Raw genomic sequence first — 72,089 nt, 5'->3', positions numbered from 1 at the left:
CTCCTAATATCTAATCCTGGCATGGCATCTGCTTCAAGGAAGACCTAGGACGAATGCAAGTCGTAGGAGGAGTGGGGTGCTACCCTTCAGGGTTCAGTCTATGCATTAAGTCAGGGACTCCACGTGATGCTGTGATCCCGGCAGATAGAAGCACAGGCCTGGGAACCAAGGGACGAAGATAAGAGTGACCCAGTTATCATCGCTTCCAATAATTCACTTGGGGATTTTGTTCTTCTCATTCCCATACCTCTAGGCTCTGCAGGGTCGGAGGCCTTGGGTCCCCAAAGGAGGCACCCTTCCAGAGTATTTCTGGGCTGCTGGGTCTATGCACCAGCAGGAGAGGAGTCCCCAGATTGGCAGGGTTAATTGACCCTGGTCAGCTGGAGGAAAAAGGGCTGATTATGTAATAGGGGAAAGGAGGAAGACGTATGAAACCCATGTCATCCAATTACAACATAAGGGCTAAAATGTGCGGAGATTGTGAAAAAAGAAGATTGGGATGGGAGGAGCAATCCATGGTTCTCCAATGCGGTGTCAGAACCACTGGCCAGACGGGATGACTCTGTATTGGGGTCAGGTGTTCTTTTTTTTTTTAAAGATTTTATTTATTTATTTGACAGAGAGAGACATGGCGAGAGAGGGAATACAAGCAGGGGGAGTGGGAGAGGGAGAAGCAGGCCTCCCGCCGAGCAGGGAGCCCGATGCGGGGCTCGATCCCAGGACCCTGGGACCGTGACCTGAGCCGAAGGCAGAGGCTTAAGGACTGAGCCACCCAGGCGCCCCGGGTCAGGTCTTCTTTAAGTTCACAGTATATCTACTCTTGGAGGATAGCTAAGGCATCTTATACAAAATGCCTGGTATTCACGTGATCAATAAATACTGATTGAGTGAATGAGTGAACACTTCAAGAACTGTATGTTTTCCTCTTTTTAATGGCTACCCAAGATGTTTAAAAACCAGCTGAGTTATTTATCAACATCCAATCATCTGAAATTTGTTGTTTCGTGACAGGTTTGGGCTTTCATTAATGATGGCTAGGGACTGCAGTCTCCCTTACACAGGGGAAGAGTGTGGCCTTGGATTGGGCAGAGGAAGCCAATCCCTGCATGTTCTTGAATGTTTCACTGACTCTTTAGCTCATAATGCAGATAATAGGAAGTGTTTTTTAAGTTGCTCTTAATGCCAAACACAGAGCCCCATCAAGTCAAGTGAATTTCTCATATGCTTATAAATATATTAGAGCATGTTTGTTAAAAGCCTGGGCTTTGCACCTAATAGCCTAATTTGAGAGGTTCACAGGGACTCAGGGAACCCCCCTTGGCTTTCCACTTTCTGGTTCCAGTTGCTCTCTGAGACCCAGAAGCTCTCTTGCTCCTGGATCCTTCTAATTAGTACAGTAAGGCTTTGGCGGGTGGGGTGGTCCAATAGAGACTGAGTTAACAAAGATCTGGGGTATAAGGGGGAAAATCATGTTCAGAAAACTGCATCAATCCTACAGTTTAAACACAAAGGAAATGAAGGAGTTTAACGAAAAATGAGAAGGTAAAAGCCAAACTATAGAGTCTTGGATGTTAGGCTAAGGAATTTAAATTTTCCCTCTGTAGGTATGAGGAGGCCATACATATTTCTGAGCAGAGGAGAACTGAATCAGATAGGCACTCAAGGAAGCTCTCTCTGGAGCTGAATGGGTGATGGAGCAGAGACAGGCAAAGCAGCTTGATTTTTGTAAAAATCCAGAGGAGAGAGAATATCTAAACTCAGGGAAATGGAAATGGAAAGTAGGAAACAGTTCAAGAGATCTTGATCAATACAATTCAGCAGACTACGGCCTAGAGGTGGTGACGTCACTGACTAAGGTAGAGAACAAATGAGACAACCTATGTTAAAACATGTGATTAAATCTCAACATGTTATGCATGTAACAGGCTATTGTCACTCTTATCTGGATGCTCATTTTCTTCCCAGAACCTTTCTCTAAAGAGACAAGTGGTTTCTACTCCTCATGGCTTTTTTTTTTCTATTTCACTTTCTTTGAGCAGAAAAGTTTGAGAGAACTGTACCCTGCCTTCCACCCATCTAAGTATCCATGATTGCCAGTCATCCGAGCAAAAAAAAAAAGTTAATATGCTTTTATCAGACACTTCAAATAATTTACTTTATGCACACTCCTGTGCATTTTCTACTCCTATTAAAGTTATTTTTGCACTAAATGAGCTATGATATTTTGTATGATATTCACCAAACTGTAAGAACTTCATGGAAGGTGCTGTTTCTTATCTTCCCTATATGCCCAGCTGTGCCTAACAAACTGCTGGCTCATAGGAAAAGCTAAACAAATATCAAATTAATTGATAATTTGACTCTGCCAAAAATCCCTGGCAGAGGTGTATTTACTCTTGTCCCCCCTTGATCTTTGCAAAAATTCATCTCAACAGTAGTGCTCTAAAAATGTCCATTTGTATTGGGCAAATAATCTCTAGAGATAGGTAAGGGGGGGCCAGAAAACAAGAGGCGGTAAACAAGTTGACCCTATTTAGATATGGAAATGGCATGTGAACAACAGAACCTCAGAGAAAAAGAAAGAAAAAGAGAAGAAGTGATGAATTGGAAGCAGAAAGAATTCATTCTCTGGAGGAGTGGGAGCTGGAATAAACTCATGGAATTGTAGGATGAAAGAATATTCCAGATGGAAGGAGCTGTAGACACCATCTCATCTAACACCTCATTTACAGGTAGGAAACTTGTAGAACTAGACCCAAGAAATTCTGGGTCTAGGTGCCAGGAAGGATAAAGGAAACAGCTCAGATATCAGGAGACTAAAGAAAGATCAGTTTTCAGCTGATTTGGGTTTTTTTTATACCTGTGAATGTCATTCCATGTCTTCATACCTTGGCCTGAAATCCTTTCCTGATATTTCTCTTCCTGGCAAACTCTTCATCTTTCCAGCCCCATGTCAAGTGCCAGATCTTCTGGGCAGCTTTCTCCATCTCCCCAGGGTTGGCCACTCTTCTGGGCTCCCCGAGCATTTGTCCACACATCCATTCTACTTCTTATCATACATTATTGTAATTATAGTTTACACGAGAGCACCCCTGGGAAAGCCTCAGAGGCAGAACTTGTGTGTCGTATGACATCTTTTTTATCTACCCTCGGTGTCTGGCACCAGGCCTGCTGGCTTCTCCATAAGTGTTGAACTAATGAATAAATGCATGAATGAATGAATGAGCCATTCAAAATTTGCTCTCTCATGAATCATAAGATATGGGAAGCGTATAAACTCATCCCATAGGGTAGAGCAGAAGTGCAGAGCCCAATTCAGATTACACAGAAAAGGCTGGGTTCTCTAATAATATGGGACTCTGTAATATGCCCACCTGTAGACCACATATGCTAGAAATTCCCTTTAGGGAAAAAAATACTATCAGTCTTAACAATAATTATCCTATTTAAAATTGCTGTCTCATACAAAACTCCCTATTCCCCTTTTTTCTCTTCTCTTTTTTTCCCCCATAGCATTATCACCTTCAAACCTACTATCTACTCATTTATTGGGCCTATAGTTTATCCCCTCTTACCAGAATGTAAGCAGTACGAGGCCAAATATTTTTGTCTGTTTTGTTCATTACTGCATCCAGGACACCTAGAAGAATGGCCCGCACAGCGTTAGCACTAAATACTTGTTGAATCAATGAATGATCAGATGACTACATAAAGACTGAAACTTTAGCATGGTCCACAAGTTCCCTTGTGTTATCTCTGCCACCTCCCTCCCCATCTCCTCTTGTGTTTCTCCAGTGGTTCTCAACTGGGGCCAATTTTCTCCTCCAGACAATTGTGTTGAGCCATTTCTGGTTGTCACAGCTCAGGGGTAGGGGGAGGATGCTACCGGCATCCAGTGGATGGAGATCAGGGGTACTGCTAAATGTCTTGCAATCCACAGAGCATCCCCCACCCCAACAAAAAAGTATCCAGCTCAAGGTGTCAACAGTGCCCAAACTGAGAAAGCCCCACTTGTAGTTGTTGTTTCTTCTAAATCTATCTTTCTGCCCTAAACTGTGAGCCACTGGAAAGCAGAGGCTGTGATGACTTTCTGAATCCCATTAATTAGCACAGATCCTGGAAAATAGAAGGTGTTTAATAGAACCTTGTTAAATGAATGAAGGAAGACTTTGGGTGGTAGAAGCACCACAAAACCTCCCTCCAGATGCCTCTCTCCCAGATTATTCTCTCCCATCTCTAAGCTACAATACACTCCCACGATCTACATCACAAAATCTACGCATGATGACTCCATACCCACATGTATTTTCTAATTGTTCCCCTGATAATTTACCTACTAAGCTCTTGGAACACTTGGGTCTTGGTTTCTTCTTGATTCTCTCCCTCACAAGATGATGTCACTGGCACAGGTAGAAACCCAATTAGCGGCTTGATTTGCATTGACTAACTCCAACCAGAAAACACCAAGAGAACTAGTGGAAGTCATTCTAGTTTAACCTAATCAGGCAGCCCGGCTCTGGACCTCCAATTGGGGCCTGTCAGTCGCGTCAAGTGTGTATGGCTATACTCATCAAGGCCGTGAAAGGGTGGACTCCCAGCCACAGGGGATCCCTTGGTCACTTCACTAGACCAGGTATGAAATACATCTTTCTCACATCTGCAGCATCGGTTTGAATTATTTCATTAAAATTCAATAAGAGAGGCTCAAATTGAGCTTCTGAATGTCACAGAGCCCCCAATTTTGCATGAAATAAAGGAAGCACTGTGCCCTGTATTGGTGCTTACAAAATATTCATTATTATAATTAACAGAAATGTTCATTATTTGCCTCTGAACTGAGCAAGTGAATTTTGCCAGCAACCAGATGCAAGCAGTTAATAAACACTGACTGAAGCACATACTCAATGGAAAACGCGATGATAGGGGCTGGGGAGAATGCCACTCAATTGAATCAGGTTGTATTTTAAAATCTAGCTGCTTTTCAAGATACTACATTTCCAGCAGCAACCTGTTTATTCCCTAAGCAGCCCACATGCCTCTGTGACAAGATAAATAGCTGGCTCTGTTATTACTCATAATGCAATCACCCCACTTGGCCATTGCCTCCTCCTTTCTCATAATAGTCTAGCATCACCTCCGGGGATTAGATTCATAAGTTACGTGGCCTGCTCTGTGGAAGCGTGGTTAAATGTTCTAACTCTTGGTAAATGGTCCAGCTTGCTAAAATCTCTGGTTAGGATTGCCTGATAATAATAATGATTGTTAACATTTTGCCAAACACTTACTCCATGCCAAGCACCGTGTAAGGACTTTGAAGATGTGACCTCATTTAATCCGATTCTACTGCTCAATTGCTATGCCACCTTGGGCAATTTATTAAACTTCTCCGATCCTCAATGTCCTCAACTGTAAAATGGGCATAAAAATACTACTTCATCAGGTCGATGTGAGTATTAAAAGAAATAATGAGTGAGTGTTTTCGGCACAGGCTCTGGACACGTTGTCAGTTTCCTCATTCATTACATAGGATGGAATGTAGGGGATGTAGGTTGTGTTCCCTGGGAAAGAGACCATGAGGCAGAGATCTGTAATAACACCATCTGACCACAGGAGCTTCCACAACACCCCTGAGGGCAGGAATAGGTAGAGGGGGAGGCTAAATTGTAATCTGAACAGCACACCGCAGCAGCCCCCATAGTGGAGTTTGGCAGAAACCTGACGTGGAAGGAACATTAAATTCTATGCTTTAAAAATCATCACCTGGTTGGCTCATTCGGTTAAGCGTCTGACTCAGGATCTCAGCTCAGGTCTTGATCTCAGGGTTGTGAGTTTAAGCCCCACGTTGGGCTCCACACTGGACACGGAGCCTCCTGCAAAAAAAAAAAAAAAAACATGATAAATGCTTATTAATTATATTTGTCAAGTCCTTATGGCGAGGGTTGGACTCTCTTCCCTTAATATGGTAAAGTCACTGATTTTATTTACTGCTTGTTTTACATGCTTTTATAAATAACTTTTCTGCACAAGGTACCTTCAGGCTAGAGGGAACTGAACTCTGTTTGATTGGACCGTTCTATGTGTCCTATTTTCTCCGGTTCTGTCACTTGGTGTCCTAGAAATTCCTCCCTGGGAAGCATTCATCCCTTCCTTTACAAACTGCCAAGCTGTTCTGCTAGGTGTTCTCTCTAATTTTGGAAGTAGACATGTTCAAAAATTTCAGGAGGCTGGCTTTTGAGTATGAAATGTGCCCTGGCCTCAATCTGAGGTGTCACTCCATGGCCCCAGGGGGATCACATTCTTCCGTGGAATAGCGACATTTAGGGGATTTTCCATTTGGCTCATCGAGGTGGCTGATGAATTATCAATTTATTAGGAGAGCAAGTTTTACCATGAGTGCTTCTTTTCTAAATAGAATTTGGGATGAGCATGGAGGCCGAGGGGGTCTTTGGCTACTCTAAAAACAGTGACTGCTTTCTACGGGCTCTACAACTTGAATACATTGTGTCAAATTCCACAAGGGAAATACAATTAGGTTGTTGATAGAAAGTGAGAAGTTAGTGATCACATGGGCTGGGGACTGAGGAAAACATTTTTTTTTTTTTTTTAGAAATGGTGATATTTAAAACGGGTCTTTAAAAAGAGAGCATTTTATCAGGTGGAGATGAGCGATGAGAGCAACTTATCTCTTCACGTACACGTTCGCACACACACGCATGTGCACGCACACACGCACAAATACTCTTGTATCCTTATGCATTGAACATGGATAATTATTGAAATCCTAATTCTGTGCCATACAACCAAAGAGAACTACTTTTCAAAAAAGGAAAGAGGAAGAAGGGAAAGAATAAGGAGAGGGAGGAGGAGCAGGAGAAGTTGGGGAAGTGTGTAAGGAGGAGAGGAGAAACCCCGCTTCTGTTCCGCTCTGTCCGAGCTTTGCCTGCAGTGCATACGGCGTCTCAGACAGAGCAAGCGCTCTGGGGGCAAGAGCTAGAAGAGGAAGAATACTGACCATTCTCTGCGTGCCTCTCCTGTGCCAGGTACTCCAAGTGCTTTCCCTGCATTGACTTAGTCCTCATAACAACGCTGTGTGGTAAACACTGGTGGTTTTCTCCTTGTATAAATAAGGAAACTGCCACAGAAAGCCAGAGCTAAGTTTACACAGCTAGGAAGAGGCAGGACCTGGACTCTCCTCTGGGCTGTGACTCTCTAGAATCCAAACACTTGCTATACCGCATTGAAAAAAAGGGGGCGGGGGTGGGGGTGGGGGAAGAGCCAAAGGTGGGTCGCAGCAAACCTTTTTTTTTTTTTTTTAAGATTTTATTTATTTATTTGACAGAGAGAGAACAAGCAGGGGGAGTGGAAGAGGGAGAACACAGGCTCCCCGCTGAGCAGGGAGCCCAATGCCGGGCTCGATCCCAGGACCCTGGGATTACGAACAGAGCCGAAGGCAGATGCTTAACCGACTGAGCCACCCAGGAGTCCCACAGCAAACTTTTTTTAAAGGAAGAAAGGAAGAAGTTGACTCTTTTGTCCCTGTTTCAGCCCCTTGTCAGCACCAGGATTCGCCCGTTCAGAGGGAAGCCTTTTGACCCACAGATCTGATGTCATGAAATAAAAACATTCTTAGAACACTGAGAATCATGGCCTGTGGGCCCCTAAGTTTTGTTGGGGAAATTCAAGCTGTCCAATCTCTGGAGAGCTTAGCCCAAGATAAAGTGGACAATGAGGCAGAGATTTACATAACTCACCTGAGATTTCCAAAATTTATATAATTTGCCATGATTTCGGTGGCTCCTAGTTTCCTTTGATGAAAAGAAAACAACAGCACTTCTTCCCAACCAGATCTGTCCATAAGTCCTTTCCCTTAACAAATCAAGTCACTGGAGTGGTCGGTGGCTTCTAAGATGGTCCCCAGTGGTCCCTACCTTCTGGTATTCAGGGCCTTGTATGACCCCCTCCCCTGGGATTTATTGACTCGCTTCTAGTGACTAGAATAAGACGGGAGTAATGAAATGTCACCTCCAAAATTAGTTTATACAAATACTGTGGCTTTTGTCTTGGGTGCTTCCCGCTCACCCTCTAACTTCCTCTTTGATTGCTCACTCCGGGGGACGCCAGCTGCTATATTGTGAGGCAGCCCTTTGGAGACGCCCATGTGAGTGAGCCTGGAAGCAGATCTTCTGAGGCATTCCAACAACCAGATGAATAAGCTTGAAAGCAGATGCTCCCCCAGTTGAGCTCATGGTCCCAGACAACAGCTTAACTACACCCTCATGAGAGACCTTGAGCCAGAGGTACCCAGCAAAACCACAACTGGATTCCTGACCCACAGAAATTGTAAGATAATATGTTTGTTGTTTCAAGCTGCTAATTTGGGAGATAATTTGTTATGCAGCAATTGACAACTAGTATATTACTCAAATTGGGAGGAATCTGGGTTAAGAATAAAAACTGATCGTTACATTGGGTTAAACATTTCAACAAAACTCCCCTTGGCAACCCCTTCTAAGATTCTTGATAATAAGTTATAAGTAAGGCATATTCCAGAAGATGCCTGGTCCCAATAAATATTCCTAATCCTATAACCAGATATTACTTCATTTGATACTCAAATTAATAATAATCCCTTAAGTAGACACAGATTCCTCTCCCTTTGTATGCATTTAAGTAACTAAGACCTAGCCAAATGAAGTATATTACTTAAGATCACAACTAATCAGCACTCCCCCACATACCCTGTCGCTTTCCCCATTATAGCCACACTGGCCTTCTCGTCCCTCCAAATGGCCATGCCACCTCCTATGCCAGGTCAGTCAAGAAAAGCAGATCTGGGTCTGAAGACTGAAAAAATTTAATCAGTTTTGGTTTTTTCTGGCTGGTTTAATCTCGGTTTACTACTAGTTGAACAAATGGCAGTCTGAAGGACATATACGAGATAAAGGTAGAGGAGAATCGACATTACTACCCATTGTCTTCTAAGTCCTCGTAGGAGGCAGAGAAGTCAGCTTATCAGTTTAGCCACTCACAGTGAAGAACCTGCTAGGTCGGTGTTGCTCAGAATTGAGGCTCATGCATATGATATTTACCATTTGGCACACGCTGTCCTCTTATCATACAACACATTTTTTGCTGTACATCAGTTACATGCCTTCTTATTCTAGTTTTTTCTGTGTTGTCAGGCATTCCACACCTTTCACCAGAACGTCTTTGTATACCTTATTTCTTTCCAGAATATTCTTTCCTCTTCTCTTTAGTCAGATTCTACTACTCATTTCTTTTTTTTTTTTTTTTACGATTTTCTTTATTTATTTGAGAGAGAGAGTGAGCACGAGCAGGGGGAGGGGCAGAAGCAGAAGGAGAAGCAGACTCCCTGCTGAGCACGAAGCTCGAGGATATGGGGCTCGATCCCAGGACCCCATGATCTCAGGATCATGACCTGAGCCAAAGGCAGACATTTAACCAACTGAGCCACCCAGGCGCCCCTCTACTACTCATTTCTGACCTCTCCATTCCCAAGAAATGTTCTTATAGCATCAGTTACCGGCCCCCCGCCCAGTCATAGCATTGTCAACATTTGTAATTTTACAATTGCTTGTGTGGTATTTGATTATTGATAGTCTTCCCCACTAAACTGCAAACTTCTTAAAGGCCGGAATCAATCATGGCTTTGTTCGTGTTGCATGCCTAGTTCCCGTATAGTGCAGCTCTCAAGTAAGATTTCTTGAATAAATACATCTGGAAGATAGAGCTTTCCCCGAATCTTCTCCTTCTGTGAACTCATTAGACATAAAAATCTATTTACAAGTCAAATCTCATCATGTCCCTTCTTTGCTCAAAAGCCCTCAGCGATCCCGCCTCACTCAATGAGGAAGTTTAAGCTGTGAGACACGGCCTGTAAATAGGACATCCAACTTCACCTGTATGTGTCTGTGGTCCTAGTGTAATTATTAAAAGTGTCCTCCTTCCAATCTCAGAATTGTGCCAGTTGGGATGATAACGTTTATGTTCACCCCATATGATTGACTCTCAATATCCGGCCCCTTTATTGACTTCTCGAATCTCCTCGCGCCTCACAATTTATGCATCAGCAACACCAAACTGCTTCTAAGTCTCTGTCAAGCCACTGTGAGGTTTCTCACTTCCGTGCTGTTTGCTGGCACAGCTCCCTCTGGCCAGAATTCACTCCCTTCCTCTCTGACTCATCCCGTAAGATTCAGCTCATTTCCTAACTGCCACAGAAAGCCTTCTCTGACCCAAAGACTTCATTCCACCCCTAAGACCAAGGTAGGATCTGTCTCCCTGGGTCCTGCTGGCCCTCTACTCCTCTCTGCATTATTCCATCATTGTGTTTCCACACTGAATTACAAATGCTAGTGCATGTGTTATTGACCCCCACCCCCAGACACACACACACACACACACACGCACACACACACGCACACCCTTGAGGACAGGAACAACACGCTACTCATCTCTGTTATCCCCTGCCTGCCACATAGTCAACTCACAATGACTGGTGGAACAAATAAATGTGTTTGAAGATTTATTCATTTAATGCATGAAATTTAGTAAGTCGTCCATTTCCCTCACTTTACTAATCCAAATCATTTATGATTTCTCATCTGAGTTTCTACTCAGCATGAGCAAACCAGTGATACCCTCTTTGAGTTCATATAATTATAGCCCAAACAAAGAAGCTTGAGGTTTAAATTATCCTATATTTCTTTCCTTATGTTAGACTTTTTTAAATAATGAAAGTAGCTCTCATACTCCCAGGATTATTGTACACGTGATCTAGGGCAACTACTTCTTTTGTTTTTCCCCTGATGAGAAAACTCGGGCTCCAACCCTAAACTTCCTCCTTCTCCTTCTCTCCCCCCACCCCTGCTTCTCCTCTCCCCCCCACACCTGGCCTTCTGCTCCCTCTTCCCCATCCTGAGGTCTGTGTTTTGTCAGAAAAGCACATGGGGCAAAACAGGATTCAAACAATGTTTTTCTTAGTGTTTGAAACCTTTATTGCAAATCTAATTTGGATGCTGACTGCTTTGCCAGGCTTGCTGAAATAGTTTCTCAGAGGCATTATTTGTTAAATTCTTAAGGCTGAATATCATTGTCCTAAGATGAGACATCTAACATCTAACAAATAACACTTCTGCTGAATGTGTGAAATAAAGTCCTATTGCTAAGGAGAAGTTTCCAGGAAACAGCCCTAGACTTTGATTCAAACCCTGGTTTGCATCTGGCCCTGTCACTTCCTAGATGCGCTCACATGGGCTGTACATGTATCTGGCCAAGCCCCTGTTGCTTGGTCTATAAACTAGGGCGAGAATACATGTCTCACAGGGCTGTGGGGAGCATACAATGGGAAGCTGTGTACCAGTATTTCTCTAAGTAATGCCTTATAAAGGGGAGCACTTTCATGGAGCCTGCAGTACTGAAGTAAACTGTTTTTATTATGGTATTGCTTAAATATAAACAAAAATAATGCTGGGTATAAATTCCTGAAGCTTAGAAAATTAGAAACCAAAGTAAATTTATAAATGAAATCCAAGCCAAAGAAATGAAATACAGACAAATTTACACAGTAAGTGTGAGTCAAACTATAAACCCAAACCAATAAAATGATTGAACATAATTTCATGGGATCGCTGATGTTGCATACCAATTCTGTACCTCCAGTCTTAATGTAAATATTATAATCCCGCTCCCTTCCTTGTGTAAGCTCCCTGAGCTTGCACGTATTCAACTGTCAACTAGAGACAATTAGACCATGTAATAAAGAGCCCGGGAATAGTACCATGTAATGAAGAGTCAGAAGTCTGATAAAAAGGGGAAATGAAAGACAACACACTTTACCACAAGGGATTGTTCAAGGCCTCAGGTCAGGACTCCAGGGGAAATGCATAGACTAGACACTCAGACTCACTAAGGTTTGTGGTAGGATTTTCCCCCCTAGAAGATATGTCGTGACATTTAAGTCTCAGACTATGGAGTAAGACCTGGGTTCGAATTCTGTCATTGTCACTACTAGCTGCTCAATCCACTTACCCTTTCTCAGCCTCAGTTTCTCTATCAAAAAAAAATGAAGGACAATAATTTCTATCTTATAGGATTATTATGAGGACTAATTCAGATAATGCATGTGAGATCCTCAGTAAGTTGTGTTATTTTTTTAAAAAAGACTTTATTTATTTATTTGACAGAAAGAGAGCACATGCAGGGGGAGCCGCAGAGGGAGAGGGAGAAGCAGGCTCCCCACTGAGCAGGGAGCCCGATGTGGGGCTTGATCCCAGGACCCCGGGATCATGACCTGAGACAAAGGCAGACGCTTAACCGACTGAGCCCCCCAGGAGCCCCAGTAAGTTGTATTATTATCATGTAAAACTGGGAAAGGCTCAGTGGACAGACATGGAAAAGAAGTAGACTGCCCTCTGCCAAGAAGTTGTCACCATAGGCTGCGTGCTTGGGAGAAACTTCCTCCTGGCAGGAGCTGCTGGGGGAGGGGAAGCAAGCAGTACCATGAATGTGAGCTCCCAGGGAAAATGTGGCTCCATGAATCTCAAGCTTGCTGAAGAACATAGAAGTCGAAAAAAACTACTTTTAAATATTCTATCTGTTTTCACTGTTGTAATATGTGGAGATTAAACCTCTCTGGGGACAGTTCTTTCTCTGATCTGGGGAAACCGATCCAGAGAGCCTGTTAGTTTTTTATGAAGAAGCAAAATGACGTTCTGCTGAAATGGAGCTGTTTAGAGATGCTGAGGATCCCAAGGGTTAACAACACAGATATGAGACAGGAAAAAATACAGCTTGGAGAAACTCTGCTACTTGAATTTCAGGAAGAACGGGGTTTTCACTGAGAGAAGACAGAGCTCTTCTGGCTCTGTGTCCCATCCAGCCGGGAAGGCTCGGGTAGGCTATGGAGGAGGGCTGAGGATCAGAGGCTGATGGACGGTCAGCTGTGACTATGCAAGGCTCTGGAATCAAGCAGAACCATCTGGGACCAAGTGACAAGACATGGCATGGAATTAGGGAAAAGGCCATTTGTCCTTTTTCTCGTGGAGCCAAGCACCACATGGGTCCCCAGAAAATGGAGAGCTTTGGAGGCCCATGGAGAGCTTTCTCTGGTAAAGGCAACATCGTACTTATGATGGTACCTATGCCTCGGCAACAGGGAGGCTTCCCATCTGGTGGAGAAGAGCAAAGGAGAGACGGAGCTTTGAGGCAGAAAAGCAGATGCCTTCTGGCAATTGAAAGGACAGACCAGGCAGAGAGCCCACATGAGTGTCTGTGAGGAACCCAGAAGGTCTGGAGTTCTGGTGTCGTGTGGGTGAGAGGTCAGCCATTATAATTTAGGCATTTGAAGTCAACTCGACAACCAACTCATTCACAATAGCAATAAAAACTAAATAATCCACAAATCAGCTTAACAATAAAGATACAGGACCAATACTAGAGAACACTGTGAAATCTTATTGGAGTATATTAAACAAATGAAAAGTTATCCCATGCTCTTAATACAAATACATATTTATCTTTACCATATCGATCATTCCAAAAGTAATGCAAATCCAATCAGAATCTAATTTTTGGCAACTGCATAAAACAAGCTTAAATTTCTAATGGAGGAATAAATGTCTGACACTAGCAAAATATATACATAGATTTCATATATATCTGAAAAAAATCAGGAGGGTAAACTCACCTTACCAGCTATCAGATATTTTATAAAGCTATTATATTAAAAATATTATGGTATTGGCTCAGACTCATGAAAGAGCAAAAAGAGTTCAGAAAATAAATCTAAGTATAAATGGAAACAATATGTAACAAAGGAAACATGTTAACTCAATGGGAAAAGGAGTGTTTATTTAATTAATGCTGCTGACATAGTTGGCTATCTATGTAGAAGAAAATAAAGATAGCTTCTTAGTTCTTCCCATACACAAAATAGTCCAAATGGATTTACAATTTAGTTGAAAAATCATATATTCGAAGACAAGTTAGGAGATTACTTACTCCTACGTTCAAGTGGAAAGTGGAAAGACTTTCCCAAGTAACACACAAGACCCAAGAGCCGTAAGAGAAAACACCAACATATTTGACCGCATTTTTTTAATTGTTAAGAGATTAAATAAACAAAATCAAAATACCAATGATGGCCTGGGGGAAGTTTTTACAATATATGTGGTAGACATAGGGGTAATCTCCCTAATGTGCAAGAGCTCTTTTAATTTGTAAGAAAAGAAAAACCAACACAGTATAAAAATAGGCAAAGGATAAGAGAATTCACAGCAGAACAAATCAGAAAGTCCATAAGAAGATGATCGACCTCACTTGTAATCAAGAAAATATAGGGGCACCTGGGTGGCTCAGTCAGTTAAGCATCTGCCTTCGGCTCCGGTCATGACGCAAGAGTCCTGGGATCAAGTCCCACATCGGGCTCCTGGCTCAGCCGCAAGCCTGCTTCTCCCTCTGCCTGCCGCTTCTCCTGCTTGTGTTCTCTCTCTCTCTGGCAAATAAATAAATAAAAGAAAAGAAAAAGAAAATATACAATAAATTGAAAGAAGAGATATAATTTCCGCCTATCAAATTGGCTTAAGTGAAAAAAGAGAAAATCCAGAATTGGCAAAAACTGAGGCAAGTTTTCACTGTCATATATTCTGGGATGGCTTGAATTGCTACAATCTTTTAGGAAAATAAACTAGAAAGGTCTATTAAATTAAAAAACACACAAGCCCGGGGTCCCTGGGTGGCTCAGTCGTTAAGCGTCTGCCTTCAGCTCGGGTCATGATCCCAGGGTCCTGGGATCAAGCCCCGCATCCGGCTCCCTTCTCCACAGGAAGCCTGCTTCTCCCTCTCCCACTCCCCCTGCTTGTGTTTCCTCTCTCTCTGTGTCTCTCTCTGTCAAATAAATACATAAAATCTTTTTAAAAAATACACAAGCCCAATAATTGACTTCTGAAATCCAACCCATAAGAATAAAATTGCCAGCACATAAATATTTATGTCAAAGAGGTTTATTGCCAGTGTGGTTTATTGTTAAAAGTTCATTGATAGGTAAATGTTTCATTAAATTATGGAATGCTCTTAATATGAAATATTATGCAGCTACTGAGAAATGAAATGGTCAATATCTATTAACCTGGAGAGACGTCTATTATGTCTTAAGAAAAGTAAACCACAGAGTACTAAGTATAGTATGGTTCCACTTTTATAAAAACAACACCAAACATCCCTCTTGTCATATATGTGTATGCATGTTTGTATCAACAGAAAGGTGTGGAAGGTGAAGATAGTAAAAAAAAGTAGTGGTTTAGAGGGTTGCGGGTGGGGGGGATGAACAGGAGGAGCACAGAGAATTTTTAGAGCAGTGAAACTATTCTGGATGATACTCTAATGGTGGAAACACGTCATCATACGTTTGTCCAAACCCACAAAATGTACAACACCCGGAGTGAACCCTAATGTAATCTACGGACTTTGGGTGACAATATGTCAATGCAGATGCATCAGTTGTAACAAAGGTACCACGCTGGGGGGAAACCTTGGTTGTGGGGGAAGCTATGCCTGTGTGGGGGCAGGGCATCTGGGAAATCTCTGTACTTTCCTCTTAATTTTACTGTGAACCTAGAACTGCTCTAAAAAAGAGAGAGAGAAGCTTAAAAAAAAAGTGCTGAAGGTGTAACATTTTCAGGTGGGAAATGAAGGAAACATTGGGGGGGCAGAAACTGTTAACTTCCATTACGTGTTTTTGTTTTATTGGGGAGAATGTTCATGTACTTCTTTATTTAAATATATTAATAAAGGGGGCGCCTGAGTGGCTCATTCGGTTAAGCATCTGCCTTAAGCTCAGGTTATGACCCCGGGGCCCTGGGATGGAGCCCCATGAATCATCGGGCTCCCTGCTCAGGGAGGAGCCTGCTTCTCCCTCTACCCCTCCCCACTGCTGTGCTCTCTCTCTCAAATAAATAAATAAAATCTTTAGAAAATATAAACATATTAATGAAGAAGCATTTTCAAAGAGAACGTGACCTCTTAGGCTGCTGGGGTCTGGGCTGTGAGTCAGGTACTGCAGGTCCCATAGAGCAGCTGGGAGGACTGGACTGGAGGGGAGAGAAGAGGAAGGGATCAGGGGTGCCCTTCTCCCCCAGGATGCACTTCTGGGGATGCTGTGCTCTCTGCCGCTGGGCTGCTTCATGAGCTGCTGCCTCTCATTCTCCAGCTCTTTTCTTGCCATTTCTAGGTTTTGCGCACCGCCTATTTAGGTGGTCTAATTTAGGCCATATGCACACATTCGGGGACGTGTCTGCAGCTAGTACATAACGTTTTCACTTTTAGGCCCCGTCACAGTCTTTGTCCGAATAGAAGTCTGGAAAGGTGACTGTGGAAAGTGGAAAGGTGACTGTGTTTGTGTCCATGTCTCTCGTCCAAACTCTCCTGCCCAGGAGCCAGCCAGTGTCTGGGGAACTTTGCCAAGCTGGACTCTGGCAAGAACATGGCCATTTCTCCTCTGCCCCAGCCAAACCTTTCCAGGCCTGAGGTAAATTACATAGAATAAAGTTTAAATGAGGAAAATGCTTTTGGGGTGATGCTTCACATTATTTACTTTGTTTGTCTCCACCAGTAAAACAAAGCCTGAGGGGTATAGACCTGGAGACAGCATCTTCCTATTGAAATACAGAAGAAGCATCTTGATTTTATTACTGTTCCCAAATGTTCTAGAAACGTAGCTGGGGCCTTAGAGGCAATGCAGAAATAGTTTTGCTGTTAAAGATCTAGTTAAGTTGATTTGGCTGCTGTCAGGGTTTAAACTCTGGAGTTTTCAGAAAGGTAGGTGTGAGAGTCAGGGAGCTGGACAAGGAAGGTATCTGGCTTGTCCCCTCTTAAGATCTAAGAAAGGAAGCACATTCTTCTTAATATCTCATTTCTTAGTGTCATTGCCCATCTGGTCAGAAGGCTGAGCGTGACTCCAAGCGTTCCTGTGGTGATTTGAATGTCTTCTCCATTCTGACAGTGGAAGGTGGGGATGGTTAACTGGCCACCTTGTTGTATCCAGACTTGAGCTGAGTAAGGAATACTTTCTTGTCAATGGATCTACAGAACTCGTTATACATTTGAGCATCAAGGAAGAGGGAATTGTTTTTAAAATGCAGGGACCAAATCATTGAGACTTAGCTAGAGATCACCAATCATCAGTGGCTTAATGAGACCCAGAATCTTGAATGTGTCCTGAATTAGCTGCTTCTTGCTGCTTTGAATCCTCTTACCTGACTCTGCAGGGGAATGGGGAAGAGCATTCTTGGCAGAGAGAACATTGTACACATACAAACAAGGCCCAAAGCAGCATAAATGTATGGGGAGCTTTGAAAGTTTACAGAAGTGTGCCAAGGGAACAAAGGGTATCAGGGAGCAGTTGGGGAGGTGGTGGGAAATCAGCCTTGTAAACTGGTGACAGCATTTGGACTCAGTATTATTCCTTGGGACTCTTCTAGTGACAAGTTACAGAAACCTGAGGCAAATTAAGTCAAATCATAATAACAACAACACTAAGAGTTTACACGTAACGTGCACTTAACTGTGTCCCAGGCAACGGTCTACATTCTCTGTGTACATTCACTTCATCATAACACCATGAACTAAGTGTTATTATTATGTCCAGTTTAGAGATGAGGAAACTGAAATACAGAAGGGTTCAATAATTTGCCCAAAGTCACAGAACGGTAAGTGGCAACACTGAGACTCTGACACAGGAAATATATTGATTCCTGTGATTGCTGAAGTCCATGGGTAAAGCTGGCTTCATGTGCTACTAAATCCAGGAACTCAAACAATGTCCTGACGGCCCGTCTTGGCTTTGTGCTTAACTCTGCTTCCTTCCATGCATTGCCTTTGTACTTGGAGAGACTTTCTCCATGAGGAGCAAAAGAGACAGCTCAGGTCCCAGAGCAAGAGTGAAACCAATGCCTTCCCAACACCCACATAGGATATTTCTGCTTGGCCCTGGCTTGCCTGTTCTGGAACGAATCACTGTGGCTGGGAGCATGGAGTGCATAAGAAGAGGGTGCGGCAGGGCCAGCCACCAGGAGCAGATTCCCACAAAAAGGAGAAGATCCATCCCTATGGAAGACAGGCCTAATAGATGGCCCACCAGAGGCTGCAAAGAGGGGAGAGGCACAATCAAGTTTGCACTTTGGAGGATTCGGGGTCAAAAGTGAAAGAGAGGAATGGAGAACTGGGAGACAAGCCAACTAAGCTTTCCAGGTGAGAACTGACCCCGAGGCCGGATGAAGACCAGGAGGGCATAGAGTCAAGAGGTCCACAGGAGATAGACTGGGACATGGGTCCTGAGGGGGACCAGGAAATTAAAGGCAACCCTGTGATTGTATTAGCAACTGAAATGGAGAACAGAGGAGGCTGAGCAAGTTTGCAAGGAAAGATGAGATAGTGTGTGCGCTCAGGCAGACACACGTGTTTGCAGTGGGTCACGAAACTCCGTGGGCCAGCGATCCCTCAGCCTCGCGCGCTACACTCTCCACGGCAACCACACACTGGCACATGCACACATGGACTTGCTGAATGAGCAAAAGAAGAGCGTCCACCAGATACCAAGTGCGCACAACCGTTAGGTCGTTAGAAGGTCAGAAAAGAGGTCTGGCCCAGGGGTGTGAATTTGGGAGTCACCAGGGATACGGGCAATAGAGAAAAATGGGAGAATTAAAATTTCCTGGGGAAAGTGTGGAATGAGAGAGTGAGGGTAGAATGCCAATACCTAAAGGGCTGTCAGAGGAAGATGAGCATGGGGAGCCACTGGAAAATGAATGATCAGAGCAGATGGAGCAGGTTGGAAACAGGAAAACCTAGGCTGGGAAGGCAGAAAGTGCATGGGGAAGAGAATCCACTCTTCCACTTACTAGCTGTGTGATCTTGAGCCGAGTACTTGTCTCCTTTGTGCCTGAGTGTCCCATGTAATAATGCCTGTCTTCGGGTTGTTGTGAGAAATGGAACACCAAACATACAAAGGACTTCACACAGTAGCTACCTACGGACTGCGGAACGCCTAGTACTGAATACCACAGACTGGCCAAGCGAGACCAGAACTGAAATGTTTCCGCCAGACTTGGCAAATTAGAGAAAGTGGGGCCCACGAATGGACGACTGGCAAAGCTGGGAACGAAAGCCGGATTGGATACATCAACAGGGAGGAAGTAAGGAAATAAAAACATCATCCACTCGTTTTTTCCTACTTGGCAAAGTACAGCAGAGGCTCGTGTCTGTTGCGTCCTCATCCTATCTGTCATTTGTCTCCAGCCCAGAATGGGAGCCTTAGGAGGGCAGTGATTGTGTCTGTCCTGTGTCTCCAGTGCTCAGAGGACACGGACACATAGTAGATGCTCAGTAAGGATCTGGGCATGACAGGACATCCGGTGTGAGTGCAGGGGCCGATGGGAACCCGGAGGACGCCTCGTGGCCCCACCCCCTCCCGGGCCCGGACGTTCTCAGCTAGGGCTGCACATCCCCGTTGCCAGAAGAATGACTCTGTTCCTGGTAGCACAGATTCCCGGGCCTCTCTCCCTATACACACGTCTGAATGGACATCCCTGGTTGGAGGGGGAAGAAGACTGAGGCCCAGGGAGGTTTGTTTTGTTTTTTTTGTTTTTTAAAGCTCCCCTGGTCATCATGATACCCACCACGCCTCAAAACTAATAGCCTCTACATAATTTAACGTGTAACTTAATATGGAAAGAAAAAGAAAAAGATTACTCAAGCCTTCAGTCATTGTTTCTCCGCTCAGGATCTGAATCAAATTAATAGATTTTTTTTTTCAAATGTGTTCCTATTTGACAGTTGGAAAATATCATAAAAAAATGCCGAGGGAAGCAGCTTAAAGGAGTTCTCTAACAAGGAAGTCCTGGTACAGGAATGGTTGGGCTTCTGGCAGGAAAAAAATGCACAGCCAGCAGGTTTTTTTCCCTGTCACCATGTAAACCAGCCATCAATCACGGCTCACACCTGCCTTTCTACTCAGCACAAAGGAACCGATTGAGAGGTGCCCACGGCCCCCATGGAAGGCACGGGAACCTGAACAGTGCAGGCTGGAAAGGCAGGAAAATGGACGGCCGCAACAGAGAATTATCCCAAATTGCCAGAGCAGCTCCCAGGGAATTCTCAGAAACATTGGGCTACTGTTTGATTCTAAGAACATAAGAACTATGTGTTCAAAGAACGGGTAATGTGAGATTGTTCAGGGAAACAAAAGAAAACATTTTGCTAGAGGTAATCATGGAATCTGGTCACTAAAAATAGAACATTCTGGAATGAAATGAAGGGGACCCATTTTATCAGGAATTTGTCTTAAGTCTCTGTGGACAGCCTGTAGAGGGCCTGATCTAGCTCTCCAGCCTCATCTCCCACTGTGTGCCCCTCCCATCACAGACATCTTACAGTCTGAATGCACTGACCTTCTCACCTTCCCCGGAACAAGAGGCACTAGCTGTTTTATGTTTCTGTGCTTGAATAACTTTCCCCCTTTTCCGCCCAGCAAAAGCTTACTCATCCTTCCAGACCCACCTCCAAAGACCACAGCCTCCTTTGGAGGGCCTTCTCTCATTCCTCAGGCAGAAGGAGTTTGTTCCTTGCTCTTCTCTGTGTCTCTGCTCCTTTGCACAATATAATTTTTGTACAATATCAAAATCAATGCCAAGTTGTGTTGTAACTATTTGTTTATAAAGGTCCATCTTCCATTAGGATGTGACTTTTCAAGGATAGCAATTATGTGTGAAGACAAACAATTTAATGGGTACTGCCTATGTGCTAGACCATGATACCTATATTATTTCTATTCTGTACAACAGTCCTGCAGACTAGGCACAGGATCCTCAGTGTACAGATGAGAAAACTGATGCTCTGGGTGTTCAGATAAACTCCCAGAGGCACATGGATGATCAGCAGTAATAGATACAACTCCAAAGGTAAGACTCTTCTATCCACGACACCACACTGCCTCTTTTGTTTCTTTGTATTTTCTGACACATATTCGGTGCTCAATAAATGTCATACAGATGGATGAAAGACCTACTGATTATAAGTACCTCGAGAGCAGTTTCATACTTTTTTACTTTGAACTCATCCTTGGGGCTAGCTCAAGATATGTACCTTCTCCCTTCTCCATAAATATTTGGATGAGATGGTTCAAACTGTGAATAAACAGAGTCCCTGTTACAAAGCTTATGTAATTATCATGTGCTTGCTAGAAACAAGTGGACCTGTTAATTGATTGCTACTACAGAAGGAGCAACTCTTCATGGAATACATCAAAAGGAAATCATTGCCCCCACCACCAGCAGTATTAAACTGCATAATCATAAACAACCTTATCCAACAGGCAAGCCATTCAGCATCTTCTGAGTACACTTTTCAGGTATCAAATCCTGGCATGCTTGTTAGGATATGGCTCCCCTTCAGATCAGATATCCCTTGGGCCTTATAGGACGCCGGTGGAGAACAAACCGTGTTGGGTAGCACCTGCCTTAATACTTTTTCATACTAAAGTTATCTCTCTCAGTTGTCTTGTGTAGAACTTGGGGGTCTTTCCCAAGTGCGTGTGGGAGAGCTTGATAAGAGTCCCTGTTCTCTTTTGAGTAAAATATTGGTTCTCACCCTACCTGTGAATCTCTCCAATGGCTCTATGTGTGAGTTTCTCTGCACAGTTTGTGGTCAGTTTCGCAGACATTTATCTAGTTTCCCTTTCTTTCTCTCTGGAAAAAAATGTAAGTCCAATACTTACAATTTCAAAACAAAATGACAGCTTAGCTCCCATATATATGTATAGACTTTAGATATGGGATTTAATTTTTTTTTTTATTTTTTTATTGTTTGTTTTGGATTTTTTTTTTTTTAGAGAGAGAGTGTGTGAGCCGGTCGGCAGAGGGAGAGGGAGAGAGAATCTGAAGCAGGCTCCATGCTCAGCGTGGAGCCCAGCACGGAGCTTGACCTCACAACCCTAAGATCATGACCTGAGCTGAATTCAAGAGTCGGATGCTTTACCAACTGAGCCACCACCCAGAAGCCCCTAGATATGGGATTTTGATGCCGGGCAACTGGCCCATCAGCCCCACAGTCCAGTGGTCATTTTTCAGATCATTCGATCATTTTAATTGCCTGTGGTTCTGCCCTGACCTAATGCCCCACCAAGTCATCCATCTGAGAGCTCAGAGAAAGTGTTTTAATAGTCAACTATGGGGTTCATTCTGATTCTTCAGGTCCTATTTCTTTATTAAGTGAAATGATCAGAAAACAAAATTCTTGGGTTGTATTATCATCAATAATTCATTCATTCATTCAACAGATATTTGGGGCTGAACAAGCATTAGGAACTCAGACTGTCCACCTTCTAAGCTTCTTAGCCCAATAGCTTGGTGACTTTGGGCATTTACGGAACCTCAGAATTCCACCTCTGTTCCTCATCTATTGAAGGAGGGCTATAGCAGCCCCTACTCCAAAGGGCTATTCAGAGGCTCAAATGAATTGTTAGCAATAAACACAGAGAAGAGTTCCTAGCATTTAATAACTTGTAGATATTATTATTATCATTATCTTGGTATTATGATTATCACAATAAGTCAGGCACTGTGTGAGATGCAGGATACAGGAATGAGCAAAGTGCATACAGTTCCTGCGCTCAAGGAGCTTATGTTTAGTGGGGAAAATAGACACTCAATAATGACACCTGCCAGTCAATAAACATAAACTATGGTAGGTGGTCTGAAGAAAAAGTACAGAGTACTCTGAAAACCTCTCCTGGCCTGGATGGGAGATGAAGCCTTCCCTGATGGAAACTGGCAGGATGAGTAAGGTTAACTGCATGGTGCAGGGACCTCTGGGAGGACCATTCAAGGCAAAGGGAACAGCATATGCTAAGGCATATGCTAGGTGAAAGGCCAGCAGGGCTCCGGGGCCGAGAGGTTACTGGCCGTGCATGTTCTGTGTACAGACTTCTCTTGAGACTGTTCACAGAATAACTGTATTTGAATAGCATCTCTTTAATGTATAGCTTTAGGAAATAATTAAGTTCTACAAATAGTTTTGTATATTACTTTCCTAGCCACCCCCCCCCCCATTTCATACAGGTAATGAGAGCTAGGTGAGCAACATGTGCTCCCTTCTGATCTAATCACAGAGTCGGGGTTTAGTTTACTGACTTAACTACAAGAATTAGGTCATCTCAGGTGCCTTGTAACATCAACTGTCTTACTCATTTTATAAGGTCTCGGTTATATTTTTACCCATCATTTCCTTATTTTATTTTGAAATGTTAAAGGGCCCTTAAATCCTTTTGGAAGTGGGAAGGATATGGATCTCAGCTACGTAAAATGAAATAGACTGATTATGAACAGCTTAATGGGTTAGAGCCCGGTTCAGGAGAGGGCAGGTAGGTGAAAGTATGCTGGGCCCCCATAGGGAAGAAGAGCCTTTACAGAGATTGTGCACAACTTCCCATGTGAAATCGCTAAGGCCACAACTCTGAGGGATGGCACGGTAGAGAGGAGGTGCCCAGTGTAACCCACTCACGTTGACGTTCTTTGTTTGAATGTTGCCACATTTAGATGTAAACAGTGTATTAGCACTTTGGAGGGTCTAGAAGAAAAGAATGTGTGTGCTGAGCTTCTGGATCTGTTTGGTTTGTCAGTGTTTTTCGGGGGTTGCTTTTTTCAAATAGCTGATGCTTTTGTGTGCAAGACAAAGAAATGAAAACAACGGGGAGTTTTGTTTGTGGGCTGGGGAGCCCTGGTCTCAGGGTTACACCTTCCAGAGCAGTCTACCATTAACCTGTCTGAAAGCAGCCAGGAGAAGAGCAGAATTCCTTGGCCACACTTCTTACCTTTCCATCAGCTCTCCCTATCTGGCCCTTCTCCCTGCCGCCAGTTCCTGCAGACATTAACTGAATATTTACAAAGCACCTCTTAGGACGCCAAGGGCATCACTAAGGGCTCAGGACCCGATGAAATAGAACCTATGTGGTCTTACTCCATCTTTCCCCCATCTTCTTCCCAGAGCCCCCAAAGTGAACTCTTGGGGACAGTCTGCTCCTCCGGGACTTTCTGCTCAAGCAAAAGGGAGACTATAGCAGACTTGCCCAGCTTGAAGAGGATGATCGTGCTGAAAGCCCCACAGTGAAGAAGCCCCCAAATACACCAGGGCAGGAAGGAGGGAGGGAGGAGCCAGGTGGAAGCATGCAAACGTCTCTAACGTTTCTCATCTTCTGGTCCTAGGAGGGGAGCAAATAGAGGCCTGGTGCTGAATTGGAAAAGTCTAAGCTGACAGGCTGGATTTGGAAATAATGAGATTGATTCTAATAAGGCAAACTAACATCCATACGGTGACTAAAATTCACATAGAGGGCTTTTATGTGCATAAACTTGGTGAATCCTCAAAGCACCCCAAGAGGGACGTTAGGACGGCCTTTCCCAAGGCAAGGAAGGGGGGCTCAGGGAGACTTGGCCCCACTGCTAAAAATTAACCAACTCAAGGCCACCCACAACACCATCCCTGCCACATTTGAAGTGAAGTAGCCACGTGTAGACTTGCAAATAATATCTTAACTCAGTCCGCTTTTTCCACACACGAGGACATCATCATCTATCTATCATGATCTAAGGGAGAGGACAATCCTGTAAAGGGGAATTATGATTCTTATCAACAGAGAAGGGGTATGGGGGTTGGGAAAAGCTCAGCAAGTCACCTCAGGTCACCTCACATTCTAGAAGGAGTGGACCTAGAATTCCATCCCTGGGGGGGTCTGACACCAAAGTGCAGAAGCAGGAACCGCCCCACCCGGCAGTGAAGTAGCATCAAAATGGGGCCACTATGGAACAAGGGGACGGAAATATGTTACTTAAGTCAAAAGCCCTGGAAAGGAGTATCGGCAGATGCCATCTTCTAGCTCTGTGACCTTGGTCAACTCAGATAATCTCTCTGGTTCATTACCTGTAAAATGAGGGAAATAGGGTGGTAAGGTGGCTTAAATAAAATGTGTGTACACATTGTATGCATACTCTAAAACTCTACACAGGGCACAGAGGTTCCCAGAGGACAGTGAGCTACTGCCCACAGACAGAGAAAGAACACAGGGGAGAAGGACAGAAACCTGCAGACTGTTGTCCTTTGGAAAAGGGGAACATTGACTGAAACTGGAATGAATTTGATGCGTCAATCCCAGGTCTCTTCAAACCACCTCGGGCCTTAAGGGCCAATGGGCACTTTCAGTGACCAAAAATAGCTGCTGAGCCCCAGGCCAAGGGGATTCCTGGAACAAGTGATGAATGCTGGGCTGAGGGAGAAGCTTTCCTTCTTCCCCTGAGAAGGCAAGATGACGGCCCAGGCTGCACTCCCCAACGGCTGCTTAGACTTTCCACGGGCTGACCCTTCACCCAGTTCCTTAGAACTCACTTGTAGAACTCTGAGTCCCATATCCACTTATTCTCCCTGTAAATCAACCGAAGCTTCCTGATCCTTTTCAAATTATCCAATGCATTGGGGTGCCTACATGGCTCCGTCAGTTAAGTATCTGACTTTTGATTTCGGCTGGGGTCATGATCTCGGTGTCATGGGATTGAGCCCCAAGTCAGTCTCTGCCCTGGGCATGGAGCCTTCTGGGGATTCTCTCTCTCCCTCTCCCTCTGCTCCTCTCCTCCCATGCCACCCCTAACTCCTAAGCGCAATAGATAGATAGATAGATAGATAGATAGATAGATAGATAGATAGATAGATAGATAGATAGATAAAATTATTCAATGCATCAGGAATCAACTCAGCCCTTCAACCAAATATCTACTGAGCACCACTTTGTTTATTTAGAAATAAACAGAGCAATTTAAAAAAAGAAGGAATGGCACATGACACCCTTTAAAAACCACCAAAGACTTCATATTTTATAAAGTGATAGAGCACAAAGTACAACTTGGTCCCAGTTCTTCTGAGTCAACTCTTTGCAAAAACATCAACAGTTCTTCCCGTGGGTTTGCACATTTTATATCTGGACTGACTTGATTATTTTGCCTGGCCTTTCGTCAGTCACCAACATTCTTGATTTTCTTAAAGTCTAAGTTAAACCCTTTTCAAAGACAGCATCATTTTCCTATTTCATTTAAGGAAGAGAACAAGAGAGAGCTCTCAGATTACTGGGTTTTTTCTTCCAGAATATAGTGAGAGGTAGTACCTTCTCAGTATTAATATAAATACATACAATTAATCACACTCGTCAAAACAATTTTTAACAAAGTATATCCCATCAGGCAGGTAACTTTGTTCTTATATTCTTCCACTTCTTTGAATAAATTCAATAAAGCAAACTCAAAATTCAATTGGGGCTTCATCATGAAAAGGCCTTCTAAGTACTCACGAAATTTAAACTCTACGGGATGCAGCTTTCAGGAGTGGTGTGTTGTAGTTTTAAGAGCAGTGAGATTTGTTCCCTTGAGAACAAATCTTGTGCCATATTCACTGACCTTTCTAAATAAACCAAGAAGGAGAAGAAAAAAAGAATTAACAAAATCATCCATTACAGAACTAGGTAATCTCGAACATTCCAAAGCAGCCAATTATCCCCCAGTGTTCTCCTGGGCTGCTACCTGCGCTGGAGCTCCAGCACTCTCTGAGTGTGAACAGATGTCTCCTCACTTCTCCAGCTCAGATTATTCTCTATGGGCACTCTTCCAGGCATCTGAATGAACGAACACACTAAGTCTTAGAGTCCTCATTCTGAGGGTCATTGAAGATGTCTGATCATCTTTCTCAAGAGCTGTTCTAATCAAAGACCTTCAAAGTCCAACTCCTCCAATATGATCCAACCAGCCCTCTCATCTCCCACTGTCTTCCCATAGTAATCTGATATTTGGGCCAGCTAAATTATTCAGTATTTCATGACCATGGCCCTAAGTTTACTGCTTCTGATTCCTGTTCTTGCTCCTCACCCTGGAACACCTTTCCCTCACATTTCTGGGCACTGAGCCTGCAATATCCTATCCATCCTCCAAAGGCCACCTTAGGGCTAGTCTTCACAAAATCATTTGGAATGCCCCCAAACTGTTTTGATTTCTACTTCTTTGTCCCACCACACCCCCCATCACATTTTGCCTTGTTACATGACATTTCTCCTTCTGCCTATTTTATTGTAATCTGTGTAGAGCAGAATCCATGTCTTATCCTAACGTTTAGCCCCTTTACTCTATGGCCCAGGATAGAGGCTCAGTTCTGTGAAACTGGAGACCACGCTACAGCACACCTTTCCTACTAGAACACAGACAAATTCTTTCTTTCTTTCCCAGTTCTCTGGTCCTATGGGGAGAATGAAGACTTGAGTAGGAGCTAATTAGGCAGCTTCAGATAACAGAGAATTGAGGGTGTCTGGATTCTGTTGAAGCCTTAGGGTAAACTGTTGGCCATGCAGATGGGCTTCAGTTTTATAGAGGGAGGAGTAGCTGAGACCTTGGCTCTGCTTCCACGTGGTCGATACGCTATTTTCAAGATGGTCCCATCAGTTCTCTTGGCCACACCACGACTTGGTGGTCAGTGCCATTTCTAGGCATTCTGACCAGGAACAGAATTGTCAGGAAGGATTTCCTGGCATGCTTTGCTGAAAAATGCCATCAACAATAGTGTCCAGGAAGACACACAAGGTAAGACATTGAAACCATCATAATCTTGAAACCCAAGCCTGGGAAACTGCCTAGACTAACAAGAGAGAAGGAAAAGATGGTTCTGCCTCATTCTGCCTGGATACAGCATTCTTCTTGTCAATATCTCCAAATTCTCAAATATCCACGGGTGCAGAGGAGAGTGATCTGAACTGGGATACAGAAGACTTGGCTTCGAGCATGGGGCCCTGCATTAAATAACTAGGTAACCTTGGGCAAATCACTTAACCTCTCTGGGCTCTATTTTCTTGGCCCTAAATTCTAATAACCATAAGAAAAAAATTTGGCAATGCTACAATGTATCTCCATTTTATTATAAATTCACAGGAGGCTTGGCATAGTCTCCTCTCGGCCATTCATTCCTAAAACATTTCCCACTTTGGCCTTTTCCTTTTATTTAATAATATTTTGTTTATTTTATATAATGCTCTCTTTCCCCAGCACACTGGGGCCTCTGAGGTTGTGATTGCCTACTCCCAACTAAACTCTGTGCCCAGTTACAATTCCACCAAGAACCTTAGTCTCTCTGGGACTCTTCAGATCAACATTCAAGCCAATGAAGTTGTTTCTGTGGTTCAAATGAGGAAGAGAAGAAGGGATTCCATATGGTGAGGAATCTCCTACATGCGGGAAGAAACAGCACAGGTCACACGAGCCCTTTCTCTTTTTTTTTTTTTAATTTTATTTTATTATGTTATGTTAGTCACCATACAATACATCATTAGTTTTTAATGTAGTGATCCACGATTCATTGTTTTCGTATAACACCCAGTGCTTCATGCAATATGGGCCTTCCTTAATACCCATCACCGGGCTAACCCATCCCCCCACCCCCTCCCCTCTAAAACCCTCAGTCTGTTTCTCAGAGTCCATAGTCTCTCTCATGGTTCATCTCTCCCTCCGATATCCCCCCCTTCCTTTTTCCCTTCCTTCTCCTAATGTCCTCCATGCTATTCCTTATGTTCCACAAATAAGTGAAACTATTGTTTCACACTATGATAATTGACTTTCTCTGCTTGACTTATTTCGCTTAGCATAATCTCCTCCAGTCCCATCCATGTTGATGTAAAAGTTGGGTATTCATCCTTTCTGATGGCTGAGTAATATTCCATTGTATATATGGACCACATCTTCTTTATCCACTCGTCTGTTGAAGGGCATCTCAGCTCTTTCCACAGTCTGGCTATTGTGGACACTGTTGCTATGAACATTGGGGTGCATATGGCCCTTCTTTTCACTACATCTGTGTCTTTGGGGTAAATACCCAGTGGTGCAATTGCTGGGTCATAGGGTAGCTCTATTTTTAACTTTTTGAGGAACCACCACACTGTTTTCCAAAGTGGCTGTACCAACTTGCATTCCCACCAACAGTGTAAGAGGGTTCCCCTTTCTCCACAACCTTTCCAACATTTGTTGTTTCTTGCCTTGTCAATTTTTGCCATTCTAACTGGTGTAAGGTGGTATCTCAATGTGGTTTTGATTTGAATTTCCCTGATGGCTAATGATGATGAACATTTTTTCATGTGTCTGTTAGCCATTTATATGTCTTCTTTGGAGAAGTGTCTGTTCATGTCTTCTGCCCATTTTTTGACTTGATTATTTGTCTTAATAACAAAAGGAAACCCAAATGTTGAATCTTCACAGGCTTTTGACATAAGAGCAAAGATCCACATGACTAAATGACTGGTCTCACTCATACCAAAAATGTTTTTACAAAGTGAAATGGGTTTTTACAACCTAAGGTCATGGGCATGAAACTGTATTTTCAAAAGGTCCATTTTAATATATTGCATGAAGGTTGTGTGTAAATTTTAAATAAAACAAATATTTATTAGGTGTCAACAAATAACTAAAAGAAGGAAGAAAAAAAAGCCCATGAGTTTGGGTTTCATAAAAGTGAGAGTCTTTTTTAAAAAGCAAATACTTTATTATGGCTTTCAGACATTGTTTTTAAAAAAGGGTAAGAGCTAGCATTTTTTGAATGTCTAGTTACATGCTCAATCTTGTGATAATTGCTTTCACTGTTATGCTACTTAATAGCCACAAGAACCATATTTTCAACCCCATTGTAAATTTGGGGAAACTAAAACTAAAACAAGCACTCAAATCCATGCCTATCTGACCTCAGAATCTCTGCTCTTTTCCCCACCCTATATTATAAATCCGGAATGTAGCCTCAAGCGGTCTTAGATTTCAACCAGCCCTCCTTCTTCCTTCATGCCCCCCACCCTGCTCCAGACGTAACTGTTGTTCAGTGAGAGCTTTGCTCTCGCTCGGTCCTGTTCTTGGCATCCCACATGGAAGACGTCCATTGCTTTTGTCGATAGACCACTCCAAGGAGTAAAAGCCTTTATGATGAACAGGCATTTCTGTAAGAACCTCAGTCTCTTTTGGTGCTATTTCAACTCAGTATTGTTTTACTACCAGGTGTGATTCCTTTATCCATTCATTCACATCGGACCCAAACATACTTTTTCCAACCTTAAATCTACTGCTCCCTTTCACGAATGCTTTAATTAAGGTTCTTTGCTTTAAAATAACACAAGGAACTCAAACTGACTTAAGTAAAAAAGGAAAATTTCTCTAAGCACCCAAGGGTGGGAATCAGTCAAGTTGACAGAGGGTTCTGGATCCAGGACTCAGAGCTATCTAGACTCTCTCCATTCCTCTTCTTTTTCCTGTGCATATGCTTCATTTTCCCCTATTTCTGCCTATCCCCCGATTACACACAAAACTCAGTGAAAGTAATTAATGATAGATGGATAAATAAATAATTTCTCAGAGGGAAAGATGTTTTCTCCTCTGTTAAACACTTAAAGATAGTTCCTATTTTACTTGTCAGCTTATTCACTTCCTCTTTTCCAAGATAAACCTCTTCTTACTTTTTCAACTGTCCCTCTTGAGCTCAATTTAAACATATTGTGGTTATTTTCCATGAAATTGAAGACACCCTATATCAGCCAGAGTAGTGACTAGAGGAAAAAAATTTCAAAAGGCACATTCAAACTGGGTAATTTGAGGAGACTTTAATAAAGGACTATTCATAAAACTGTAGACAGAGTTTAAGGAAACCACAAAGGAATAGTGCAGTATCCCAAGGCTTGCCTTAGTGGGGAACCTCTATTACCCCACACACAGAAGGCATAGAGGAGGGAGCTGCTCCCAGAACCCAGGGAAGGGACCTGGAGAGTGAGGACCCAGGGAAGGTAGCTGGGGATTGAAAGCTACCTAAAAGGAGTTCGCATAGGGTAAGGCCAGCCCTCAGTGGTGATCCAACAGGGAGGAAGCCAGAAGAATACATACCCCAACCTTATTCTCCTCCTTCTGTCCGATCACCTGACAAAGCATACCAGTGACCACCCCAAACTGGAAGACAGAGGACAGAGCATGCTGATGAAGACCACACAGGTCAGTTTCCCAAGGCCAAATGGAGTGGGGTGGGGATTGGATCTGGAGGCACAAATTGGTCCTCTCCACACTTCTTAAATCATAGACTTTCCAAGTAGGCACAGTCATATAGCTGATCCAGCCCTACTAACCTAGGCCACAGAGGAAAAATCAGTACATTTCATTTGGGGATTGGATTCATGTAAACTCTTAGGAAATCAAATGTCCTTATGCCACCAGCCTGGTTATTACTTGAGCAAATGACCATTTTGTGTTAAGACTATGAGATCTAGGACAGCTGAAATGCCATCCTTCCATAGCCATGCGTGTAACCTCCATGTCAAATATGAGCCTTGGCATAAGTTGAGGGTCAGGAAACTTGTTTTCAAGCCCTGCAACTGCCAGGTGGGAGATTCTGGACAGGTTCCTCCACCTGGGGTTCAATTTTCTTCCATCTGTAAGACTGCCCTGCCTCTTCCAACTCCATTGTTCTGGGTTTTTTCATGCCCTTTGCTTCAGAAGAAAAGAAGACTTCCCTGTGTAGGGGGTGATGGTGTCAGCAGCAGAGCATGCTTCCAGGTTCTTCGTTGGTGTCCCAGAACACTGGCACGTGAGGTTTTTTTAAGGTCAGGCACGATGTTTTCTCCCATGACTTCTCTACTCACTCCAATGCAGTGGTCTGCGTATTGCCAAGATTCGGTTTCTTTATGTGATGTTTTATTCTTTTTTTTTTTTTAAGATTTTATTTATTCATTTGACAGAGAGAGAGATAACGAGGGCAGGAACACAAGAGGGAGAGTGGGAGAGAGAGAAGTAGGCTTCCCGCAGAGCAGGGAGCCCAATGCGGGGCTCCATCCCAGGACCCTGGGATCATGACCTAAGCCAAAGACAGATGCTTAACAACTGAGCCACCCAGGCACCCCTGTGATGTTTTATTCTTTATTTTGATTATTTCAAAAAAGTTTTTCAGAGTAAACCACAAAGAGAACAAGGGTAGAGGCCAAGAGAACAAAAAGTAAGTGATTTGCAGCTACATATCAATTGTTCTAGATGTGACAGCACTTTGGGATGGATTTTGCCTTCTCCCAGTTTCACCAACAAGGAAACTGAGACTCAGAGAAGGTAACCTGCCCAAAGCTAGTGTTTGAACCAGAACTTAAACCTGCTTCTGCTGAATCGAAAATCCACATTCTTTCTCCTTTGGAACTCTGCACATGGTGCTTGATTTAGATGTTTGTGGGATAGATGCTTGATTTTTAACCTTTGTCTTACCAGTCCGAACATCACAGTAACCTTCATGAAACCTGCATCCTTTCTAACCTTGCTGCTTGCTCCCATCCACAGTGGAGCCTTCTCCCACCTCTGGAGGCTCCAGCTCTGCCCACCCAATGGGAGGGTGTGATTTGCAACACCCCACATCTCAAAATGGTTTTACTGGCTTTTTAATGGCATTTCCTCATGAATCCTCTGTGCAGTAATTCAGTATTCAGATCCTTGGGGTACAGATTAGAACACAAAGGAAGCCTAGAAAGGTTATGACTTGCCTTCCTTGTCAGAATGTGAGCTGGTGGCAAAGCCTCCTGACAGTTCCTTCTCCCTCCCCTCCTTCCTGTCTCAACAGGTTGAAATATGCCCAACCCTGGGATGGAAATGTGGCTTGGGTGGGAAGGCTGAACGAAGGAAAAGGGAGGAAAAAGGAAGGAAAAGTGAAGCCACCAGAGCACAGAAGACATCCTACAAAGGGCCGGGTGATTCTTGAAAAGGAAATGTCTAAGAGGGGCGACCAAGGTGAGTCTTTTGATGAAGACTGCTGGGAGAAGTAATCTGGAAGCATCATGGTGGAAGTAGCTCAGGTGTCTTGGCTAACTACTCAGACATCAGAGTGTGAAATGAGGTCAACAGCAACTCTGGCCCCTGATGGTACAAGGGTTGGTATGGTTCAAAGCACAAGATTCTTAACTCAAACATCTCTGGATTGAAACTCTAGCCATTAAATGTCACTCACCATGACGTATTCATATAACCAAAGTATCTGCTGCTTTGATAATATCCACCTACGTGACAATGACAACCCACCCCACTTGGCCTCCTGATTTCTGAGTCTCTCCGCTAAGATGCCTCACACGCCCACAATCAGCCTGCCAGCCTCCATGTCCACAGTGCTCCTCCTCTCTTGCTGATGTTTTCCCCTTGCCCATGCAGCTGTGCACAAAGTCCCAGAGAAGCTGATCCCAACTCCTGCCCGTCTTGAGCATGACGGGGTCCAGGCTAAGGCGTTGTGTCTGGAGGCTCCCACAGCCTCCAGTGTGCCAGGCTACACACTGAGTTCCACCCCCAGCATTAGGCCCTACTTGGTCACCCAAGCCCCAGAGGAAGGCTCCTGGGATTGGAGTCTCCTCAAGTCTGTCTTCAATAACATCTATTGGCTTTTATGTCTACCTGCCAACCAACATATCAAAACTCAGTCCACAGGAACTTACTGGAGAATGCAATGAAATGCAGGAGACTTGCCAAGAAGAAAACATCTATGGATCTCCACGTATTTATTTAACAAATATTTATTTATTTATGTTTTATTTTTTTTTTAGATTTTATTTATTTGAGAGAGAGAGCACGAATGGGGTGAGGGGCAGAGGGAGAAGAAGACTCCGCACTGAGCAGGGAACCCAATGTGGGGTTTGATCCAGGACCCTGGGATCATGACCCGAGCTGAAGGCAGATGCTTAACCGACTGAGCCACCCAGGTGCCCCTTAACAAATATTTATTTAATAACAACTGCATTGCAGCCCTGAATGCCATGTTACCCCAAGGAATCAAAACTTAGACGGGTATATTTCAATTTTTTTAATCTAAATTCAATTAGCCAACATATAGTACACCATTAGTTTTAGATATAGAGTTCAATAATTCATCAGTTGCGTATAACACCCAGGGCTCATCACATCACATGCCCTCTTTAATGCCCATCACTCAGTTACCCCATCCCCCCACCCACCTCCCCTCCAGCAACTCTCAATTGGTTTCCTAGAGTTAAGAGTCTCTCATGGTTTGTCTCCCCCTCTGTTGACTTCCCATTCAGTTTTCCCTCCCTTCCCCTAGATTTCAATTTTTTCTCCACCTCAGCACGTCTAGTGGCTGTCCCAAACATTCCTACATGCAGTATTGGTTCGTTGTGGACGCAGTGATTCTCTGCTGGATAAATGCTCTGTCTAAGAGAAAGGGGAAGGTACACACTGATTTGAAGATACCTCCTAGACAATTCTAACAAGAAGGGATGCCCCTTCTCTGGCTGAACAGTCCCCTTTCACCCTCAGAAGATTAAGAATCACATTTCCCAAAGTCAAAAGACCATTTTCAATGAGAGGCATGAAGCTCTCCATTCATAAATGAAAAATAATGCAAAACCAATGAGAATTGGGGCCTGGTCAACATCACAGAGTTCTTTCTTGCTATCGTTCTCTTTAGGAAAAACACATACAAACACCCGCCTCTTTCCAGTGAAGCATATGGAGCACCTAAGCTCAGCCCTAAGCAGTGCGTGTAGCATACCAAGGTCCTCGCAGAGAGAAATGGCTGAAAGAGTGAAAGAGGCACACGCGATGCCACAAATCGCTGCCCCTGCCCACACATTGCTTTAGATGACTCTCCGTGTTCACCGGAGGTAGACTGTGGTCATTAGTTCCCTGTACTCTGAGATCATCCAACAGAGAGCGTCAGTATTTGGTGTGGTTCACCGGGATTAGCATTTCACCTTGGGGCACCTGGGTGGCTCAGTCGGTTAAGCGTCTGCCTTTGGCTCAGGTCATGATCTCAGGGTCTCGAGATCGAGCCCTGCATCTGGCTCCACGCTCAGTGGGGAGTCTGCTTGAGATTCCCTCTCTCCCTCTGCCCCTCCCGCTGCTCGCATGTGCACTCTAAGTAAAATAAATAATCTAAAAAAAAAAAAAATTCACCTTCCCATCCCACAACATAAAGCTCATGGAGAGTGATCAGAAAGGAGGGTGATGACATGGCCCCAGTATTAAATGAATAGTGGGCATAACCTGAGTGATGACACAGAAAGCCAGACCTTGAGAAAGGAGAAAACACAGTCTCCTTCTCTGACCTTTTTTGGTGTCTGACCTCATGTACCATGACATGATAAAACAGCTCTCCCCTGTGCCAGGGTCTCACCACTCAAAGCTAGACCATGGTAGGTCTTCTTATTTTTTAGGAAGAATAAAATTCAAATTTCCCTTAAATTCTTAAATACATTTCAGGTTGCCTTTGCTACTGTGCTGATGGTGTGCTGGCTGGAAGTCAGTTGTAGAGAAGGATGGGGTGGACATGATTCTATCAGCCCACCCCAAATTTAAAGTCTGCTGGGGAAGGAGAGCAGACTTTAGAATTAGGCAGATGTGCACTTAACCCTAACTCGGCCACTCTCTAGCTGATGACCTTCACCAGTTTGTTTCACTTCTGCATAACTCTCTTGTCGACATCTACTTTACAAGGTTGTCAAAGGGAAGTAGAAATAATATATGTAACATTATCTGGCATAGGTAAGAAGTCCTCGTATCTTAGTAGTTAAAGGAGAAGGAGTGGTGACAATTGTCATCACTGTGAGCCTTGTCGGGGAGACTGGGTCTAGGCAGAGGGAAGGGCCAAGTTCACCCTTAGATTTCCCACGCTACCTCCTGGACCGGGACGGAAATTATTCACCCAGGATTATACAGTCAGAGTTCCACAGTGGAGATTTGAATTCAGGGCTATCTGAGTCCAGAGCAAGTAGTGGAGGTTTCCAAGCAAAGAAAACATCAAGGTAAAGGCATAGCATAGAAGGACAGTAGGGATGATGATTAGATGAGCTCTGGAGTCAGACAGGCCTGTGTTTAAGTCCCCACTCTGCCATTTACCAGTTGTATAGCTTAATGCCTCTAAAACCTCAGTATCTTCACCCCAAAAATCAGCGTATTGACTGTCAGGGACTGAATGTATGTTCCCCTCCAAACCCTCCTGTTGCAGTCCAGACCACCAGTGGTTCTGTGTTTGGAGGGAGGAAGTTAACGAAGGTTAGGTGAGGTCATAAGGGTGGGGCCCTGATCTGCTAGGATTAGTGTCCTTGTAAGAAGAGATATCAGAGAGCTCTTGGTCTCTGTCTCTCTCTCACACACACACACACACACATTCTCTCTGTCTCTGTCTCTGTCCCTATCTTCTCCCACCACGTGAAAACAGTGAGACAGCAGCTGCCTACAAGCCAAGAGGAGAAGACTCAAAACGAAACCTACCTGGGGAGCACCTTGATCTTGGACTTTCTAGCCTCCAGCGCTGTGAGAAATCAGTTTCTGTTGTCAAAGCCACCCCGTGGGTGGTATTTTGTTACAGCAGCCCACGCAAACGAATACACTGGGTCCTGACTGGAAGGCCTAGGCCGTTGAACCTGAGCCAGGGCATCACACCACGGCCAGAGGCAGGAGAGTCATAACTGTGGTCCAGGAGAGAAGTGACAGGTCAAAGCCGAAGGGCTCTGTAGGACCTGCAGTGGGAAACCAGGACAAGGAGACAGATGGTGGGACGAGGAGGCCTGAGCCAGGGAGCAGCATTGGAAGCAGATGGGCAGGGGGTGGTTTGCTGCGAACCATTTAACCCAGAGGCTGCGGCCCCCTCGGGTATGGAGGGCTCCATCTCCACGTGTGCCCGCGGTGCGGGGCGGCCAAGGCTGACCGCTTAAGGGCAGCCAGCAGGACTGGGCAGGGGAGAATCAGCTCGCCGCGGTGCTGGTGGGAGCAGCGGCGTCCACATGTCAGGGGCACACAGTTCACAGCCCACATCATCAGGAATGAGCCGTGGGCGCCAGAAAGCTCTGGCCTCGGAGATGCATGTCAGCTGCTCAGACGGGGAAACGGGACATTCGAGGATGGATGAAGGCGGGAGGCACGCTGGGGCCCAGCCAGAGAAGCCGATGAAGGGAGAGGAGGGATTGGGGAGAAGCCGGGCTGCTCGTTTCTGACCCGCTTCCCATTGATTGCTCCCTGCAGCCATGCAAAGGAGGATTCATTTACTTAGCCACTTACGGAGTAACTACCCTGTGCTGGACACCCATCGAAGCGCTGCGGACACCACAATAAAAAGACAGACATGAGATAGCGTATTTTTAAAGAGGAAATACAGACAATAAATGGGCAGACCGAAAGAGAAAAACATTTCAGATGAGGGAAAGCACTATAAACTGAGCAGGGTAAGGTGAGGGGAAAAGGAGGGAATGGGGCAAGGAAGACTTCTTTCGACAAGGTAGACAAGAAGGCTGTCTCAGAAGGGCACAGTTGAATTTAACCTGAATGACCAGAAGGACGCACCTCTAGGCAGCCCTGGAGGGACATCCCAACATATGACAGAAGCTCCCTTCCCCCAAATTCCCCAAAGTCAGTGTCAGAAGGCGAAGCAGAAAGCAGCATCTCTGTGGCATTTCTTCCCTTAGATTCTCTCCCAGCCTGAATATCAATGTGGACCGTTTGCCTCTTCCCCCGGCCGCTCAGTGTGGATCGAGTACCCACCACGTACCAGCTACTGTGCTAGGCGCTGACACGTGACCGCAATCCAAGGGCAAGTCCGCGAATGCATCCAAACTGTAGACCAGAACAGGATTCGATACTTAACGTGGCCTCCACTGAGATCAAAATTAAGTTAAGGAGAAGTATGTGTGTGTATGTGCGCGTGTGCACTGTGTGTGTTTACCCAGATAAATGTGTAGCTGGCAGCACGGGAGCCTGCAGACAAAAAGCAAAAGTCTCCACGTATATTTGGCCCAAGCGCGCATCAAGGAACTCTTCTTCCACACGCTCAGCCACCACAAGGCTTGCCACATTCCGAGAAGCAAAGACGGGGTCTGAGATAGTCATCTTGCTGGGAGGTTCGTTCTGAGCTAAAAATACAGAAGAGGAAAACAATGATCTCAGCAAGGTAAAATTGCCAATAGGTGAACAAATGAAGCAGACAGAATGTGAACAGCAATTTGGCCGTCCTCCGGGGAAGGGGGCGAGCGCGCATGGCTAATGCCAGGGTGGCCCCAACAATAGCTAAAGCCCAGAAAAACTGGTGATCCGACGACTCCTGAGAGTGCGCACTGCTGGCCGCCCCGAAGCATTTTTGGGATGGGGCGCCAGTGGTGGGGGGATGAGAAGGGAGCAAGGTGACAAGCTGACAGGAAGGAGAATAAGGATGTCTTTTTTCCCACACCTTCAGGTATCCCCACGGATCCTACTTAACGTTTTTTTTTCCGGTGTGGATTTTATGCACGGATGGCAAGCAACGTGGAAGGAAGCAGGAAATTTCGTTTTTGTTTGGGCTTGGCCAGGACCTCAGGGCAGCCAGCTTGTTGCTTTATTTTAAGAAAGCAGCTGTATTTTAGCTGGGCGAGTATGTTTCGCACAGAGATGTTAAAGTGCCATCTTCCAGAATGGTTGGTCCAGAGAGGGATCGGGAGGGAGCTGGGGGACATGAGAGACCCAGCCCTGTCTCCATCACAATCTGAATCTGTGAAAATAATCTGGTGACTCCTCGTCCCCCTGGGCGGTGGGGGGGGGGGGGGCGTCTTTGGCCCCCTCATCTGCCCGGCAAGGGCATTAGTACCTGGAACCCCCACATCTCACTGGGATTCCGAACCACTTGGGTTACCAGGAAAAGCCACACAGGTGCGGGGTTTCGGCTGCTTCGGGGTCTCTAGGATGCCCCCCTCAGAAAGCTCTTGGCTTGAGCCGGGAAAGAACACTACCACATTTTTCTTGGCTTTTTATAGGGTGTTGATCCAAGGCTCTGTTTTTACATTTGAATGCTGCAGTCAACTGTAGCATAATAGATTGCAGACCTTTGTGAGAAACCACTGCGAGGGCTTCAGCGGGGAACTGTGGGCGGCTGCCGGGAACTGCACAGTCAGCAGGTTAGAACTGGGCACTTGTCCATGTTTTCCTTAATTTTAAAGGAGTCACTGACCTTCCACAGGCCTGTATCAAAATAGGGCGAACAAAACGCTGCCAGACGCGGCGGGACTGGGAGAGAGCTCTTTCAGGGGCTGCGAAGGGCTTCATTTGGTCTATTGAGTGTCATGGAAATTCGGAGTGGGACTTAGAAGCCTCCCTGGCTCCGGGCCAGGTGGAAAGGTTTGGAAAAAAAGCAGAGCCTCCCGCGGGGAGCGAGCAGGGTGGGAAAGCAGCTGTGCTGGCGCAGCCCCCCGGAGGGACGCGAGGAGCCCCAGTTGCCCCTCGTGCCAAAGCACATTCAGAAGTCCCCGCGAGAGTTCGGGTGAACAGGACAGCCCGTGTCACATGCCCCGGGAGCATGCTGGGAACTTGTAGAAAGTTCTTCTCACTAGGCGTGGGCCCACCCAGCACGCCATTCATTCCTGTATGCCTTCATTCATTCATTCTGCAAACCGTCCCTCAGGGCCTCCTGTGCTTGAGACACTGAGAATGCAGGGATGACAGTCTCTGCCGCTCTTCTCTGAGAAGACCTTCTAGAAAAGAAACCACTATGCCAGGAAGCCAGGCCAGAGTGGCCGTGGGAGGATTAGGAGGAGACCTGCCTCGGATGTCCCCCACATCTGCCATCTCCAGGGGACCTCCATTCATTTCAGCCGTCACCACGGGAATTCCTGGTCACCCTGTACTGGGCAGAAGACTTCATCCCTCCACACGATGGGCTGCAGAATCCAAGTGAGGCCAGGTTCAGACACTCACTCCCCCTCACGTGCAAAGGCTAAGGGAGAGGTAGTGTCTCTCTCCCCATCCCCCCACAACTGTTGGGGTCGAGCTTGCATTTTAATTTTAAGGAGAATTATCACCACCACAACTAAAGGCACTGCTCCTTAGCCCCAGCTTCTAGGCCTGAGCTAGGATAGGCTGTGTCTGGGAGCTGCAGAGGGCCTTCCTAGAAACACAGATGTCACTCTGGGTAGGCAGGCTGCCCGCTCTGGGCTTTAGGCTGTTCTGGAACTAAAAGGGGGTTGGAAACCATCTGGCAGGAGAGAAAACAGAAAGTGTGGCGGGCAGCCACCCGAGGCTTCTCTCCTGCCCTCCTCTTCCCTGGGCTGGCCTTCCTAAACGCCCAGCAAGCGTGGACTTGTTTTCTGCTAAGCTCTCGGGTTTAGGTGAATGTGTGTGTATGTGTGTGTGGGTGTGTGTGTGTGTGTTTACAGCCTACAGAGAAACAGCACATGGGGAAGCGTGTGAGAGATAAAGCGATCAGAGAAAAGATGCCAAGCAAGGAGTCGAGAGCTGCCTCTGGCCGGTCTCCAGAGCCACTGTGATTTTTGTGGTCGATAATCACAGTACTGTGCTTGAATATGAAGAATATCTTCAGAGCTGGGGCCGGGGAGGAGCCTGACTCCCTGGAAAGGCGTATTACCACCAGGCGAACGGGATAGTAATTAATCATTGGGGTGAACTTGAGCCCCTTGGGATGCGCCTCCAACTGAATAATGGTATCTTTATTTTGGGAAACTCTGAAACTGAGATGCTCTTCCCAACATGATTCCCATCACCGCCGCCTTCCCTAACGCAAATGAAACTTCTGGAGTAAAGCCTAGTGACTGTATTGTCATGTTTTCAACTTTAGAGTTTTATTCTCCAGACTTCCAGATCTTGTTAGCTCTGATGAATCCATTCTGGCGGAGACAGATCGTAATAATTCCAAACTTCAGACAACTTAAGTTATGAGTTTTTATGTACACCAGTATAAATATATATTTTTTTCTTCCAGCTGCTGTACCTTTCTTATTATTAGGATCGAGTTAACAAACAATTCCCATGAAAAGGAAATCTATTCTTTTCTATGTATGCTAACTTAGACATGGGTATGAAAGTTAGCTTTATGCTATCTGTGAAGAAAGGTTTGCTAAGTATAAATGAGGACAATCAACCAAATCCCAGTCCACTTTTCTTTAGCCTACTTGAAGAAATACATATTTGAAGAACTGCAGCAGTACCCATCTACATGTAAATATTTTTTATGCTACTTACAAATGATTCTTATTTTTTTCTTCAGAGCCGATCCTCAGAGAACCTGTAGTCGATAACACTTTGCTTAACCACATTTTCATTACCCTATACCCAATTTGAAATTGATAAAAATGCTTTGCTTCCCATATATTTCCCCCAAAGTTAATTTGAATTAATAATGTCATTATATGGTAGAGTTTCTTTATAATCTGATACTGCTAAATGGACGGGTGGATAGATGAATAGATGAATCTGGAATAAAATCTGACTTAAGTCCCTGTTTCCCTCAGATATAGGCCTCCGGGTTTCAGGAGACTCCCTGGGACCTAGAAAGCATGTCCATTCCTCTCACGAATTCTTTGCCATCCAAGACACACTTCTACCCCTGACCAAATAACACAACTTACCAACACCAGGCCTGCGCCAGGGGCCTCGAGGCAGCGGCTTTCCCCTTTTGTGCCTACCTTAGCTAGTTGGCCAGTTACCCACTCAGATTTGGCTCTGCTTTGGGTTCAACCTTCAGGATCTGAAATGAACAAATTGGCCTGCAGACTGGAACGTGATTTGAGTGACAACCAACCCAGCATGGCTTTGAGACCCTGATCTTTTCCTGCAGATTTTGGTAAATAGTGCTCCCACCTTGCTCCCCACATACCAGCCTTCTCTCCCCCTCCCCACGCCCCTCCCCGTCCCCTTCCCAAGTCCGGACTTGGTGGGGGGAGGGGGCTTCGGCATGGGGAGGGGAGACAAGATTAGATAGTCTTCTGACAAAGTCTCTCAGGAATGCCTCATCTCTGATGTAGGTAAACTCCTACTAGCTGCTAACTATCTGGTCTCAAATCGAGATAGCTTTGGATTCAGCACAGCTTCACTTCCTAAAGACGTAATTAATGTTATTTAAGGAAGCCTGGTACTCTGCCCCTTGGTTGTGAACCTTCTGCTCCAGGGTAAAATGATCGATGGCTTCCTACTAAAATCTTCCTCTGGTCCTCATCTCTTATTTTCCCTTTCAAATAGGAGCATTTCTTTTATTTAGCCAAGAGAGCTTCTTTATTTTTTCCCCTCAGCTGTTCAAAGTACCCAAACATTCTCCATGAATCTAATTTTGCCTTTAATCTCTAACACTGCCCAAATTTTCCAAAGTTTTCTCTCAAAAGTATTTTTTTACATTTTGTTTACAAAATATAGGACAAATTAAAAACAAGCATCCCAGGTCTATCATTTGTTACTATAAAATATGAAGTAAGTACAACATAAATCATGTTTGTATGTGTAAAATACGAGGCAAAGCCTCTGCTCCTTCCATAGGTCCAGGCGACCTCCCAGACATAAGTCCTGATAAAGGTTTAGTGCCTTTCCTTCCAGACTTTTCCTGGGCTTATACAAACACGCTTAAACATTTTCAGGCCAAACATCAAGCTTTCCTTGATTCTGTTTTGCTCCTCACCACATACGAACGACTAGGAAATTCTGATGACTCTACCCTCAACACCATCCAAAATCCATGGCACTCACTTCTTCCCACCTGCCCCACCATGCTCGATGCATGCCGCCATCATTTCTCGCTGGTTGACTGGGTAAGTCTCTAAGTAGCCTCTTCATTCTTTCCCCTTCCCTCTAAACGTGTCGATGCTCTGGACACACACCAACTCTAGTTAAGCAGGAAGTGGATTATTGGCAATCTTGGGGAGTTCACAGAATTGATGAGAAGGGAGTCGACCTCACCTCAGAAATCAGCAGGAACCCAGAGAGGCTGAGAAGCCGCCGCAGTGACATCATGGTACCGTATGAGCTTGTTATGCTGCCCCGGCTGGACCTCCACACTTCCCCAGCATGGGCCCCCTCGTGGCACTAGGCTCGGGGTTCCCCTGGCCCCTGGGCTGGCCGCCTCTGCCACCGCTGGAATAAATCTGCCGCCTTGGCCCAGGTCTTTGTCCCACCGGAACTAGATTTGGAGTCCCTGGTGGAGCACCCATGCCCATTCCTTAGCATTCAGAACTGGCGGAGGGAGTCTCTGGGCTATTCAGCTTCTGGAGGAGTGGGGGTGGGGAAAGTCTCCCACCAAGACCCACGTGGTGGGGGAATCTCCCAAACAAACTGGGGGCTCAGAGGCTTGTCAGCTGAACGACAATAGCAGCACTACAAACACTTACATTTCATTTCCCACATAACAGATGGAGGAAGATTTTCATATTTAAATTCATCAGGCTATTCTGTTTTAAGCCTTCCAATGGCTTCCCATTGCCCTTAGAAGACAGTCTCAACCACTGGCCCCCCATAGTAGATGCACTGGTGGAAGACCCCAGAACCGTCACCAGGGAGTCAAATGGGATCCACACCAAAGTCAGGCGCGTGAGCTTAACAGTCCTTGATGTCAGCAGAGCCGCATGCCCTTCCCACGTGCCTCTGCAGGTAAGTGCGTCTGGGCCCTGTTGCTGTTCAGTGGCTTAGTTCGAAGCATGGTAAAACCCTGATGTAATAAGCTAATTTCAATTCTCTAGTTTATCACATGCGTACAATGTGCCCTGCACAGGTCCAGGAACGAATGACCATCTTCAGACAAATCAGTAACATTTGCAGAGTGGTTCACCATCGACAGCATGCTTTCATATACTTTAAACCGTCTGATTCTCAAAATGCTCCTGTGAAGAGGTAGGATAGATATCATTACCTCATTTGAACAGGTAAGAAAACTCAGTCTCGGAGGTGGAGAACGCCCTCCTCAAGCACAGCAGGTGTAAGGGGGGTGTGGTTATCTAGATGAAAACCTATCCCTTCTCAACCCTTATTAATGTCCCTTACAACCAGTGAATTCACCAGGCATTCTAAGTAATCAAGGTTTTATTGGTGGGTGTGAGGAGGTGAATAAGCAAAGTCATGGGATCCCAAATCCGAGGCAGGAAGGGGTAAAATGAAGGGAGCTAGGTTATTGGTGGGTTTGGGAGTAGCCAGCTCCAATGGACATGCCCAGGCAGGTTTCAGGGCCGAGAGCAAACCACACACTGGGCCACACCCCGCCTACCACCCTACCGCACACACCACCATTCACGGTAGGTGGAATAAATGAAAATGGCCATTGGGGACAGCCTCAAGGAGGAAATTAAATATCAAAGAGACTGAGGGAAGGAGGTGGGGCAGGAGGCCTTATGAAACTGGCTGGCTGGGCCCTGTATCTCCAGGCCTCTCCTGGGGACAGACACCGCAAGTGGGGGTAGGCATTAGCAGAAGGTAGGTGTTGCCTGGCAGGACTGAGGCTGTCATCTCTACCAAGACTCAAGAGAGAAGCTGCCCTAGGTCCAGTCTTGCTGCTTTGAGAACTTTTTTATAGAAGCAAGACAATCACAGCTCCCACACCCTTCAGTTTCTCAGAGAGTAAATCTCCTGGCTGAGGCACCTTCTCTTCAATGTTGGGTTTCCCCCAAGGTGGCAGCCCATGGATCCTTGCTCCAGGGCATGACATTTAGTGCCTCTGTCCCCTCCCTTGCCGTTGCCCTCCATTCTACCACGTTGGCCAAGCCTGGCCTCAGACAAGAGCCCAAGTGTCTCAGGACCAAATGTAAATCACCAGTACAATGCCTCTTTGTAGTCTGTTCACACCTTTCATCCTGGAGTTTCAAAGTGCAGTGCAAATGTTAACTTGTCCTCAGACACCTCAGGAGAGGCAGGGAGGTGGCAAATGCTACTACCATCTCCTGCTTTATAGAAGTCAGCCAGGCTTCGAGCCATGAACCATCTTGCTGGAGGCCTCCTGGTGAATAATCGGATGTCCTGGGGACCTACATCTAGTCATTAACTATATAATGTCACTGCCAACATACCACAAATATCAGCCCTCTAATTGATAACTATTTTCTTCCCTCGCTTTCTTCTTTCTCTCTTCCTTTGGAGGCTGAGCTCTCCTAGAGCTTTGTAGATAAGTCGTACAAATTGGCACAGCCACCATCTTCAGTTGCCCTTCCAGAGGTTAGATTTAATCAGCTCCTTTGCTGTGTGTTTGGCATAGATGAAATAAGGAAATAGGGAAATGGTTTTGGTTATGTCACTGTGTTATTGAGAGCAGATAAGGTCAATCACAGCATCCACACTCCATGCTGCCCCCTTCTAGGGGATTCGCCCCCTCTGGCTGAGAAGAGCAGCTCTGATTGTAACTGAAATGGGGTGACCATCTTCTGTCACACATCACTGTACTCCCATAGAAGATACACCTGATGGAACCAGGGACCCAAGTAGTCCAGAGGTTTGCCTGTGACTTAAACAGGGGACTGGAAACAAAGCTCTATTCAAACAGGGAATTTAGGGGTGCCTAGGTGGCTCAGTCGGTTAAGCATCTGCCTTCAGCACAGGTCATGATCTCATGGTCCTGGGTTCGAGCCCTGCGTCAGGCTTCCTGCTCGGTAGGGAGTCTGCTTCTCCCTCTCTCTCTGTCTCCTGCTCATGCTCTCTCTCTCTCAAATAAATAAATAAAATCTTAAAAAAAAAATAAACAGGGAATTTAATGGTGGCGGGGGAGGGTTTGGGGATGGCGAGCTTCCATTAGGGGCTCAAACAAAGAAAAGTGGGCAGGCATAGGGTGAAAAGATACCGGATGAGTAGTAAATCAGATCAATGGCAGAGAACTAAAGAATCCAGAACCTAAGCTACTATGTGAGTAACAGTTTCAAGGACTCTTTGGAACCGCTATAGATTCTGAACAGCCTTGAAGTTGTGGTGTCTGTGAGTCTAAGCCATGCCATGGTCACATTCTTCTTTATACATTCCTAACTCCTTTATTGTTCTTCTTTATAATATGCCCCCATTCTTAGCCTGAGATCAGAAATACCCAACTAAGGATTTCATTTAAGTTCTGTGACTTATATGCCTAAGTCAATATAAAGTTGAGCCAGCTACTTGTTTTTTATGCCTCAAAGCTTTCATCAGCAAAATAGGGATAATTATTTCTTAGGCCATGCCTACAGAGTTGATTGGACTTCATAAATATCTAGTTGATTTGAAGTGAGGTTTTTCTAGCCATTATAGATAGCATCTAATCACTAAGCAATCACTGAATGTCTACCTGATTTGATTATTTAGAAATCTGAAGTTATGACTGGCCTTCTCAAGCCTGTCACATAGTCATCTTAAGAATGAGATAATGTTGGGGGTGCCTGGTGGTTCAGTCAGTTAAGCATCTGCCTTTGGCTCAGGTCGTGATCCCGGGGTCCCGAGATTGAGCCCCATGTCAAGCTCCCTGCTCAGTGGGGAACCTACTTCTCCCTCTCCCTCTGCTGTTCTCCCGCTTGTTCTCTCTCTCTCTGTCAAATAAATAAATAAAATCTTAAAAAAAAAAAAAAAGAATGGGATAATGTTAGCTTTGCCACACAGAAATTCTGACCAATCCCTAAGTGGCGGACCAGTAAACATACTAATGCTGACTGTCCCATAATCCCAGTTTCTTCAAATACTGGGATTTCACCTGTGAGAGAGATTAGATTATAGAAGACACCAGTTACTGTCTGAATGGTACAAATAAATCTCATCTAAGAGAGAAGGAAATTCAAATGGACACTGTGGGCTCAGGAGGAAAAAAAATACAACACACATAAAACATTTTTGAGAAATGAGATCATTGATATTTTGATCAGTCAACCTTAGCTATTAAGTACCACCATCTCTGCCAAGCTAATTACCTGCAAATGAAGAGCCAGCCCTAGCCAAGAGCGGTGTCACCAGCATCCAGCTCTGCAATCACATTATGGAAAGGAAAAACCCAGAAAGGAAACGAGAGCAGGGCAAAGCCCGAAGAAAGGAAAATTGCTAAGTGCAGGGCAGCACTCCCCTGAAGGATGCCTTGCCCTCAGCAGTTCCAGCACCCCTGTGGCCTGAGGGGAAGCTGCAGATGGAGGAGGGGCCCAGCTGTCAAATGAGCTTGTCACCTGCTTTCTCAGCACCCAGCCCCTGTCAGCCCATCCCTCAGATGGCTGGTGGGATGGCTCCTCCGGAACTTCCCTTGGCCACCCCGCACTCTGATGGGCATCCGTCCTAGGCTCTGTTCCCCGTTTCAGGAGTAACTTCCGGGGACCCACAAGCTCTGCTAAGATTCTAAAGCTGCCACTCATTGGTAAGAGGAGTGAAGTGGCTTTGGGGGGCAAGAGGAGCAACAACTGGCTTTCTGGGGGGCCCGGTGGCCAAGGCATTTTACTTAGGCAGGAATTTGGGGAGGCAAGTCCATGTGAGTTTCTTTTCCCAAAGTATATGAAGGAGAGGGAAATTCTTGCATCCCATCCTGAACCACAAAGACTGTTTTTGTTAGAGCTAGAGTAGATCTAGGTTTGGAGGAGCCTGAATTTTATATCATTTGAGGAGAGTTCCTCTTTTAAAAAAAGAATACAAAATTAAGTACAGGATCTCCTTTAAAAAGCCACGAAGCTTAAGTTTCATTAGCATCATGGAAAATCTGCCTCTACTTAGAAGTACATTTGTTTTCTGTCATTCTGTCTCTCTCTCACTTTATTTCTCCCTGTCTGTCTCCACCACTGCAGGTGCATTTTCCCTGGCAGTAGCTGAAACAAGGCAGGTTATGTGAATATTCACTTGTGTTTTCTGGAATGTTCTTAGCATCTCTCCCTCGGAGAGTCTCCAGTAGCACAATGAAACCTTTTTGGCACTGAGAGATGGACTCGAGGCAGAGAAACGAATCCCCCTCAGAATCTCCTCTACTTTGGGTATTCCTGTCCGCCTGGCTTTAGGACTCTGGGTTCTGAACTCGGGTCAGCTGTCAATTCACAGAGTCACGGTTATGGGTTGGATTATGTCCCTCCAAAATTCGTATGTTGAAGTCTTAATCCCCTGTACCTCAGAAAGTGATTTTATTTGAAGAGAGAGTCTTGGCAGGGGCAATCAAGTTAAAATGAGGTCATTAGGGTGGGCCCCCATCTAATATGACTGGTGTCCTTACAAAAAGGAGGATATTGGATGCTGACAGACACATCGGGAAAATGCCATGTGAACTTGAAAGCAGAGATTGGGGTGACGTTCCTACAAGCCAAGGAAAGTCAGAGATGATCCACAACCCCCCAGAAGCTGGGTAGAGGCAGAGAACAGATTTCCCTCACAGCCCTCAGAAGAACCGACCCTGCCTACACCTCGATCTTGAACTTCTAACCTCCAGAACTGTGAAACTATAAATTTCTTTTGCTTAAGCCTCTTGCTCTGTGGTCCTCTGCTGTAGCAGCCCTCTTATCCTAGTACAGGAAAGCTCGGGTCCACCTCCCCTCTACACCATTTGCCACAGAATAAAGACCGAAAGAATGCTCTTCATCATCTGCCTTGCAAGGCAGCAACCAGAACAGACCTAGGAAAGGGCTTTTTTTCTGTACTATTTATCAAAAACAACTTATAACCAGAGGTTCTCTAAGCACTTTTGCTGAAAAGGCCTCTTTTATTCGCTTGATTATATTATGAATGATTTCATTCCAGTCATCAGTCATCATATGAGAGAAAGGTTCGAGAAATTTTTCTTGAATGTACTCAGCCACTCTTGCCGTCCCAGGCTTTCATTCCAGGAGAGGCCAGCCTTTGTTCGTGAAATGTCAGCAAGCGTTTATTGAGCACTTACTAGAGCGCAGATGCTGGGCCAGGGCTGGGAGACAAAGCTTCCTTGGACAGAGACGGGCTTTCCAGGAACTGTAGTCTGGCGTGCACACAGATGTAGCAAAGAGCCACGGATACGGCACCGCGTGAGAAGTGCTACCGTGTGATGTGTGTAAAATACCGTGGAAGCTCGGAGTTGGGAGAATCCGTGAAGGACAGCTTTAATGGAGAGGACATTCCAGTTGGGCTTTGAAGGACGAGTTAAGAGTTTGCTAGGCAGAGAAAGAGGGAGGCAGAAGGAAAACCATGGACAGTTTGGAGTAGGTTGACTAAACTAGTGTGACCTCAGCACAGTGGTCACCAGGCCCTCAACAAGTGCGTGTGGCAGGACGAGTGAGCAGGAGTGAGTAGGAGTTGGGGACCGAAACTCAAAAGTCAGAATCAGTCCTCTTGATGTTTTGTGTGTCCTGACGTTGCTGAGCAGCTCCAGGAAGCCTGACTTGGGTGTCAGTCAGATCACAGGGAAAGGTCTTGACAAGGCTCTTCTTGTCCTCCATTTGGGCCAATCCATAAGGGAAAGGGCATGGAGCTAAGAGGAAGGTGGAAAGGAGCAGAAGAAGGGGGGGGGGCAGTCCTCTTGGCATTCGGCCGCTGCTAAGTGCTAAGTGTTCGATTTTCACTTTGTGACTTGCTCCGACAGTTTCCTTTCTACTCTGCTTCGGGTTCTCGGATGACCGGAGACCTCTGCACTCGGCTCGAGGCAGCTGTGGGAGTCTTCCCGCTTTGGCCGCTTAACCTGGTCAAATCCACCCAGTCATTTACTCAGCAAACACTTCCGGCATTGTGCTAGGCACCAGACGTGCCCCCAAAGCATCCAGGAGCGAATGTCACCCTTTCCCCCCCACCGAAGCTAGTTGTCAGGGCTGTGGCCAGGAGGCAAACAGCACACAGCTGGGAGGCCGAGCGACCTGGCTGCGCAACTTTTTAGCCGGGTGACCTGAGATACGTCCCTCGCTATCTCTGATCTGTGGATTCCACATGTTTAAAATTAGGTTTGTGATTTTTTTTCACCCTCTGTGAAGATGGTAGAGTAAAATAGTGACTGTGAAAATCCTTTCTCGTCCGAGAAACCCTAGACAATTCTTATTTGTTACTGTGACCAGACCAGTTAGGTGAGTGGGAGCCTAAGTGTATTCATCAGACTCTCTCTATGGGAAGTCACAGGAAGCCAAGCCAAGCTCGCCACAGCAACAAAGGAGTTTATTGACTCGTTTACCTGGGAAGATCCTGCCGAAGCCCAGAGTCAAAGGAAGAGCCGTGGGATCTAAGGCCTCAGGGAACCAGAGATCTGGCACGCTCCTTGACGACCTTAGTGTCTACTTGTTTCTGCTTCTCCTCACACTGTGGCCTCCTCCTCTCCTGCCCAACACCTGCTTTCTTCTTATGGCAAGAAACCTGGACACTTGCAGCTCCAGCCTGGAGAGAGTAGGTGAGGGGGCAGGAGGGCAGTATGTTACCAGAGGGAGGTGAGTAGACACACGGGGGGACAACAGAGCCCCTGCTGCCACTGTCTTTTGCAATGTGACAACCACGTGCTCAGAGGACACAGTTGGTGGACCCGTTCTGTGCCAGACACTGTTCGAGATCTTGGGCAAGCAGGTCGGCTCCATGGCGCCCAGCTCTCCGGTGCGTTCGCTCATGACCCAGGGACATCACATGAGGATGTGATCGCTACTCCAAATGAGCTTGTGGCTTTCCAGCAGGGAATGACACAGACGCAGTCCTTCTCTCCTTTCACAGAGAGGGAAAGAGAAACAGTCTGCACAAACCAGAAACAACCCAGTGTCTGCCAACTAATGAAAAAGTAAATAGAACGTGATGTATCCATACGATGAAACAGAATTTGGCACCAAAAAGGAAGGAAGTATTGATTCATGGTACAACACGGATGAGTGTCAGAAACATTACACAAAGTAAAAGGAGCTGGTCCGAAGACCACATAATGTATGATTCTATGTCTATGAAAGATCCAGAACAGGCACATCCATAGAGACAGGAAATAGAGCAGTGGTTTCCAAAAGCTGAACAGTGAAGTAGTCGGGAGAGGGGTGGGGCACTGCTCCACTTCTAATGGATATAAGGTCTCTTTTTGGGGTGCCAAAAATGTCCTAAAACTAGAGTATTGTGATGGTTACACAATTCTGTAAATACACTAAAATCGATTGAATAATGTACTTTACACAGTTGCTTCTTACGGTATATACGGTATATCTCAATAAAACTGTTTTAAGAAAAGCAAACAGAGGGCCATGTAGAAAATGTAAATAGAATGTGAAATAAGGAGTAACTTAATGGTTACTCTGGAATAGATGGAGATGTCACAAGACCCCTCTCAAGAGACCTTGAGAAAAGCTGAGGTCTGAGTGATAGTAAAATCAGTCCTGTGCAGGGAGCTGATGGCGTATCATTCCAGGTAGAGAGGACAGCTGGTCAAAGGCCTTAAGGCAGAAACAAGCTTAGTGCATTCAAGGATCCTAGATGGGGGCGCCTGGGTGGCTCAGATGGTTAAGCATCTGCCTTCGGCTCAGGTCATGATTCCAGGGTCCTGGGCTCGAGTCCCACATTGGGCTTCTTGCTTAGCAAAGAGCCTGCTTCTCCCTCTGCCTGCCACTCCCCCTGCTTGTACTCTCCCTCTCTCTCTCTGGCACATAAATAAATAAAATATTTAAAAAAAAAAAAGTATCCTAGATGGATGGACAAAGCAGGAGGGAACCAGGTCATGCGGCTTCATATACACCTGGGTGGGGGGGGGGGTGTCTTTGACTCCAAGTGTAGAAAAAAGTCACTGGAGGATTTAAGAAGGGGAACAGCATGATCTCGATGGTGCTTCTGAAAAATCATTCCGGCTGCTATGGGGAGAATGGATTGTAGGAAGCTAGTACTAAGTTTTCTTCGATTAAAGGCAAAGTATTGAGAAAGAAATACAAATAAACAGGATTAAATCTCAACCTTCAAGGAGCTAACGGTGTAATGGGAGAAACAATACATAGAGACACCCATAAATCTCAGAAGAAGCAGAATGTGAGAAGTGGCCAGGGAGAGGTTACGGGGTCTCAGAGGCAAACACAGTATTATCTGGTTGGGGAAGAAGCCTGTCAGTAAGGAAGATGTTTAGTTGGAGTGTGATGGATGAGTAGCGGAAGAAGGGAGGATGGTCTCCTGGCAGCCCCAATAAGGCCTGGAGGTGAGAAAGCACAGGGGGTATTAAGAGAAATTATGCCATCCAGTTAATCCACAGAGCAGAAGACAAATAAGGAGCGATGGCGCTCCTAGTTGTCTGATGAAGAGGTAATGACTTAGATGTGATGGGAAGAGTGGAAAGAAGGGGTTAGGTAATGGGAGATGATGCGGAGTTGGGATGAGGCAAGAAAGGTGCCAAAGATAGCATGAGGGTTTTCAGCCTGAATACGGAGGGAAGAGAGTCCATACTATTAAGGGAAATCTTAATCCAGTGAAGGTCTGAGCTAGAGCATGTTACAGTCAAGGCTCTTTCAGTTGAAGCCCACTTATGCTGACTCAAGTAGAAAAGGGAGAATTTATTATAAAAATATAGAATTACATTTCAAAATGTAAGGGTAGACAGTACAGCTGAACCTTACAAGGGTCCGGAATCAGGAATGGGCAATACTTCCAGGGCCATGTTGTTCTTTGGTGATGCTGAGTCATCCCAAGTCTGCAGGGTCTCTCTTTGCTGCCTCTCTTCACTCCGTTTGTGCCTCTTTTACAAACCAGATTTCTCTGCATCTACACACACACACACACACACACACGACTGAAGACAGCAGCTTCATCTCTGCCTTTGTATCATGTCCCAGTTCAGCCAGGGCAGCAGGACACCCACCATCATTCCAACCAGCTATGGCCTTGGGTGCAGGATCGTGTCGTTCCAGCCTAACCTGGAGTGGAGGACGTTCTCGGAGGAGGTCCATGTGCTGGGAAGAAAGGCCTAAGAGGTGACGGAAGGATGAGCTCATCTTAGTTGGACTATCTAGCAAGCTATCATGATTTCAATACAAAATGAGAGAGCAAATTGGCAGGATGATAGTCAGGGGCAGTGATTTCGAGGTGACTATCGGGGGCAAATGCCAAAAGAGGAGATGGAGAGGAAAGGGCCAAAAACTTAACCTTGTGAATGTTTCCATTTCCAGGGCAGGGCGGGAAGGTCAGTCAAAGATACCAAGAAAGAATACAGAAAAGGATCCATTGAAAAGTACAAGAAAGGAAAGAGAAGAATATAGAGTCATGGTGTCAGGAAGAGAAGGGAAGGAGAGCTGATCCACAAGACCCACTTGCCACGGAAACCAAGCTCCTGGGGGGCAAGAGCTCAATGTGGCTCTAAGAGTGACCACAATACCTAGCAGGACAAGGGCCTTAAAAAGTATCTGTTGAATTGAATTAAGGTGGCGAACAAAGAGAAAAGCTGTAAGATTTAGCAAGATTGTGGTCCTTAGTGCCTTCTAAGAAAGGAATTGCATTACAGTGTAGAGGCAAAGTCAGGATAGAAGGAAAGAGTGGAGATTGCCTAATCATTTAGTAATTTGGGCGATAAAAGGGAGAAATGACTTGAAGAGGAAGCAGGGTTAAAGGAATGGCTTGTTATTATTACTATTATTATTGTTGCTTTTGGTTTTATTTTTAGAATGGAATAGACTTTATAATTAAAAAAAAAGTATTCACAACATATGCACTGAACATATATTCAAGAGATGAGCAATAAGTAGAACCTTCTTAAAGGAGGAGGGAAGAGGTGAAAGAAACCTTAGAAATCTGACAGAATTCTTCTCAGAGACCAAGGAGAAGAAAAAGAGCCTAAAGATCCCAGGAGAACATGAGATAGAGAAGAGCAACATTGAAGAAGCTTCCTCACATGCCTTTCATTTCCCAGTGAAGGTGGAATCTTGTTGGCTTGCCTGGCGCAGGGTTGCGGGCAGAGTATGATGGAGAAGTTTTCAGGACAGCAACCGAGCAGAATGCTGCATGTTGTCTTCAAGAAAGAGGTCATTACCCAACAGTGAGGGGCCGGGTAAAGTTAGGGTAAATTTGTTATGGTCTCAGTTCATACAACTGCAAGGCGTGCTTCAGCTGAAGTTCAATTATACAGATGCTGAAGCAGAGTCCCGTGGTGATCCCTGGGATCAGAAGGGTGAAAAATCTCTAGGTGGTAACAAAATGCTGTGTTGAAAGAGCTTAGCCAGGGGTCAGAGTGTCAAATGAGGTTGGTGACTGGAGACCTAGGCGCATTGCTGACCAGGGCGAGGTAGAGTACAGACAGGGGGAAAGACCGGAAGCTGTGTCAGAGAAGGAAGCCTCCGATGTCCAGCGCAAGAGTACAAAGTCATGGTGAAGGTCAAGATGCCAGTATGCCAAGGAATGGCTCCAGCTCTGGAAAAAAAACAGTTCAAAGCATGAAGGAATGAAGAAACATTTGGTGAACTCTCGCTTACCACCCTGGAGAGACCCACACTTCCCAAAGAGCTGTTGCCGCAGAGGCTTCTAACCTCCAAGGCTGTTGGTTCCCGCAAAACCCAATGGTAGGAAGTAGACATGAAAGTTTGTCCTAGCATGCGATGGAAAGTGAAAAGGAAATAATAAGCAAGTCATATCTACGGTGGGATGACAACTACAGGGCAATGCTTCATAGAAAGAAAGAAGAAAGAAACGGGGGGAATGGGGAAAGTCACCAAAAGCCAATGCTTTTCGTCCTGGGGTGGGGGGTGGGGGGGGCGTAACTGGGAATGATTTGGCGGTTTTCTTTTTCTTTGTCCCCTCCCCCAATCTTTTTACATTTCGGTGAGACAGGTATTGTTGTTCCAAGAAAAGCTCAAAGACTTTGGAGTCAGGCAGCGCAGTTATGATGGCCAGCAGTGATGGACCACCCACCAAGAGCTAGGCATTGTGCTTGGTGCTTTACATATATTACTTCGAATCCCTGCAACAATGCTCATGCTGACTATTATCCCCATTTCAGATGTGAAAAATGAAACTCCAACATGATAAGGGACTTTGCCAAGTCCCAAACCCATCTGTATGGCATGTACCTGAACTCACAACCACTTCGATTTTTATCTCTTTTTCTTACTAGATGTCTGACCTTAAGCAAAACATTGAACCTCTCTGAGGCTCAGTTGCTTCACCTGCAAACACACACACACACACACACACACACATATACAAAAATGAATTTGCCATCAGCTCAAGATCTGTATCGGAGCCACCAAGGTGAAGGGGATTAAATCAGCTCCCGGGAGTGGACTGAGCGAAATGGGCTTTCCAGAGAAAAGGAGAAGCCTTGGTTTTTGACCCCGGTTACGCTGTTTGGCTCAAGAACCAAGAGAACCCAGTGTTTGTAAACATTCTCTTTACTAGAAATACAAAGGTTGTTAGTCTAGGTTTTTCTAGGATGATGTTGTAAGCCCCAGTATAAAACGGCAGTGGTGGGGCAAGACTTTAGCTGTTTTCCCAACTCTGACCGGCCCTTGCTCATGCGGAGAGTGTCACTGGCAGCTGCATAGACCATGGGAACTTCAGGGCAAAGGGAAAGCTCCCCAAGGTGGGCTGGACCTGCTCCGGAGGTTTGGATCTCTCTCATATCCAGGGTGAATAAATCAGGTCCGGGGGTGGAGGTGGGCACAGTGGCTGGGGAGATGGCCTCCCACCACTCTTCAACTCACCTGAAATATACGAATGCCTACTGCAAAGAGTTGTGCCGATGAAAAAGAATATCTTTAGAGTCCCTGGTGAGGGCCCTGCACAAAATATGACCTCATTAAATGGTAGCTTTTATTGCTTTTCTTCAAAAATTTTATATTGAGCTTGTATTACCTTTTATGGGTAAGAAAATGAATTTTTTTTAAAGATTTTATCCATTTATTTGAGAGAGAGAATGAGATGGAGAGAGAGAGCATGAGAAGGGGGAGGGTCGGAGGGAGAAGCAGACTCCCTGCTGAGCAGGGAGCCCGATGCGGGACCCGATCCCGGAACTCCAAGATCATGACCTGAGCCGAAAGCAGTCGCTTAACCAACTGAGCCACCCAGGCACCCAAGAAAATGAATTTTTAAGTGTGCTTACATTTCAGCCACAGTTATGCCTACAGAGTAGAATTGGGATGAGTCATTACATCGAAGGAAAGATAGTCGTCTTTTCCTTGATACATTTTTGTTTGGCTATATACTGAGCACATGTGGGTTCCTTGGGGATTTTTTCCAAATAAATTATTTTCTTGAAAAATTCATTAGCAAGATCATCCTTAGGAGACTGAGGTATCTCTTGAACATTCCCTTCCACCAGCCACAGCAGAGAAATCGGGTTAAAATGAGCCATGGGCAGCAGAGCTAAAAACCCACACATCAGGCACAACGTAGTTAAAAGGAATGCCAAGGCACTGCACCAAGAGGTGGTAGCAGCGCAGATGTCCATCAACAGATGGATGGATAAACAAAATGCGGTCTGTACATGCAATGGGATATTGTTCAGCCTTAGAAAGGAAGAAAATTCTTTCACATGCTACAATATGGATGAACCTTGAGGACATCATGTTAAGTGAAATAAGCCGGCCCAAAAAGACAAACACCATATGATTCCACTTATATGAGGTATCCAAAGTCATCAAATCCATAGAAACGGGGGGTAGAATGGTGGTTACCAGAGGCTCGGGGGAAGGGGGCAAAGGGCATTTATTTAATGGGTATAGAGTTTCAATTTTGTAAGATGGATTAGTCAAGGCTCTCCAGAGAGGGGAGGGGAAGGGAGGGAGGAGAGAGGAAAGAGAGAGAGAGAGAGATTTATTAGGAGGAATTGGCTCACTTGATTATGGAAGCTGAAAAATGCGATGACCTGCCATCTGCAAGCTGCAGACCCAGGAAAGCCAAGGGTGGCAGAAGACCAATGTCCCAGCTGAAGCAGGTGGGCAGGAAGGAATGGGACAAATCCGCCTTTCTCTGTTTTTCGTTCTATTCAGGCCCTCACCTGATTAGACGATGCCCACCCACATTGAGAGGGCAATCTACTTTACCAGGTTTACCAATTTGAATGCTAATCTCATCCAGAAGCACCCTCACAGACACACCCGGAAATCACATGGAATGTGGGCACCGCCCCGCCCCCAGCCCAGTGAAGATGACACATCGAATTAGCCATCTCACAAGATAAAAAAGTTCTAGAGGTCCATTTCACAACAATGGGAATATAAACTTAACACCACGGAGCTGTACACCTAAAAATGGTGAAGATGGTAGTGATTACAAGTACCAATAAATCAGGTCAATGGGCCTTTAAATGACAATTTCCTTGACTATGTATAAAAATGGATTCGAGCCGCTCATGAAACCAAAGCTGATGCCAAAGGAATGAGGCCACTAACAGACAAACAATGTTACTGAAGTCAAAGCAGGAGAACCGAGGAGAGAGCGGTGGAAGGAGCCAAAGCCCTGGGTGACGGTGGAAGGAGCAGGTGTGGGCAGGGGCGGCGACACACCAACCTTGGAGGAGGGTTCAGGCCAGCCAGTGGAGCCACCTCCATCTCCGCTCCCTGCCCTGACTCCCTGAGCTCCAGCCCACCTGCAGCTCTTCAAGCACGCACGTCCAGCAGCCCCGCTAGAATGTCCGCCCACCAGCATGCCCCACTTGCCTCCACCAGCTGAGGCTTGGTCCTGCTTTTGTGCATCGCTAATAGGCCACCTGCTGCCTCAGGCACTTGAGTCCAGGGCACTCTATCTACACCCTGAGAATCCAAATTATGAGCCTTGATCAAGAAAATAAATATGCCAGTGGAAAATTTTCATGAGAAAATTAAAAGAAGAGAGTTCATCAGCCAGGAGCCTTCTTCTTCTTCTTTTTATTTTTTTTAAGATTTTATTTATTTATTTGAGCGAGAGAGAGAGCATGAGCAGGGGCAGAGGGAGAAGCGGACTCCCTGCTGAGCAGGGGGCTCCATCCCAGGACCCCAGGATCATGACCTGAGCCAAAGGCAGACACTTAACCGACTGAGCCACCCAGGCGCCCCTAGCCAGGAGGCTTCTGGCTACAAATAACAGAAAGGTCTGACTCAAGCTAGTTAAAAGATAAGGAAATGTATTATTATCTAATAAGTCCAAGTTAAGTCAATAGACAGAATAGGCTCCAGTGGTGGTTAATCAGAAACTCAACATTGTCATCAAAGACCCGGCTTGCTTCGGTTTCTGCTTTGCCATCTAGGTATTGGCTTCGTCCTCTGGCTGGTGGCATGTTGTCCCTCCAGCTAGCTCTCGCCATCAAATGCAGAGAGAACAGGCCCAGAAGAAGAAAAACAGCTGTCTCTTCCCGTTTTCTCTTTCCGAAAGCAGAAAACCTTCCCTATAAGCCCTTAGCATACTTCTCTTCTCATCCCACTGGCCAAAACCTGGGGCCGCATGCCCCTTGCTAAACTATCCACAATCCACAGCAAGAGGAACGTTTTCACTATAATCGTCTGAGTTTAATTATTTAGGGAGACCACAATGTCCCCTACACAATGTAAACAAGACCAGAAAATTAACACAGCTATTATATCAAAAGTTTGCCCCAGGAGCTTTTAGAGTAGAACTGTGATACTCTCTCTGACCCACCGTCACCTACACCCACCCTCCACCTCAATTCAGTTACAATGCCTAAGTTCTCAAATTTGGAATCGCTCATCTGAGAGAGATGGTGGGGGTGGATTTTGTGGTCAAGTGTGATTGGGAAGTGTACACTCCACGTCCTTCTGAAGAGATTCATGGTTCTCACTGGTACATTTATTAAAAGCCCTGTGGGGTCTTACAGATAGCTTACTCTGCCGGTTTCCAAATTTATCTGACCAGCTAATTTTCCGCCAGGTGATTTTCAAACTAACATCCTATGAAATGAATACTCCTCAAACTTTAGGAAACCTCAGCTGAGACATGATCTTTCCTGGAGACAGGCAATATTTTATTCTCCTTGTCCCTTCAGACTCAGCTTAAACAACACCTCTCCCTGGGAACCCTGCACCACCCAGCAATGGGGGGCAGGTTGCGGGGGTCCCAACCCACTCATCCTGCTATGTTGCAATTACCTGTTCCTCGAGTTTTCTCCCTCACAGTCTGTGAGCTCTTCAAGGGCAGGAACTGTGTCTTGCTCATGGCTCTACGTCCAACACCCAACACGTGGGCCAGCTAGAGAAGAGACGGAACATTTCTTGAGAGACTCCACCGGCCCACCAGACCAGTGGTGTTGCCCAAAGGTAAGGGAACAAACTAGAATGGAGCCAAGATAGACAAATCCCGATTTCAGCCGTTCTAATCTACTCTGCCTCTAGGCAATCACTGAGTACCTCTCTGAGATTGCTGGGGAGCCAAATTGTTCCGGAAACTCCAGTCTGCACAAAGGACTAATAGACCACACCTCTGCATCCAGAGGCCTCCGCCAAGCCTTGGCCCTTTTGGGCCTATTACTCCTGTTGGAGAAGCCAGGAGGAGGAAGGCCCAGACTGGGCCTTTGGGGCTGCCTCATGACCCTCACACCATCTCCATAAATGGAAGCTAGTAATCCTCTGGGCAGAGGTCACCGAGTCCGTAAAAGTGCCTGGAGTGTGTTGGAAGAAAGGCCTTTCCAAAGTACAAAGTAAGGTTAACTAGCTTAAAAAGAAAAAGAAAGAAAAAGTCCTCCAGCTGTCACTGTCCAAGTACGTCAGATGTGGAGGACTCAGAGTGGGGCTGAGGAAGGGAAGACACAAGACTGGTTGTTTCCTTCTCTAGAGGTACAGAGAATACTGCACTTGTGGGAACTAGATCGCGAGCTGTTGAGGAGAGAACACTCCTGGTTGCCTATCCTAGACCGAACCCTAACCTAACCCTGCTGCTCCCCCTGCTTGTGCCCACCTCTCTTCCTCCTTCCAAAGAGAAATGAGTTTGGGTTCGGGCACCCACCATCTTTCACACAGCCAGCCACATGCTTCAGGGCAAACTGCTGCCTAGCCCATCTTCACATGGTGACTCTGGTTTGTCTATAAGCCAACCACGATGGCCCCACTCTTCTTGGTGAGGCTTTGTTCAGGAATGAGATTGTGACCCAGTTCTAGCCAATTAAATGTGAGAGTGAAAATCTGCTACAGACCTCTGGGAAAGTGTTCTTGTTTCTAAAACAAAGCAAGGGGAAAAAAGAGAAATCTTTCCTCTTTCTCTGGTCATCACTGACGAGAACTGATGGCTGGAACTACAGCAGCCATTTTGCTCACCTGAGGATGAAGGCAACACCAAGGGGGCAGGATGGAAAGAATGAAGCGACCTAGGTTCCCAATGATGTTGTCAAGCCTGGGTCACACTATAAATGCAACCCACTGCAGACTTACTGCATGAGCAAACACTTTATCATTGTTTCATTGTGTTTTATGTGTGCTATGGCCAAAATCTTCCTAAGTTAAATGTACAGGGCCCCAAGGCCAGGTCTTATGCATACCGTGTCCAGTCATTTTGGCCTTTCTCCCCAGTGTTGGGCAGTGAACACCACCAACCAGTGTGAACTAAGGCCATAGCTCTAGAAAAAGCCAGTTGGGATATATTATATCATAGATAAAACCCTCAGACCACAGGTTCCTGAGGCCCGCACAGAACAGAGTCATCGCTCCTCCTGCCCTGCTCTGCTTGAGAAAACAAAGCTTCCACCCAAATGTCTATCCTTCTCAACTGACTTGGAGGAGGGGTGTGCTCAGAAAAACGTAAGCAAATGAGCTAGGCCCGAGCACAGAGTCTGGTCTGGGCTCAAGGATGTGCAAGAACGATGCGTCTGGACTTAGTGTACAGTTAACATTATTTTGGTTAGCTCCCAAGGCAGCTATTAAGTAGTGTGAAGTTGTAAAGTGTAAGTATGTAAGGTAAGGTTTAAGGTGGATGGACTTGGCTCTCTACTGACTCCCTTATTTGCTATGGACCCTTGGGGTTTCGGCAACTTAACAGGAATGAGACACCTGCTGCTCAGAGCCGCAGAGAGCTGCGAGTGCGCTGCTGGTACATTCTAGGCCTGGAAGCCTCCAGAAAGGACATGCACTCCAGATAACTCAATAATTCTCTCACTGCAGAAGCCATACGCACTGTCCTCATATTTGGGTTCTGGCCTTCAAAATTCCTATGTGCCAGCATCGGGCAATCTTTCCTCTTCTGCACCTGCCTTGCAAGGCAGTTTTCTGGTGATATCTCCTGGGGGTGCAGCACACGACTCCTTACACAAAGTGTAAGCTCCACCATGGCACGGTGTTCTTCTGTTTTATTCACTGATACACCCTGGGTGCCTAAAACAGGGCATGGCACATAGTAGTCACTTAATAAATATGTGATGAATAAAATAACCTCTAAGGTGGGATTGAAAGTAGTATCTATCTCACAGGATTGTTCAAATATTGAATGGGGGGCACCTGGGTGGCTCAGTCGTTAAGCGTCTGCCTTCGGCTCGGGTCATGATCCTGGGGTCCTGGGATCAAAACCGGCATCGGGCTCCCTGCTCAGCGGGGAGCCTGCTTCTCCCTCTCCCACTCCCCCCTGCTTGTGCTCTCGCTCTCTCAAATAAATAAATAAAACCTTATTTAAAAAAAAAGAATTCATTTTTAAATGTCAGATCTCCTCCTCCTCTTCTTCCAAATCTCCTTATCTCAGTCAGTGCTATGCTTTTTGCCCAGTAATCTCTTTCTCACTTGCTAGTAGGCTCCAAGTTTCCGAGCTCCCTGGGAGTGTCTCCCACACCAGCCTCCCCCAACCACCCTCACCATACTGGGCTGGAGCAGCCCCCCATCTTCTGCTTCACCCCGCCCCTTCCGTTCCCATGTCTGCACTTATGGCAGATTCCTCTTCCAACCATTCTCCTCCTCCCAAACTGCATGCTTTCCTGATGCCCTGCAAGATCAAGTCCCATTTATTAGCAATATCATGAGTGAGGTTTTCAACTTGGCCCTAAAGTATTTTTTTAGCCTCTTCTCTCACTATATTCCTCTCTTTACCCCCTGGCCACCATGCTCCAACATACACAGCGTCACGCTTCTCTACGTTCCTTCAAAGGGATCCTTTCGCCAGACGCACCCTTTCCCTTCACCTTCGAGGATGCCAGTGATACTCGACCGGCGGCAGGCTTGCCCCCAAGGGAACAGTTGGCAGTGTCTGGAGACACTTTTAGTTGTCACGCTGGGGTAGAGCGTGTTCTAGCACCAAGCAGGTAGAAGCCAGGGATGTTGTTGAACATCCTACAATGCCCAAGACAGCCCCCCACAGCAAAGGATGACCTGGCCCCAAAGTCAATAGTGTTGAGAGATCCTGGCCATGGAAATGCTACCCGTGCTTTAGGACTGACCCAAATGCCAGGAAGCTTCCCCGTGAGGGTCTAAAATGAAAACGTAGGGCCCTCCCCTCTAACTTCATTGCAGCTTTGGCAACACCATCCGTGCTCTCTTGCCTTTCCAGAACTGTGAGCCCATTCACCAGATTTCAGAGTTGCTCTTCTGGCCCAGAGGAAATGTCCCAAATGTACTTATGTCAAATCACAGCCAGACAGGAGTCACTATGGAAAATGGTATAGAGGTTCCCCATAAAATTAAAAATAGAACTACCGTAAAATCCAGCAATTCAACTTCTGGGTATTTAGCCAAAGAAAAAGAAAGCACTAACTCGAAACGGTATCTGCACCTCCCTGTTCACTGCGGTATTATTCACACCCGCGAAGGCGTGGGCACCACCTAACTGTCCATCGATGGATACATGGAATTCAAAAACGTGAGATAGATAGAACTCAGTCATAAAAAAGAATAGAACCTTGCCATTTGTAACATGGATGGACCTTGAGGGCATTATGCTAAGTGAAATAAGTCAGACAGAGAAGACAAATCACCTATGTGTGAAATCTAAGCAAAACAATACAAACAAACAAAAAACACACTCCTGGATACAGAGAACAGACTGGTGGTTGCCAAAGGTGGAGAAGGGGAGTGAAATGGTGAAGGGGATCAAGAGGTACAAACTTCCATTTCTAAAACAAATAAGTCATGGAAATGGAACGTCCAGCATGGCAAGGATAGTTAATAATCCTGTGTTGCATACTTGAACGTTGCTAAAGAGAATGAATCTTTTTTTTTTTAAGTAGTTTCCATGCCCAGCATGGAGCCCAACACAGGGCTTGAACTCACAACCCTGGGATCAAGACCTGAGCTGATCAGGATCAAGAGTCAGATGCCTAACCAACTGAGCCACCCAGGCACCCCTAAAGAGAGTAGATCTTAAAAGTTCTCGTTGCAAGAAAAAGTATTTTGTAATGATGTCTGGTGACAGATGTTAACCAGATTCATTGTGCCCATCATTTTGCAATATATACAAACATAGAATCGTTATGTCCTACACCAGCAACTAATATAATCTTGTATGTCAGTTATGCCTCGGTAAAAAAAAGAAGGGGCCCACAATATTTGTACCTGTTAAAATATTTTGTGAGACCACGAGGGTACAAGAATAAACCTGTTACTTTTTTTTTTTTTTTTAATCACAGCCAGAAAAGACAGTCTTGGCCTGACATGGGTCAGAATTCATTGAAACTCCAGTTTTGCTTCCCCAAGCCAGTATTTCCAATGACTATTTGATTCTGCTTCATGCTGGTGGTTCACAAGTTTGTCTTCACATAAGGAAGAAACTATCCATCCCTCAGCCCATGTGACCAGCATGACACCCAACCAAAGCGGGGTTTTGATGGGTGTTTCCTGGATGTTAAACGTAATTCGACAAATCTTGACCGTATGGTCCATTTCTAGCTTCTGCAGAGAAGGTTCTTCCTGAGTAGCTTTGTTTATATCTTTTCTTCGTCTAAATCAACCTGTCAGTTATATCCCCCAGGATATCACATGGGGAGGCATGAATACTTTCTCAGATGCCCTTTTTTTATTTTAAAGAAGAGAATGTAGGACAGCCAGTCCCACTGCTATTTCAGAGGTAAGTCCTACTGCAGACTGAACACATCCACTCCCCTGACTCCCTACCTTTGTAGGGCCAGATGGGCAGGATACCTTTGTGAGAAACACCTAAAACATTAAAGAGCAGAGGGTTTCTAAAAGAGCTCACTTATTTTTAAGCTGATGCCAGGTCAGAACCCGTACAGTCCCGCTAAAAAATCTGAAGTTGAAATAAGACACCCCAATAATTTCCTCTAGATGACAGTGAATAGGACCATCCTCAGTAAGGCAACTTTGGACTTTGGGACTCCAATCCCTGAGCATGCCCTCTGCCTCCTTCCTGATGGCAGGGACAATCTGCCTCTCTCCTTGGAGTTGGTTGTTGCCTAATAGTCTGACACCCTCCTGTTTCCCGTCCCTCCTTGTGCTATGAATCAGTGAGCAGAATGCTCTCGGGAAGCCATTAAGAGACAATTTACTTGACTACAAAATGGGCATTTCAGAGTACATGGTATTTCCTGATAAGCCAATTGTAAATACCATTGACCCTTGGAGGAACATGGGTTTCAACTGCCCGCGTCCACTTATACGTGGATTTTTCACAGTCCAGTACTGTAAATGGATTTCCTCTTCCTTATGATTTTTTTCATAACATTTGCTTTTCTCTAGCTTAGTTTATTCTAAGAATACAGTGTATAGGGATGCCTGGGTGGCTCAGTCGTTAAGCATCTGCCTTCAGCTCAGGTCATGATCCCGGGGTCCTAGGATCAAGCCCCGCATCGGGCTCCCTGCTCAGCGGGGAGTCTGCTCCTCCCTCTCCCTCTGACCCTCCCCCCTTCTTGTGTTCTCTCTCTCTCTCTCAAAGGAATAAATAAAAAATCTTAATTAAATAAATAAATAAATAAAAAGGAATACAGTATATAATACATATAACATACAAAATATGCACTAGGCAACTGTTTCTGTTGTCGGTAAGGCTTCCCATCACCAGTAAGCTCTCAGTAGTTAAGTTTGAGGGGAGTCAGAAGGTGTGTGCACGTCTTTTTAAGGCGTCTGCAGAATTTTTTTTTAAAGGTTTTATTTATTTATTTGAGAGAGAATGAGAGAGAGCACATGAGAGGGGGGAGGGTCAGAGGGAGAAGCAGGCTCCCTGCCGAGCAGGGAGGCCGATGCGGGACTCGATCCCGGGACTCCAGGATCATGACCTGAGCCGAAGGCAGTCGCTTAACCAACTGAGCCACCCAGGTGCCCAAGGCGTCTGCAGAATTTGACTGGGCAGGGGTCGGCTCCCCTAACGCCCCCATTGTTCAAGGGTCAAGGGTGGTGTCCTCAGGTCACTCAACGGTCCTCATCCGGCGTGGGTCCACCCAGCAGGCTAGATCCTGCCCCGGGCTGCTTGCCCCTGGGCTGGCTGGCTCTCAGCCTTGGCTTTTTGGGCTTCTGGTTCTTTCTGCTGGGTTCCAAACAAAATCCCCCTTCCAGACCCAAACTAGAGACCCCAAAACAACAATTCCTTGCTTGGCTGGATTCCATTCTATCTGCTCCCAAACAAGCCCTAATTCTCCATGCCTCACTGCCGGGCTGAGCTTAATGAATGATGCTTTGAGTCGCCGTTTGCCTTCCCTCTAGGCCCAGGGTGCTTAAACCAGGTTTCAGATTCAGAGAATGATGGCCTCTTACTTTCATTAGTGTCTGAAAACCCCTCTCTGCTCTGGGCTCTACCTTCTCCCAGGGTCTCTCAATTGTTATGCTTTTTTTTATTCAGTGTGTCTCCAATCCTTGCTTTTAAACAGCCTGTCTTCTCCCAAAACTCTTTTCTGTATCAGACTTTTGAGTCCACCGCACCCCTCCTTACCTTGCCCTGCCCTCTCCTAGTCCATTAATTGTCTGACCTTGGCAACCCCCTTCCAGTTCGTTACAAAATCATCTCCCAAACCACATTTCCATTGCACATCTACAAAGTAACCTTTGTCTTCAATGGGAAGGGAGACAATTATACCGTACATAATTGGGGCAAGACTCTATTCATTATAATCTCCCATCTCTATAGAAAAGTCAACTCTTAACTTTACATCAGTTTCCTATTGTAGACAATCAACCCCGATAATTCAGGATAGCCAAGGATTTTTTTTCTTTATTTCCAGATTGATTTTCCAATACCCAGAAAGTTGGCGTAGAAAAAGCCCCGGACTTAGAACCAGAAGGCTTGTGTTCGGATGCAGGCTCTGCCACTTACCAGCTGTGTGACCTTGGGCAAGAGGTTCCAACTCTCTGCAGCTCAGTCTACACATATGTGAAAGGGGACGATAACACCTACCTTGTTCAGTTACAGGGATTTGGGGGTGACCTGCATTACCTGTGAGTACCCAGCCCTGTGCTTAATCAGTGAGTAGCCTCGTGGATCTTCATGGGCAAACTCGAATGAGGAACAACTCTGGATTTGGAGATCTCCCTTTGCCACAGAGTAGCTGAGTAATCATAGGCCAGTAATTACCTTCATCTCTCAGCGATATGATTTCTTCAACTATAAAATGAAGATAATGTCACCTACTCTGCTTACCTTACGTAGGACAATTTGATCGGAAATTACTTTGTAAACTGAGGCACATCGTACCGTATGAGGGTAGTGCATCTCCTTCTCAGGGAAGACTGAACCGGGGAATTTTACAGATTCTCCCATCTGCCCCCCTCCCCCCAGCTTTCTGTGGTTACTATATTCCCCCCGGAGAAGATCAAACAAAAAGATCTCTACTGGCTCCTCTCGCTGGGAAAGTAGGGCAGATTCTAGCAGCCTGGAGGGAGCTGGGCCTGAAATTAAACCCTAAGGCACTCCCAGGACTTGGAGATGCCAGATCATCAGCCTCCCCTTGCTTGGGCCTAAGTGACAGCTAAGCTCCTTAAAGTCTCCTAGAGAAATTTAGCGAGAGTAAGGATTCTTCATACTATATCATTTTTATCCAGCATTTGTAGCAAACTCTTGTAAAAGAAAAACAATGCAATGTAATGCAGTAGAAAGGTAACGTAAGGTAAGGTAAAGTAATGCAAAGATAAAAAGGAAAACCAATCATTGATTAAAACCTCTTTTTTTGACTCAGTGATGTGTTTAACCCTTCGTCCACCCATGCAAGAGTTTTCATGAACGCAGGTGCATTGGCCTGTCACACCCCCATTAGACCCTGCAGCTGCTAAAATGCAGTGTTTCACCCAAAAAGCTAAGATTGAGCGCAATTAGAGTCAACCCAGTCCCCAGGAGACAAGCAGCCAGGCTCAATAATAAGGCGTAACAACTGCCTTCAGGAATGTTTTCTGCTGAGGAGAAAAAAAAAAAAACAAAAACAACCTGTAACTCTCCAGGACTCCTCCTAGGCCCCAGACTCTGACCCGCCTCTGCAAATGTCCAAGTCCCAGGAAGTCTCAGAACTGTCTATCAGCATGTTCTTGGAGGAAAACAGCCCAACTTCCGCCCTCCCTTTATTTGGTCCAAATAGACAAAAGCCTTAGATGTCACTGGAAAGTGCAGGAAGGGGTGGGCGGAGGAAAGGATCTCGTTTTGTTTTCTGATAACCGTGCATTTTCCTTGTTTCATCTGGCTTTCAGCTTTCATCAAAACAAGTTGTTTACCAAGATTAATGTCAAGTATAAGAAAGGCCCCAGATAGTTCTACCTGTGGGTCCGGAGACTCAACAAGGCTGTGCTCAGATTACGCTCTCTGCTTCTGTGGGGCAGCTTCAGTTTGTTATTGTGAGCTGCTCTCTGTTGATTTCAAGCGAGATGACACAGAGACAGATTAGTGAAAACCACAGACATTATAAATTGCAATTTGGCCTCAAAAGATGAATGAAGAAGAAATGCTTTGATCTGTGATTCAGAGCCGAGCTGCAGTATTTACAGAAAAACATGTCTTCAGGGAAATAGAGAGAGAAAGAAAGCAGGGAAGACAGACAAACAGAGACAGGGAGACAGAGACAGAGAGACAGAGATTGAAGCATAGAAAAGAGCTTTTGGGTATTGAAAGAATATTTTCTCAAATTACAGATGACCTAAATGAGGATGAGGGCTCAGGCAGAGAGTGTGGGGCTTTTCTGGCAATTTTGTCAAGGCTGGAAGGGTGATCCCGAGGAGATTTACACGGAGGACATCTGCTCTGGTAAAACATTACAGCACCTAACGCAATTCGTGGGTGTGAGGCCGGGCTACAGGCAGCCAAACGGCTCCATGGTGTATGGACGTCCTCCTGCAGTTTGCTTCCCTTGCCCTGTGTCCCGATGGATGTTCTGTGGCTCCTGCATCGCCCAGAGCAAGTCCCCTTTGCTCTGGGTCAACCATCTCCTTGAGCTTCTCCCAGCACCGGGCACACGGCCAACCTGGGGACCCTTGGGGACTCTGAGGACCATGACCCCAGGCACCCCGTGACCTCACGCAGATCGAGGATGTCCTCGGTCCACCACGTTGGTCTTCACCTCACCCTCCAGTGCCCACTTCTTCCCCCACTCCCATCTAAGCCCTGGACTGATCTAGAATTAGTGGCATCATGGAATATGAAAGTGGGAAAGTCTACTAGAAATTAAAAACCCAATCCTGCCAAACTTACAGATGGGCAAACTGAGGCCTCGAGAGGGAACGTCATCTCTCCAAGTTCACACAGCTGGCTCTTGTGCTACCCCCTTGGGGACCAACAAAGCTTTGTAACAGACAGGACATAGGTCAGAGTACCCTAATGGGAAGAATGCTTAAGAAATGTCTAGTTCTCTCCCATCCAACTTCCCGCTTCTGCCACTGGTAAAGCAAGGAATGTTGAGGTCCTTTTAGCGTTTCCCTCCCTGGGGTGGAAAGATGCAGAAAAACATGGAATCAGCTAGTAAAATGTCAAATTACGTATTGTTTATAATTTTGACTGCTGAGATTCACTGAGTGCTTACTGGGTGCCAGGCACTACTTCTGTCCACTTATCATCCCCATTTTTCATAGGAGGAAATTGAGATTTAGAGCTACATCAAGGTCACACACCCGGGTAGCGCTACCTGAGGGCAGAGTCCCAATTCTTGAACGGTTACCAGCAGATTTCAAAACTTGGTGTGTCTCCGCACCATCTGCGGTGCTTGTGAGTAATGCAAACAGCTGGGCCTCACCCCTGGATTCCTTTTGGCACCTCTTGGTCCAGCCCCCCAACCTCCCAGTGTTGTCCGCATCTCTCACCCTGAAAGCATTCCCTTGCCCTTCGTGTAGCTTATCTAGCAGGTGATCACGTTCCTCCCACGACGTGCCCTCTTGACTCTTCGAGTCTTTGTGACCTCCCTTTAAAGTCTGCTCTGGAGAGCTTTTCATTACAGTCTACTCCTCCTTCCCCTGAATTCCCACACCTGGGCCTCCCAGACTCCCACATCCCTCTCTCCCTCCCATCTCTTTTCTCCACCACTCCCCCAACAAACCTCGCTTTGATCTTAGGTCTCATGTACATTGCCTGCCCTGCCATACTTTTACTGAGATCGACAGCGTTGTTTCGTAAACACCAGTACACACTGCACTCGTCCTAACAGTACCCTTACCTTGCTTATTTATCAGAGGGGGGAGAGTTCAGATGAGGGGAATTTGTACCAAAGTGTATCTCCTTTTGATCGTCTCCTACCCACCTAGCAAAGACTCCTGACACCATTTCTGTCTGCGAGCACCATGCCGGGTGCTGCCAACATGAAGCTGAGTAGGACACCAGCCCCTGACCTCGAGAGCTTACAGTCTAGATCTTCTACCTTCAGGAGGAGGAGAATACCACCTCCCCTTCTTCCCAAGGCTATCCTTCATTCAGTTACTCACTCAGCAGATATATATTAAATACCTTCCCTTCTGCCAGGTAACTTTTAGGAGCTCAGAATAGGGGCTTGGCTCTCCAGGATGTTACAGAGAAAGAGAGAGATTCCGCAGAGGATTATCCCGGATGTAACTGTGGAAACCAGAGGAAGACTTACCACCTGCCTCCACGGGTCTGGAAAAGGCTCCACGGGGCACCTGGGAGCTAGCTCCTCAAGGATTGAACTGCCGGGTTAGGAATGGAGAAGGGAAGGGCACGTGGGGAAGGACAAGGGCAAAGGTAGAGAGACAGAAAAAGTAGACTGTGTTTGAAAAATGTATATTGAGTTCTGCGACTCTAGGTGTGGCACGTGAAGGAAAGGATAGGAAACGAAGGTGGAAGGCTGGCTGGGGCCAAAACATGGAGGCCCTCCCTTTCTGCTGGGCCTGATAGCACCCGGGGCTTCTTGTCCCTCCTTCACTAACGTGGGCTGCCACGGCTGCCTCCCACATACCTGGGGACTTTGGGGCTCTCTCCCCCTCAGTTCTTACCTTGTACATCACTCGCCCACTCTTTGGACCACATGCATGGCCATCCCTCAAGGATTCTTCTGTTTGTCCAGCGGCCTTGGCCCCCACCTGCCCCAGGATCTCTGTATGAGTCATGAGCCCACCACCCAGACCACCAATCACTATTGCAGAAAGAGCTCTCAAGGCCCAAATGCTATTTAATTATGGGCACACAGTTTAATTACTTAGTCCAGCTCTATATGACTTAATTTATAAATATAATTTACAGTTCCCTTGTTTCTTTCTCAAGCCTTTGAGCTCATTAATAGTGCTGACTATAAGAGCTCTTCAGTCCTATCTTGCTGGGCTCCAGGCCAGTGGTATTCCAAGATGAGCGGAGAGGGGGCAGGGATGGTGGGAGAAGTCTGGCTATTTTTCACCAGCATTGTTAAGAATTTCCAGCGCATGGCGATTAAAAAAAAAAAGGCAGACAGACTTGTAGTTGGTTTTATTATTGTTTTTAAATCCCATAAAGCCAATACCACCCTCCCCAGTGCCTGTGCCCAGGACAGACTCTGTCCCCATACCCCTGCTCCAGGCACAACCTTCAGTTCCACCTTGAAACCAGTTCTCAGCAACAACCTGCTGGGGCAGGGGGGGATTCCCTCAGGCCTCCCCAAGGAGCATTTGTTCATTCAGCCATCATTTTATTTAGTACCTATTATTGTGCAAGACATTGTTGGCAATGAAGTGAAAAGCCGGGGTAAAGTATAATACAATAATTAACAGTTAGTGCACACTCACTATGCACCAGGCTCTGCGCCAAGCTTTTGCAAACGTGGCATTGAATTTTCAGAACCACCCTGGAAACAATGCTCAGGTTGTTTGAAACAGCGGCTCTCGACCCTGGCTGCTGCATGTTGGAGTCCCCGGGGAGGCCCTGATGCTGGATCGCACCCTCTACAGTTTTAGGTTTCATCGATTTGGGGTACAGCCTGAGCATCAGGATATTAAGTAAAACAAAATGAAAACCACTTCAGGCAATTATGACGCGCAGCTATGTTTAAGAATGACGGATTTAAGTGATCTTCCTAAGATTCCACAGACAGAGCCGGGAGAGCAGGTAGGCTAGCCAGCTGGCCCCCTGCGCCCTACTGTGTGCCAGGATAAACACCAACTCCTCCCATGACCGACGATACAACAGACAGCATGTGCCATAAAAAAGATAAAGCGCTACAACAGCTCAAAGAACAATGAATGCAGGGAACTCTTCATGAAAGAGGTAACTGATGGGTTACTCTTTTAAAGAATTTGCAGACTATGCAGAAGTGGTCAAAAGGGTAGGGCAGGACTTCCAGGCAGAAAGAACCATGTGAGCAAAAATGCGTACATTGGAAAATAAGATGAATGTACAAGGAACAGGGAACAGACACTGTGCATTGGCATGGGGGAGGGAAATAAGGCAGGAAAGGTAAGTCAGGGACAGGTTGTGAAGGACAATGCTTCACACACCACTTCTGGGTGAGGCCCGTGTGGACTAATGATCATATCTGCAGCATACACCACAGTCAATGGATGAGTGTGTTTTAGCTGCTATAACAAAATGCCACGGATGGGCGGCTAATAAACAACAGAAACTGATTTCTCACAGTTCTGGAGGCTGGGAAGTCCAAGATCAGGCTTTGGTGAGGTTCCACTTCCTCGTAAATGGCCACGCGCCCGCTGTAACTTCACACGGCTGACGGAGCCAGAGATCTCACTAGTGCCTTTTCTTGAAGGGCACTAATCCCGTTCCTGAGGGCTCCACCCTCATGACCTAATCACTTCTTAAAGGCCCCACCTCCAAACGCCATCACACCGGGAGCCAGGTTTCAACACAGGAATGTTGGGGGGACACAATCATCAGTCCATAGCACCAACTCAACATATCTGGCACACCCACTGGGAAGCTTTGGGATAAGGCTTTCAATATGACCCAAGAAGTTTAAACTTTATTCTATGGGTAATGGGAAGATGATGAAGATTTTATACTGGAGTGGGGAGACGGTATAGGGAGCTGTGTCTTAAATACAAATCTAGGCACTGTCACGCTGATTTCCTAAAGACAAAGTCTTGACTTCAGGACTTTTCTACCGAGTACCACTATTAGAATACTTTTGTAATGTATCATGATTAGCTACATAGGTAGTGTTATTCCTGCTATTGAAGAGCTTTA

Source organism: Neomonachus schauinslandi, chromosome 11, assembly GCF_002201575.2.
Source record: "Neomonachus schauinslandi chromosome 11, ASM220157v2, whole genome shotgun sequence".
Lineage (NCBI taxonomy): Eukaryota > Metazoa > Chordata > Mammalia > Carnivora > Phocidae > Neomonachus > Neomonachus schauinslandi.
The sequence above is the reverse complement of the archived record's forward strand: the minus strand, read 5'-3'. Positions refer to the sequence as shown.